The 72089-nt window shown below is 44.3% G+C and overlaps 1 protein-coding gene across 5 annotated transcripts; it reads left to right on the top strand.

The window, feature by feature from the left end:
* Nucleotides 1-16552: 16552 nt before the first annotated feature.
* Nucleotides 16553-60340, top strand: SLC16A1 (solute carrier family 16 member 1). 5 transcript variants are annotated; one of them, XM_038749405.1, is made up of 7 exons: nucleotides 16553-16661; nucleotides 32693-32798; nucleotides 33448-33526; nucleotides 45893-46150; nucleotides 54762-54905; nucleotides 55678-56553; nucleotides 58085-60340. In XM_038749405.1, exons 4-7 carry the CDS (start codon nucleotides 45934-45936, stop codon nucleotides 58363-58365), a joined length of 1518 nt encoding a protein of 505 aa, XP_038605333.1. In that variant the 5' UTR covers nucleotides 16553-16661; nucleotides 32693-32798; nucleotides 33448-33526; nucleotides 45893-45933; the 3' UTR covers nucleotides 58366-60340. The 5 variants fall into 5 exon arrangements, with proteins under 5 accessions (XP_038605333.1, XP_038605334.1, XP_038605331.1 ...); XM_038749406.1 differs by lacking the exon at nucleotides 33448-33526; XM_038749403.1 differs by lacking the exons at nucleotides 32693-32798; nucleotides 33448-33526.
* Nucleotides 60341-72089: the final 11749 nt, after the last annotated feature.

Here is a 72089-nt window from a genome sequence, read left to right as displayed (position 1 = left end):
AAGTGCTCAGTAAACACGACTTCCAGGTGCCCCATTCCATGCCAAGGTCCTGATGGTCAGGCTCCTTCCTTATTGTTCTCCCTGTCACTATACAAGGCACAGACTCATCTGGGAGGTACGATGGAAAGGGAATATTGTCTAGCAGTAGTCCAGTTTATCCCAGCTCTCTCACTGATCTGCTGTTGGACCTTAGGTGAGTCACTTCACCTTTCTATGCCCCAGTTTCCTCACCTGTAAAATGGGAGCAATAATACCTGCCTTTTCCTACCTCCCAGGGTTGCTGTGAGGTCATAAATGAGATAAGCGGGTCAGAGGGCTTTGGGAATAAAAGTGCTGTGTAAAATCAGGGTATTACTATCCTTTATCCAGTGGTGGTGGTGAGGGGGAGGGGACGTGTTGAGGACTGGATCTTGGATTTCATCCACCTTTACTGAACCTCCGCTGTCAGGGACCCTGGACAACTTCTTTAGCAGGCTCTGCATGGTAAATAGCGGGTTTATTTAAACTCTTTGATTGCTTTTATAAGGAGCTGCAAGGTGATGACGGCATATTTCTTGTTTTACAGCAGATATAGTTATTTAATCTGGGACTAATAAGGGAGACAAAAATATGAAATCACCCTTCATCTGCTAATTATGGAAATGAGTTTACAAGAATCAAGCAATTGCATTTATTGAGCACTTACTGTGGAAACTGATGTGCTGTTTTTGTGTGCCAGGTTGAAATTAATCCAAGGAAGGGCCCTGCCTTGAGGTCTGATTTAAAAGAGGGAAGGGTGGTAGTGAGAGGGATGAGAGTAGGGAGGTTTTCCCATGCATGAGGATCTGGCTGGGCAAAGATTCAGAGACTAAGAACTGATTACAGTGAGTCACAAGTGCAAGGGACCAGAAGAGGGCAAGCTTTCCAAAACTCCAGTTGTTTTTTTGTTTTGTTTTTTGAGGCCCCAACCCTTTCAGATGTTTTATTGGCCTGTATTGCTGTCACCTCTATGGCCTTCCCCTGAGGCTGACTGCAATAGGCGCCAACCGAGTGTATTCGCCTTAAAACACTTGTAAAATCTGAAAATCTGCATTAAAATGGAATCCAGGGTGGGCCCCGGAACTCCCCAACTAAATGGAAACCTTGTTATCGTGAAGAAAATTATTCTGGAGGGTATTCACTCTCATTATTCTCTTCTGGCATTTAATCGGCAGGGGCATTGAAATTGTCACTGCTTTGTTTCCCACCTGGGTACAAATCCTCATAAGGCTACCATGTTCCCCATTATTCTTTCATTCAATCATACTTATTGAGCGCTTACTATGTGCCCATTTAATAAACTATTCTTGCCAAATTGGGAGTTGAGGATTTAGACATTCAGGAGCAAATATGATGGAATACCTTCTGAGATTATATCATAATTGAAATCAGCGTTGACTACAGCGTGGCTCAGTGGAAAGAGCCCTGGCTTTGGAGTCAGAGGTCATGGGTTCGAATCCCGGCTCTACCACAAGTCTGCTGTGTGACCTTGGGCAAGTCACTTAACTTCTCTGAGCCTCAGTTACCTCATCTGTAAAAATGAGGATTAAGACTGTGAGCCCCACGTGGGACAACTTGATCACATTGTATCCCCCCCCCCCCAGCGCTTAGAACAGTGCTTTGTACATAGTAAGCGCTTAACAAATGCCATTATTATTATTATCATTACTGAAATTAACGAAGAGAAACCGATAAAAGAGGCAGAGATGAACCACTTTAATATATTGCATTCAGTTTCTCCATCCAAGGACTGAAAGTAAGGCTCTGCCTGGGCTCAGATTGGCTTTAAAGGCCTCAGGTTGGGCTGACTCGAAGGCTGAATCAGACTGAGTAAAATGAAAAGGGCAAGATGGGCTTGCACTCAGGTAGATCCTGTCTCCATTTTAGGGTGTTGCCGGGGGTTGGCAGTGGCCCTGTGGCAAACGGGCAAGGCTAGCTCCTTCCCCACTACCAGAAATGAGGGAATGTATTGGGTGTAGGACCAGGCGGATTCCCGATAGTCAGTTTAAGGACTGGCTGGATTTGGGATTGTTTGGTTTGATTCAGATTAGAGAGATTGATACAACAGGTACACAATCACCCCTTGAACAAACAGTAACAGCAGAAAGAGGAAAAGAGAGAGAGACAGCATCTATAGGCAGAGAGAGCTCCCCTCCCTCTCTAGGAGCCAGAAAGACTGGCTTCTTGTTCTGGGCTTTAGGGACTGCTGTTAAAATTCTCTGGGAACTTCACAACACGAGAAGCAGTGGCTTAGTGGAAAGAGCCTGGGACTCAGATAACTGGGTTCTAATCCCGGTTCTGCCGCTTATCTGCTGTGTGCCCTTGTGTGAGTCACTTAACTTCTTGGTGCCTCAGTTTCCTCATCTGTAATATGGGGATTCAATACCGCTCCCCCTTCCTACTTGGACTGTGAGCCCCATGTGGGACCTGTTGATCTTGTATCTACCCAATGCTTAATACTGTGCTTGGCACTTAGTAAGTGCTTAACAAATACCACAATTATTATTAGAATTATTATTATGGCAGAAAAATGTCCCCTGGAATACTGGAAACCCTAAAGAACAGCAGTAGCAACAGTGGCCCTTTTGGTTCCAGGTAGGAGGCCAGGAGCTACATGCCGGAGGCAGGGGGTGGGCACATTAATCAATCAATCATATTTATTAAGCACTTACTGTGTGCAGAGCACTGTGTTTGAGAGAGTACAATATAACTGAGTTTGTAGAAGTGCCCTGCCCACAACAAATTTGCAGTCTAGACAGGGAAGCAGACATTAATATAAATGAATAAATCATGGATATATGCATAAGTACTGTGGGACAGAGGGATGGGTGAATAAAGGGAACAAATCCAAAGGAAGAGGGTGATGCAGAAGGGAGTGGGAGAAGAGGAAATGAGGGCTTAGTTGGGAAAGGTCTCTTGGAGGAGAACATCTTCCTATTTTTACTTCCAGGCTGCAAATGGTTGTCCTGTGAGCTGCCCACAACTTGACAGCCCCAAATTTGACAAATCACTAAGTTACTACTGGTTGTGTTCCTGCCTTCTACATTTTCCAGTACTTTTTGAACATATTTGTGGAAAATTTCAAAAGCAGAAAACAACTCAGTAAGAACACTTGTAAAACACTACTTTCCAATGGTATGTTTAAAGGTACAAATCAGCATTATAAATTATTCTGTTATCAATCAAAGGCATTCATTGAGCACTTACAAATCCAAGTACCTTGGCAATGCAGAAGGGCATAGTCAGGAAAGGCCTCTTGAAGGAGATGTGATTTTAATAAGGCTTTGAAGGTGGTCTGAGGTGGTAGTTTGTGGAATATGAAGCAGGGAAGGGAGTTCCAGGACAGAGGGAAAGAAGTTCGTGGTGAAATGAAAGAGATTGAAGTACAGTGAATAGGTTATTGTTGGAGGAATTAAGTGTGTAAGCTGGGTTGTAGTGGGAAAGTAGCTAGGTAAGATAAGAATAGGTGAGCTGATTGAATGTGTTCAAGTCCGTGGTGAGTAGTTTGTTTGCTGCAGTGATAAATGGCCAACACTGGAAGTTTTCAAGGACTTGAACTGAATGCTCATTTGGAAAAACAATCCGAGCAGCAGAGAGAAGTAAGAAAAAGACACAAGGCAGGGTAGGGTGGGGAGTAAGAAGGCTGATGCCGTAGTTAAGGTGTGATAAGATAAGTGCCTGGATCAGCATAGTAGCAGTTTGGATGAAGAGGAGAAGGTAGATATTTGACGATGTTGTGAAGGTAGAATTGACAGGGTTTGGTGACAGGTTGAATACGTGGGTTTAGTGACAGAGCAGAGTAGAGGATAATTCCAAGGTTTCAGCTTGGGAGACAGGGAGGACGGTAGTGGCTATTGTTTTGGAAAAGACAGCGGGGAAGGACAGGGTTTGGGTGAGAAGATGAGGAGCTCTGTTTTGGACGTTAAGTTTGGAACCCTCTGGAGTCTAAGCTCGTTGTGGCTAGGGAACGTGTCTACCAGCATGGCTCAATGGAAGGAGCACGGGCTTGGGAGTCTGAGGTCAAAGTCCAGCTCTGCCTATTGTCAGCTGTGTGACTTTGGGCAAGTCACTTCACTTCTCTGTGCCAGTTGCCTCATTTGTAAAATGGGGATTAAGACTGTGAGCCCCATGTGGGACAATCTGATCACCTTGTATCCCCCCAGTGCTTAGAACAGTGCTTTGCACGTAGTAAGTGCTTAACAAATGCCATTATTATTATTAATAAGTCCTCAATAAATATGATTGAGGTGTTGGCAGGGCATCCAATTAATCAATCATATTTCTTGAGCACTTACTGTATGCAGAGCACTGTATTAAGAGCTTAGGAGAGTACAATATACCAGTGACATCCTTCTTGTCAAACCCAACTGCTTCAATTCCATCCTAATCCTTCTTGACCACTCAGTTCTACATGGCAGACCACCCCCTTCTCCTGGAAACATTATCTAACCTTGCTCTGACCTGATATTGTCGTCTTCTGGTTCTCCTTCTGTCTCTGGCTGTTCATTCTTAGTATCTTTACAGTCTCTTCCTCTGCCTGACTCCCTGTAATTGAGGAAGATGAGGATGGAGTTGAGGCCATTGGAGTTGGCAAGAAGGAGTCATTGGTGACCTTTCAGAGGGCAGTTTCTGTGAAATGATGGGTGCCGAAGCCAGATTGGAGGGGGTCGAGTGAAGTGATTGAAAGTGGGTGTAGATGACTTGCTCAAGGAGTTTTGAGAGGAATGGCAGGAATGAGATGGGGAGATAACTGGAGGGAGTCATGGGATCGAGGGAGGGTTTTTTTTAGAAGAGAGGATAATGAATGTGTTTGAAAATAGAGCAGAAGAAGCTATTGGAAAGTGAATAGTTGAGGATGGAGGTCAGGGAAGAGGGAAGGGAGGGGCAATAGAAGAAAAGTATTTACTCTTTGCTATTTTGATTAAAAATTTATCTCTACTAAGAATGGAGAAAAACTTATTTTAGTGCTGATACAGTTCTTTGGAATTTCAAAAGCTATTTAAACAATCCGTCTTGTTGTTTTACCATCTCTACTTTAAATCAATCAACAATAATGGCGGTACTTGTTAAATTCTTACTGTGTGCTAAGCACTGTTCTGTGCACCGGGGTCGATACCACTTAATCAGGTTAGACACAGTCCCTGTCCCAAATGGGGCTCACAGTCTTAATCCCCATTTTACAGATGAGGTAACTGAGGAACAGAAAGGTTAAGTGATTTACCCAAGGTCCTGAGTGGCGGAACCGGGATTAGAACCCAGGTCCTTCTGACTCCTTAGGCCTGAGTTCGTTCATTCATTCATTCATTCATTCAATCGTATTTATTGAGCGCTTACTGTGTGCAGAGCACTGTACTAAGCACTTGGGAAGTACAAGTTGGCAACACATAGAGACGGTCCCTACCCAACAGTAGGCTCACAGTCTAGAAGGGGGAGACAGAGAACAAAACATATTAACAAAATAAAACATATCTTTCCACTGTTTGCTGACAGTGTACAGAAAACCATACTAAGCTCTTGGGAGAGTAGACCTCAAAAGGCAGTGCTTTGCACATAGTAAGCACTTAATAAATGCCATTATTATTATTATTATTCAAGAAACAATTTACAGGGGGAATTTACAAACTAGGAATGGATCCCGCAGCCTATTTACCTTTAATTCTTAGCATTTAAAATGTTTTAAATTACATTTAGATTTCCCCTTAAAGTTAATTAATTTGAGCATGTATTACCTAGCGCTTAGAACAGTGCTTTGCACAAAGTAAGTGCTTAACAAATACCATTATTATTATTATTATTATTATTATTATTATTATTACCGGAAGGCTGTTTCTATGATAGGATGAGTTGAGACAGTTGCCCTGGCCCCTGGGTTTTAGGAAGCTCCTTCCTTTCTCATATGAACAGTAAAACTGCTCATCCCAGAAGAAATGACTCATGGGCTTGGACTGGGCAGGGGTGAGGGGGGCAGGGGTTGACACTGAGAGGAGAGGAACTGCAAATTTTTCCAAGCAAGCAATTCTGTTTCTTAACTTCTCTATTCCACTTCCAGATGAAGCTCAGGAGCAACAGTCCCTCATTGGTTATTTGATTGGATGTCCTGTCCTGCCTAGGATCAGCCCTGAATTATTGAACACGTTTGTTCTTAAACTCAGTTATATAGCTGGTGTACAACTTACCTGGCCCTTCAAATGCCTCTTGAAATATAAAACATTCAGAGCACCTTCCTGTAATGAATCATTCCCTCCTTTAAATAATCCCCATTCTAAACATGTTTATGATCCCAAAATTGTCATATGATTTTTCTTCCAATAATAAATTGAATAGCATCCTTCTTGCCTTTAAATTATACTAGTATGTTACAGGAACTCATGGTAGGAATATTTTTCATAAGTATTATTGGGGACATTCATGTAATTCTGGTTTAGTCTTTAAGGTGTAACAAACCTGACTTGGTACTATTTTTACCTGGGCATTCATTTTAAAGAAAAATTCTGCTTCAGTTCCACATGGTATTAACTTTTTACTCCCATCTGGTCTATTTCCAATCAATTTTCTATTTCCTACTGTCATGTCCGTCAGTACAAATCCTTAATTATTTTCTTTTTTTAACCCTGTAATTGCTTGTGCCCCCACCATTTTAAATAGATTGCATTGCTGTTTATTTTTTTCTGTATTCTTTTTACTATTATAAACTTATGCAAAATGAGTATATTCATTCGATCATTTTTATTGAGTGCTTACTGTATGCAGAGCACTGTACTGAGTTTGGAAAGTACAATTCAGTAAATCCATTGTAGCAGTAGCAGATTTTACCAAACGCTAGATATCCTTGGGGTAAATGTCTTACCACTGTTTTTGTGTACCTTAATGTATTTTTTTTTGTTCTTCCAGTATTGTCATGTTGCTTTTTTGAAACAACTTAATGAAATTCTGGTTATACTCTGCCATATAACCTTATCCCACCAGTCGCCTCATGAATTAGCATCAGGTGCCTGATACATGTTAATAAATTGGTTCAGATGCATTTCATCCATTTCCAGTTGTCTTTCAAAGTAAGGGGCTAAATTTTTGGAGACCAAAACCTCAGACACCAGAGGCCTGATGCAGCAAAATTGGGACCATAGTATTCTGTCTGCACTGCTAATGCAACTCTTTTCCCTATTCTTGGCCTCCTCCCCCCTCTGACCTTATCCTTGTCCCTGCCTTATCTTACCTTTAGGTGGAATGTCTGGTAGCTTTATTTATCTTAATATAATTGTGTGACTCTCCACTCCGCAAATGTAGTCGCAATACTTATGAATGGCCCAGAGAATTTAGAATCCTCAATCCCAGGGAAATCCTCTTTCGAGAACCTCTGAACTCGTAACTGTGAATTTCCTGAATTTTTTCCTACTGAAAATTAAGAACTGTTTGATAATCCAACTGAAAATTGTGCTCACGGCTCATTTAGTTAGCTTGTGGACTTCAGTAACAAAAAGATCTTGGGGGCTCGTCTCACCCTCATAACATTACAAAACCTGTGTGAAGACAGGACCTGATGTTGCCATGACCAGACCACAAATGAAAACAAAAAGGCAGATGCCAAAGTCTAAATTAGGTTTGGGGCGCTCTGCCTCTTACAAACCACAGCAACCCATCGCCCCTTCTCCCTCCCTCTGCTCTACCCCCTTCCCTGCTCCACAGCACTTGTGTATATTTGTACATTTTTGTTACTCTGTTTTATTAATGTGTATATATCTATAATTCTATTTCTCTATTTTGATGCTATTGATGCCTGTCTACTTGTTTTGCTGTCTCCCCCTTCTAGACTGTGAGCCCGTTGTGGGTGGGGATTGTCCCTACCTGTTGCCGAATTGTACTTTCCAAGCGCTTAGTACAGTGCTCTGCACACAGTAAGTGCTGAATAGAGAGCTAGCTCGGCGGATGTGTGGAGGGAGGGCATTCCAGGCCAGGGGGAAGACGTGGGCCAGAGGTCGACAGCGGGACAGGTGAGAAAGAGGTACAGTGAGGAGGTTAGTGGCAGAGGAGCGAAGGATGTGGGCTGGGCTGTAGAAGGAGAGAAGAGAGGTGAGCTAGGAGGGGGCGAGCTGATGGACAGCCTTGAAGCCGAGAGTGAGGAGTTTTTGCTCGATTTGTATGTTGACAGGCAGCCACTGGAGATTTTTGAGGAGGGAAGTAACATGCCCAGAGCGTTTCTGCATAAAGATGATCCGGGCAGCAGAGTGAAGTATAGGCTGAAGTGGGGAGAGGCGGGATGATGGGAGATCAGAGAGGAGGCTGATGCAGTAATCTAGTCGGGATAGGATGAGAGATTGAACCAGCAAGGTAGCAGTTTGGATGGAGAGGAAAGGGTGGAACATGGTGATGTTGCGGAGATGAGACCGGCAGGTTTTGGTGACGGATTGGATGTGTGGGGTGAACGAGAGAGCGGAGTCGAGGATGACACCGAGGTTGTGGGCTTGTGAGACGGGAAGGATAGTAGTGCTGTCTATAGTGATGGGACAGTCAGGGAGAGGGCAGGGTTTGGGAAGGAAGATAAGGAGTTCAGTCCTGGACATCTTGAGTTTTAGATGGCGGGCAGACATCCAGATGGAGATGTCCTGAAGGCAGGAGGAGACCCGAGCCTGGTGGGAAGGAGAGCAGGGGCAGAGATGTAGATTTGGGTGTCATCAGCGTAGAGATGATAGTTGAAGCCGTGGGAGCGAATCAGTTCACCAAGGGAGTGAGTGTAGATAGCGAACAGAAGGGGACCAAGGACTGACCCTTGAGAATACCCTACAGTAAGGGGATAGGAGGGGGAGGAGGAGCCCGCAAAGGAGACTGAGAATGAATGCCTGGAGAGATGAGGAGAACCAGGGGAGGATGGAGTCTGTGAAGCCAAGGTCGGATAGCGTGTTGAGGAGAAGGGGGTGGTCCACAGTGTCGAAGGCGGCTGAGAGGTAGAGGAGGATTAGGATAGAGTAGGAGCTGTTGGATTTGGCCAGAAGGAGGTCATTGGTGACCTTTGAGAGGGCAGTTTTGGTGGAGTGTAGGGGACAGAAGCCAGTCTCTATATGTTGCCGACTTGTACTTCCCAATCGCTTAGTACAGTGCTTTGCACACAGTAAGGGCTCAGTAAATACGATTGAATGAATTAATAGTACACTAGTACTTTAGTGGTAAACTGCTGGGGGTGGGGAGCATCTATAATGGATCAGGGTGGGTTTAATAACAATAATGATGATGGTATTGATGATGATAATGGCATTTATTAAGTGCTTACTATGTGCCAAGCACCGTTCTAAGTGCTGGGGAGGTTACGAGGTGATCAGGTTGTCCCACGGGGGGCTCACAGGCTTCATCCTCGTTTTCCAGATGAGGTAACTGAGGCTCAGAGAAGTGAAGTGACTTGTCCAAAGTCCTACAGCAGACATGTGGTGGAGCTGGGATTAGAACCCATGACCTCCGACTCCCAAGCCCAGGCTCTTTCCACTGAGCCACACTGCTTTTCTGTTATGATAATAATAATGATGGCATTTGTTAAGTGCTTACTATGTGCTGAGCACTGTTCTAAGCGCTGGGGAGGTTACAAGGTGATCAGGTTGTCCCACGGCGGGCTCACAGGCTTCATCCCCATTTTACAAATAAGAACTGAGGCCCAGAGAAGTTAAGTGACTTGCTCAAAGTCACACAGCTGACAAGTGGCGGAGCCGGGATTTGAACCCATGACCTCTGACTCCAAAGCCCGGGCTCTTTCCCACTGAGCCACGCTGCTTCTCCAATATGTTTAATCTGTTTGGTTTTGTTGTCTGTCTCCCCCTTCTAGACTGTGAGCCTGTCGTTGGTTAGGGACTGCCTCTATATGCTGCCAACTTGGACTTCCCAAGCGCTTAGTCCAGTGCTCTGCACACAGTAAGCGCTCAATAAAGACGACTGATTGATTGATTTTTGTTAATACGTTTTGTTTTGTTATCTGTCTCCCCCTTCTAAACTGTGAGCCCGTTGTTGGGTAGGGACCGCCTCTATATGCTGCCAACTTGTACTTCCCAAGCGCTTAGTGCAGCGCTCTGCACACAGTAAGCGCTTAATAAAAATGATGGATTGATTTTATTTGTAAACATTTATCCTATTTATTTTAGTTTGTTCATGTTTTGTTTTGTTGTCTGTCTCCCCCTTCTAGACTGTGAGCCCACTGTTGGGTAGGGACCGTCTCTCAATGCTGCCAACTTGGACTTCCCAAGTGCTCAGTCCAGCGCTCTGCACACAGTAAGCGCTCAATAAATATGACTGATTGATTTTGTTAATATGTTTTGTTGTCTGTCTCCCCCTTCTAGACTGTGAGCCTGTTGTTGGGTAGGGACCACCTCTATATGCTGCCAACTTGTACTTCCCAAGCGCTTAGTGCAGCGCTCTGCACACAGTAAGCGCTCAATAAAAATGATGGATTGATTTTATTTGTACACATTTATTCTATTTATTTTAGTTTGTTAATCTGTTTTGTTTTGTTGTCTGTCTCCCCCTTCTAGACCGTGAGCCCGTTGTTGGGTAGGGACCGCCTCTATATGCTGCCAACCTGTACTTCCCAAGCGCTTAGTGCAGCGCTCTGCACACAGTAAGCGCTTAATAAAAATGATGGATTGATTTTATTTGTACACATTTATTCTATTTATTTTAGTTTGTTCATGTTTTGTTTTGTTGTCTGTCTCCCCCTTCTAGACTGTGAGCCCACTGTTGGGTAGGGACCGTCTCTCTATACTGCCAACTTGGACTTCCCAAGTGCTCAGTCCAGCGCTCTGCACACAGTAAGTGCTCAATAAATACGACTGATTGATTGATTTTGTTAATATGTTTTGTTGTCTGTCTCCCCCTTCTAGACTGTGAGCCTGTTGTTGGGTAGGGACCGCCTCTATATGCTGCCAACTTGTACTTCCCAAGCGCTTAGTGCAGCGCTCTGCACACAGTAAGCGCTCAATAAAAATGATGGATTGATTTTATTTGTACATATTTATTCTATTTATTTTAGTTTGTTAATCTGTTTTGTTTTGTTGTCTGTCTCCCCCTTCTAGACCGTGAGCACGTTGTTGGGTAGGGACCGCCTCTATGTGCTGCCAACTTGGACTTCCCAAGCACTTAGTGCAGCGCTCTGCACACAGTAAGCGCTCAATAAATATGATTGATTGATTTTATTTGTACACATTTATTCTATTTATTTTATTTTGTTAATCTGTTTTGTTGTCTGTCTCCCCCTTCTAGACTGTGAGCCCGCTGTTGGGTAGGGACTGCCTCTCTATGCTACCAATTTGGACTTCCCAAGCGCTCAGTCCAGCGCTCTGCACACAGTAAGTGCTCAATAAATACGATTGAATGAATGAATGAATGACGATGATGGTGTTTGTTAAGCGCTTTCTGTGTGCCAGGTACTGTTGTAAGCGCTGGGGTCGGGGGGGAGAGGCGGGATTCTATACTGTGAGCCCACTGTTGGGTAGGGACTGTCTCTAGATGCTGCCAACTTGGACTTCCCAAGCGCTTAGTCCAGCGCTCTGCACACAGTAAGCGCTCAATAAATACGATTGATTGATTTTATTTGTACACATTTATTCTATTTATTTTAGTTTGTTAATCTGTTTTGTTGTCTGTCTCCCCCTTCTAGACTGTGAGCACGTTGTTGGGTAGGGACCGCCTCTATATGCTTAGAGAAGCAGCGTGGCTCAGTGGAAAGAGCCCGGGCTTTGGAGTCAGAGGTCATGGGTTCAAATCCCGGCTCTGCCAATTTCAATCAATCAATCAATCAATCAATCGTATTTATTGAGCGCTTACTATGTGCAGAGCACTGTACTAAGCGCTTGGGAAGTACAAATTGGCAACACATAGAGACAGTCCCTACCCAACAGTGGGCTCACAGTCTAAAAGCCAATTGTCAGCTGGGTGACTTTGGGCAAGTCACTTAACTTCTCTGGGCCTCAGTTACCTCATCTGTAAAATGGGGATTAAGACTGTGAGCCCCCCGTGGGACAACCTGATCACCTCGTAACCTCCCCAGTGCTTAGAACAGTGCTTTGCACATAGTAAGTGCATAATAAATGCCATCATTATATGCTGCCAACTTGTACTTCCCAAGCGCTCAGTCCAGTGCTCTGCACACAGTAAGCGCTCAATAAATATGATTGATTGATTTTGTTGTGAGTCTCCCCTTTCTAGACTGTGAGCCCGCTGTTGGGTAGGGACCGCCTCTCTATGCTGCCAACTTGGACTTCCCAAGCGCTCAGTCCAGCGCTCTGCCCACAGTAAGCACTCAATAAATATGACTGATTGATTTTGTGGTCTGTCTCCCCCTTCTAGACTGTGAGCCCGCTGTAGGGACTGTCTCTAGATGTTGCCAACTTGGACTTCCCAAGCGCTCAGTCCAGTGCTCTGCCCACAGTAAGCGCTCAATAAATATGATTGATTGATTGATTTTGTTGTCTGTCTTCCCCTTCTAGACTGTGAGCCCGCTGTGGGGTAGGGACCGCCTCTCTATGCTGCCAACTTGGACTTCCCAAGCGCTCAGTCCAGCGCTCTGCCCACAGTCAGCGCTCAATAAATATGATTGATTGATTGATTTTGTTGTCTGTCTCCCCCTTCTAGACTGTGAGCCCGCTGTGGGGTAGGGACCGCCTCTCTATGCTGCCAACTTGGACTTCCCAAGCGCTCAGTCCAGCGCTCTGCCCACAGTAAGCGCTCAATAAATATGATTGATTGATTTCGTTGTCTGTCTCCCCCTTCTAGACGGTGAGCCTGCTGTGGGGTAGGGACCGCCTCTCCATGCTGCCAACTTGGACTTCCCAAGCGCTCAGTCCAGCGCGCTGCCCACAGTAAGCGCTCAATAAATATGATTGATTGATTTTGTGGTCTGTCTCCCCCTTCTAGACTGTGAGCAAGCTGTGGGGTAGGGACCGCCTCTCCATGCTGCCAACTTGGACTTCCCAAGCGCTCAGTCCAGCGCTCTGCTCACAGTAAGTGCTCAATAAATATGATTGATTGATTTTGTTGTCTGTCTCCCCCTTCTAGACTGTGAGCCCACTGCAGGGTAGGGACCGCCTCTCTATGCTGCCAACTTGGACTTCCCAAGCGCTCAGTCCAGCACTCTGCCCACAGTCAGCGCTCAATAAATATGATATTGATTGATTTTGTGGTCTGTCTCCCCCTTCTAGACTGTGAGCCCGCTGTTGGGTAGGGACCGCCTCTCTATGCTGCCAACTTGGACTTCCCAAGCGCTCAGTCCAGCGCTCTGCACACAGTCAGCGGTCAATAAATATGATTGATTGATTTTGTTGCCTCTCTCCCCCTTCTAGACTGTGAGCCCGCTGTTGGGTAGGGACCGCCTCTCTATGCTGCCAACTTGGACTTCCCAAGCGCTCAGTCCAGCGCTCTGCCCACAGTAAGCGCTCAATAAATATGATTGATTGATTTCGTTGTCTGTCTCCCCCTTCTAGACGGTGAGCCTGCTGTGGGGTAGGGACCGTCTCTCTATGCTGCCAACTTGGACTTCCCAAGCGCTCAGTCCAGCGCTCTGCCCACAGTAAGCGCTCAATAAATATGATTGATTGATTGATTTTGTTGCCTCTCTCCCCATTCTAGACTGTGAGCCCGCTGTGGAGTAGGGACCGCCTCTCCATGCTGCCAACTTGGACTTCCCAAGCGCTCAGTCCAGCGCTCTGCACACAGTCAGCGCTCAATAAATATGATTGATTGATTGATTTTGTGGTCTGTCTCCCCCCTTCTAGACTGTGAGCCCGCTGTGGGGTAGGGACCCGCCTCTCTATGCTGCCAACTTGGACTTCCCAAGCGCTTAGAACAGCGCTCTGCCCACAGTAAGCGCTCAATAAATATGATTGATTGATTGATTTTGTTGTCTGTCTCCCCCTTCTAGACTGTGAGCCCGCTGTGGGGTAGGGACCGCCTCTCCATGCTGCGAACTTGGACTTCCCAAGCGCTCAGTCCAGCGCTCTGCCCACAGTAAGTGCTCAATAAATATGATTGATTTTGTGGTCTGTCTCCCCCTTCTAGACTGTGAGCCCGCTGTGGGGTAGGGACCGCCTCTCTATGCTGCCAACTTGGACTTCCCAAGCGCTCAGTCCAGCGCTCTGCACACAGTAAGTGCTCAATAAATGATTGATTGATTGATTTTGTTGTCTGTCTCCCCCTTCTAGACTGTGAGCCCGCTGCAGGGTAGGGACCGCCTCTCTATGCTGCCAACTTGGACTTCCCAAGCGCTCAGTCCAGCGCTCTGCCCACAGTCAGCGCTCAATAAATATGATATTGATTGATTTTGTGGTCTGTCTCCCCCTTCTAGACTGTGAGCCCGCTGTTGGGTAGGGACCGCCTCTCTATGCTGCCAACTTGGACTTCCCAAGCGCTCAGTCCAGCGCTCTGCACACAGTCAGCGGTCAATAAATATGATTGATTGATTTTGTTGCCTCTCTCCCCCTTCTAGACTGTGAGCCCGCTGTTGGGTAGGGACCGCCTCTCTATGCTGCCAACTTGGACTTCCCAAGCGCTCAGTCCAGCGCTCTGCCCACAGTAAGCGCTCAATAAATATGATTGATTGATTTCGTTGTCTGTCTCCCCCTTCTAGACGGTGAGCCTGCTGTGGGGTAGGGACCGTCTCTCTATGCTGCCAACTTGGACTTCCCAAGCGCTCAGTCCAGCGCTCTGCCCACAGTAAGCGCTCAATAAATATGATTGATTGATTGATTTTGTTGCCTCTCTCCCCATTCTAGACTGTGAGCCCGCTGTGGAGTAGGGACCGCCTCTCCATGCTGCCAACTTGGACTTCCCAAGCGCTCAGTCCAGCGCTCTGCACACAGTCAGCGCTCAATAAATATGATTGATTGATTGATTTTGTGGTCTGTCTCCCCCTTCTAGACTGTGAGCCCGCTGTGGGGTAGGGACCGCCTCTCTATGCTGCCAACTTGGACTTCCCAAGCGCTTAGAACAGCGCTCTGCCCACAGTAAGCGCTCAATAAATATGATTGATTGATTGATTTTGTTGTCTGTCTCCCCCTTCTAGACTGTGAGCCCGCTGTGGGGTAGGGACCGCCTCTCCATGCTGCGAACTTGGACTTCCCAAGCGCTCAGTCCAGCGCTCTGCCCACAGTAAGTGCTCAATAAATATGATTGATTTTGTGGTCTGTCTCCCCCTTCTAGACTGTGAGCCCGCTGTGGGGTAGGGACCGCCTCTCTATGCTGCCAACTTGGACTTCCCAAGCGCTCAGTCCAGCGCTCTGCACACAGTAAGTGCTCAATAAATGATTGATTGATTGATTTTGTTGTCTGTCTCCCCCTTCTAGACTGTGAGCCCGCTGCAGGGTAGGGACCGCCTCTCTATGCTGCCAACTTGGACTTCCCAAGCGCTCAGTCCAGCGCTCTGCCCACAGTCAGCGCTCAATAAATATGATATTGATTGATTTTGTGGTCTGTCTCCCCCTTCTAGACTGTGAGCCCGCTGTTGGGTAGGGACCGCCTCTCTATGCTGCCAACTTGGACTTCCCAAGTGCTCAGTCCAGCGCTCTGCACACAGTAAGCGCTCAATAAATATGATTGATTGATTTTGTGGTCTGTCTCCCCCTTCTAGACTGTGAGCCCGCTGTGGGGACTGTCTCTATATGTTGCCAACTTGGACTTCCCAAGCGCTTAGTACAGCGCTCTGCCCACAGTAAGCGCTCAATAAATACGACTGATTGATTGATTTTGTGGTCTGTCTCCCCCTTCTAGACTGTGAGCCCGCTGTGGGGTAGGGACCGCCTCTCCATGCTGCCAACTTGGACTTCCCAAGCGCTCAGTCCAGCGCTCTGCCCACAGTAAGCGCTCAATAAATATGATTGATTGATTTTGTGGTCTGTCTCCCCCTTCTAGACTGTGAGCCCGCTGTAGGGACTGCCTCTATATGTTGCCAACTTGGACTTCCCAAGCGCTCAGTCCAGCGCTCTGCCCACAGTAAGCGCTCAATAAATATGATTGATTGATTGATTTTGTGGTCTGTCTCCCCCTTCTAGACTGTGAGCCCGCTGTGGGGTAGGGACCGCCTCTCCATGCTGCCAACTTGGACTTCCCAATCAATCAATCAATCGTATTTATTGAGCGCATACTATGTGCAGAGCACTGTACTAAGCGCTTGGGAAGTACAAATTGGCAACCCATAGAGACAGTCCCTACCCGACAGTGGGCTCACAGTCTAAAAGGGGGAGACAGAGAACAGAACCAAACATACCAACAAAATAAAATAAATAGGATAGAAATGTACAAGTACAGCGCTCAGCACACAGTCAGTGCTCAATGAAGACGATTGAATGAATGAATGAATGAGTGAAAGGGCGCGAGGGGGCGCGCGGGGCCGGGTCACGTGGCGGCCGGGAGGAGGTCGCGCGCCGGGCCGCGCGCGGGGGAAGCCACGTGCGCATGCTCCGACCCCGGGGGCTATATAAGGCGGCGCGCGCGCGGAGCCGGCGGCTTTCCCTCGAGGGGAGGGGGCCGGGCGGCCGTCTGAGGGACCGACTGACGCCTGACTGACTGACGCCTGACTGACTGACGCCTGACTGACCGACTGACGCCTGACTGACCGACTGACGGGCAGAGCCGCCCCGGAGCGTCTGGGATCCGCCCGCAGCCCCGCGAGACGGATAACGGTCAGTCGGTGGTCGCCTCGGCAGCCTGGGCGCGCCCCTCCGCGGGGAACCCCCCCCCCCCCTCCCTCAATCAATCAATCAGTCAGTCGTCTTTATTGAGCGCTTACTATGTGCGGAGCACTGTACTAAGCGCTTGGGAAGTCCAAGTAGGCAACATAGAGAGACAGTCCCTACCCAACAGTGGGCTCATTATTCCCCTCAGTCAATCGTATTGATAATCAATCAGTCGTATTTATTGAGCGCCGACTGTGTGCGGAGCACTGGACTAAGCGCTTGGGAAGTACAAATTGGCGACATAGACGGTCCTTACCCAACAGTGGGCTCATTATTCCCCTCAATCAATCAATAGTATTTATTGAGCGCCTACTGTGTGCGGAGCACTGGACTAAAGGTGGGGAAGTACAAGTTGGCAACCTAGAGAGACAGTCCCTACCCAACAGTGGGCTTATTATTCCCCTTAATCAATCAATCGTATTGATAATCAATCAATCGTATTTATTGAGCACCTACTGTGTGCGGAGCACTGCACTAAGCGCTTGGGAAGTACAAGTTGGCAACCTAGAGAGACGGTCCCTACCCCACAGTGGGCTCATTATTCCCCTCAATCAATCGTATTTATTGAGCGCTTACTATGTGCAGAACACTGTACTAAGCGCTTGGGAAGTACAAGTAGGCAACCTAGAGAGACGGTCCCTACCCAACAGTGGGCTCATTATTCCCCTCAGTCAATCGTATTGATAATCAATCAGTCGTATTTATTGAGCGCCTACTGTGTGCGGAGCACTGTACTAAGCGCTTGGGAAGTCCAAGTTGGCGACATAGAGAGACAGTCCCTACCCCACAGTGGGCTCATTATTCCCCTCAATCAATCGTATTTATTGAGCGCCGACTGTGTGCGGAGCACTGGACTAAGCGCTTGGGAAGTACAGGTTGGCAACCTAGAGAGACAGCCCTTACCCAACAGTGGGCTCATTATTCCCCTCAATCAATCGTATTGGTAATCATCATCAATCGTATTTATTGAGCGCTTACTATGTGCAGAGCACTGTACTAAGCGCTTGGGAAGTACAAATTGGCAACATATAGAGACGGTCCCTACCCAAGATAATCAATCAATTGTATTTATTGAGCGCTTACTATGTGCGGAGCACTGGACTAAGCGCTTGGGAAGTACGAGTTGGCAACATAGAGAGACAGTCCCTACCCAACAGTGGGCTCATTATTCCCCTCAGTCAATCGTATTGATAATCAATCAATCGTATTTATTGAGCGCTTACTATGTGCAGAACACTGGACTAAGCGCTTGGGAAGTACAAGTTGGCAACCTAGAGAGATAGTCCCTACCCAACAGTGGGCTCATTATTCCCCTCAATCAATCAATCGTTATTGATAATCAGTCAGTCGTATTTATTGAGCGCCTACTGTGTGCAGAGCACTGGACTAAGCGCATGGGAAGTACAAGTTGGCGACATAGACGGTCCCTACCCAACAGTGGGCTCATTATTCCCCTCAATCAATCGTATTTATTGAGTGCCTACTGTGTGCGGAGCACTGTACTAAGCGCTTGGGAAGTACACGTTGGCGACATAGACGGTCCCTACCCAACAGTGGGTTCATTATTCCCCTCGATCAATTGTATTTAGTGAGCGCTTACTATGTGCAGAACACTGGACTAAGCGCTTGGGAAGTACAAGTTGGCAACCTAGAGAGACAGTCCCTACCCAAGAGTGGGCTCATTATTCCCCTCAGTCAATCGTATTGATAATCAATCAATCGTATTTATTGAGTGCTGACTGTGTGCGGAGCACTGTACTAAGCGCTTGGGAAGTACAAGTTGGCGACATAGACGGTCCCTACCCCACAGTGGGTTCATTATTCTCCTCAATCAGTCGTATTTATTGAGTGCCTACTGTGTGCGGAGCACTGTACTAAGCGCTTGGGAAGTACAAGTTGGCGACATAGGCAGTCCCTACCCAACAGTGGGCTCATTATTCCCCTCAATCAATCGTATGGATGATCAATCAATTGTATTTATTGAGCACCTACTGTGTGCGGAGCACTGTACTAAGCGCTTGGGAAAGTACAAGTTGGCAACCTAGAGAGACAGTCCCTACCCAACAGTGGGCTCATTATTCCCCTCAATCAATCGTATTTATTGAGCGCTGACTGTGTGCAGAGCACTGGACTAAGCGCTTGGGAAGTACAAGTTGGCGACATAGAGAGACAGTCCCTACCCAACAGTGGGCTCATTATTCCCCTCAATCAATCGTATTGATAATCAATCAATCGTATTTATTGATTGCTGACTGTGTGCGGAGCACTGTACTAAGCGCTTGGGAAGTACAAGTTGGCAACCTAGAGAGACAGTCCCTACCCAACAGTGGGCTCATTATTCCCCTCAATCAATCATATTTATTGAGCGCTGACTGTGTGCAGAGCACTGGACTAAGCGCTTGGGAAGTACAAGTTGGCGACATAGAGAGACAGTCCCTACCCAACAGTGGGCTCATTATTCCCCTCAATCAATCGTATTGATAATCAATCAGTTGTATTGAGCGCTGACTGTGTGCGGAGCACTGGACTAAGCGCTTGGGAAGTACAAGTTGGCGACATAGAGAGACAGTCCCTACCCAACAGTGGGCTCATTATCCCCCTCAATCAATCGTATTGATAATCAATCAATCGTATTTATTGATCGCTGACTGTGTGCGGAGCACTGTACTAAGCGCTTGGGAAGTACAAGTTGGCGACAGAGAGACAGTCCCTACCCAACAGTGGGCTCATTATTCCCCTCAATCAATCATATTTATTGAGCGCCTACTGTGTGCGGAGCACTGTACTAAGCGCTTGGGAAGTACAAGCTGGCGACATAGAGAGACAGTCCCTACCCAACAGTGAGCTCATTATTCCCGTCAGTCAATCGTATTGATAATCAATCAATCGTATTTATTGAGTGCTGACTGTGTGTGGAGCCCTGTAGTAAGCACTTGGGAAGTACAAATTGGCGACATAGACGGTCCCTACCCAACAGTGGGCTCATTATTCCCCTCAATCAATCGTAGTTATTGAGCGCGTACTGTGTGCGGAGCACTGTACTAAGCGCTTGGGAAGTACAAGTTGGCAACCTAGAGAGACAGTACCTACCCAACAGTGGGCTCGTTATTCCCCTCAATCAATCAATTGTATTGATAATCAATCAATTGTATTTATTGAGCACCTACTGTGTGCGGAGCACTGGACTAAGCGCTTGGGAAGTACAAGTTGGCGACATAGAGAGACAGTCCCTAAACAGTGGGCTCATTATTCCCCTCAATCAGTCAATCGTATTGATAATCGTATTTATTGAGCGCTGACTGTGTGCAGAGCACTGGACTAAGCGCTTGGGAAGTACAAGTTGGCGACATAGAGAGACAGTCCCTACCCAACAGTGGGCTCATTATTCCCCTCAATCAATCAATTGTATTGATAATCAATCGTATTTATTGAGTGCTGACTGTGTGCGGAGCACTGTACTAAGCGCTTGGGAAGTACAAGTTGGCAACATCTAGAGACAGTCTCTACCCAACAGTGGGCTCATTATTCCCCTCAGTCAATCAATCGTATTGATAATCAATCGTATTTATTGAGCGCTGACTGTGTGCGGAGCACTGTACTAAGCGCTTGGGAAGTACAAGTTGGCAACCTATAGAGACAGTCCCTACCCAACAGTGGGCTCATTATTCCCCTCAATCAATCATATTGATAATCAGTCAATCGTATTTATTGAGCGCTGACTGTATGCAGAGCACTGGACTAAGCGCTTGGGAAGTACAAGTTGGCAACCTAGAGAGACAGTCCCTACCCAACAGTGGGCTCATTATTCCCCTCAATCCATCGTATTGAAAATCAGTCAATCGTATTTATTGATCGCTGACTGTGTGCGGAACACTGTACTAAGCGCTTGGGAAGTACAAGTTGGCGACATAGAGAGACAGTCCCTACCCAACAGTGGGCTCATTATTCCCCTCAATCAATCATATTGATAATCAATCAATCGTATTTATTGAGTGCTGACTGTGTGCGGAGCACTGTACTAAGCGCTTGGGAAGTCCAAGTTGGCAACATATAGAGACAGTCCCTACCCAACAGGGGGCTCACTGGGGCAGGGACCCCCAAATCCTTCTGTGATGGACCCCCGTTCCCTCATCATCATCTATATGTTGCCAACTTGGACTTCCCAAGCGCTTAGTACAGTGCTCTGCACACAGTAAGTGCTCAATAAATACGATTGATTGATCATCCTCCTGATGGCATTTATTGCCTGACCCTGCAGGGCCTGCGGGAGCTGATGAAGGCCATGCTGCACACTGCTGGGTTTGACCGGGTGCTCGACAAGGTCGTCATCATTTATTTATTTTACTTGTACATATTTATTCTATTTATTTTATTCTGTTGAGATGTTTTGTTTCGTTCTCCGTCTCCCCCTCCTAGACTGTGAGCCCGCTGTTGGGTAGGGACCGTCTCTAGATGTTGCCAACTTGGACTTTCCAAGTTCTTAGTACAGTGCTCTGCACACAGTAAGCGCTCAATAAACACGATTGAATGAATGAATTTATTAAGCAGCGTGGCTCAATGGAAAGAGCCCGGGCTTGGGAGATAGAGGTCGTGGGTTCAAATCCCAGCTCCGCCACTTGTCAGCTGTGTGACCCTGGGCAAGTCACTCGACTTCTCTGTGCCTCAGTTCCCTCATCTGTAAAATGGGGATGAAGACTGTGAGCCCCGTGTGGGACAAACTGATCACCTTGTATCCTTCTAGACCATGAGCCCACTGTTGGGTAGGGACTGTCTCTATATGTTGCCAACTTGTACTTCCCAAGCACTTAGTACAGTGCTCTGCACACAGTAAGCGCTCAATAAATACGATTGATTGATTGTATCCTCCCCAGCGCTTAGAACAGTGCTTTGCACATAGTAAGCGCTTAACAAATACCAACATTATTATTAAGCGCTTACCATGTGCAAAGCGCAGGGGAGGTCAGCGTGGCCCAGTGGAAAGAGCATGGGAATCAGAGGTCGTGGGTTCGAATCCTGACTCCGCCACATGTCTGCTGTGTGACTTTGGGCAAGGCACTTCTGGACTGTGAGCCCACTGTTGGGTAGGGACTGTCTCTATAAGTTGCCAACTTGTACTTCCCAAGCACTTAGTACAGTGCTCTGCACACAGTAAGTGCTCAGTAAATACGATTGATTGTATCCTCCCCAACGCTTAGAACAGTGCTTTGCACATAGTAAGCGCTTAGCAAATACCAACATTATTATTATTATTATTAAACACCATTTGCAAAGCACTGTTCTAAGCTCTGGGATGGTCAGCGTGGTCCAGTGGAAAGAGCACGGGAGTCAGAGGTCGTGGGTTTGAATCCTGACTCCGCCACATGTCTGCTGTGTGACTTTGGGCACGTCACTTCACTTCTCTTCTAGACTGTGAGCCCACTGTTGGGTAGGGGCCGTCTCTATATGTTGCCAACTTGTACTTCCCAAGCGCTTAGTACAGTGCTCTGCACACAGTAAGTGCTCAATAAATACGATTGATTCTCTGAGCCTCAGTTACCTCATCTGTAAAATGGAGATTGACTGTGAGCCCCACGTGGGACAACTTAATAATAATAACGATGGCATTTATTAAGCACTTACTGTGTGCAAAGCACTGTTCTAAGCGCTGGGGAGGTTACAAGATTATCAGGTTGCCCCTCGTGGGGCTCACAGTCTCAATCCCCATTTTACAGATGAGGGAACTGAGGCACAGAGAAGTTAAGTGACTTGTCCAAAGTCACACAGCTGACAGTTGGCGGAGTCGGGATTTGAACCCATGACCTCTGATTCCAAAGCCCATGCTCTTGCCTACTGAGCCACGCTGCTTGATCACCTTGTTTCCCCCCCCCCCCCCCCGGCACTTAGAAAAGTGCACTGCACATAGTAAGTGCTTAACAAATGCCATTATTATTATTAATATTATTATTATTATTGTTATTACAAGGTGATCAGGTTGTCCCACGGTGGGGGGGGGCGGGGGGGGGCTCACAGTCTTAATCCCCATTTTCCAGATGAGGGAACTGAGGCCCAGAGAAGTGAAGTGACGGAGCCAGAATTTGAACCCATGACCTCTGACTCCAAAGCCTGTACTCTTTCCACTGAGCCACATTGCTTCTCTAACTACAAAGTTAGAAGATACAGCCCCTGCCCCTCTTGCAATCTAATGGGAGAGACAGACACAAAATAATGTACAGATAGGAGGGCAAAGAGAATGGGAAGATAATAATAAGAATGGCATTTATTAAGCACTTACTCTGTGCAAAGCACTGTTCTAAGCGCTGGGTAGGGTACAAGGTGATCAGGTTGTCCCACGGGGCGGGGGGGGCTCACAGTCTTAATCCCCATTTTCCAGATGAGGGAACTGAGGCCCAGAGAAGTGAAGTGACTTGCCCAAAGTCACACAGCTGACAGTTGGTGGAGCTGGGATTCGAACCCTTGACCTCTGACTCCAAAGCCCGGGCTCTTTCCCATCTTACCTCCTTCCCTTCCCCACAGCACCTGTATATATGTATATATGTTTGTACATATTTATTACTCTATTTATTTTACTTGTACATATCTATTCTATTTTATTTTGTTAGTATGTTTGGTTTTGTTCTCTGTCTCCCCCTTTTAGACTGTGAGCCCACTGTTGGGTAGGGACTCTATATGTTGCCAACTTGGACTTCCCAAGCGCTTAGTACAGTGCTGTGCACACGGTAAGTGCTCAATAAATATGATTGATTTCCCACTGAGCCACGCTGCTTCTCCATGTGTCTGTGAATGCTGAAATATTAGGCTATGTAAAGCAAGGTGTGCAGAAGGGCTACAGGTCTGGCGCCTAGGTAGGGAGGTGATGCAAAAGTGCTGAGGTGATCACTGAGCAGGTAAGACATGGGGAGAAGAATTATTCTTTGGAGAAGGTGGGAGAAGTTGGAATTTCTGGAGGGAACGGGGGCCCAGGTCCTCCATCTGTAAAATGGGGAGGAAGACTGTGAGCCCCACATGGAACAATCTGATGACCTTGTAACTACAAGAAGCAGCGTGGCTCGGTGGAAAAGAGTCCGGGCTTTGGAGTGAGAGGTCATGGGTTCAAATCCCGGCCCCGCCAATTATCAGCTGGGTGACTTGGGGCAAGTCACTTCACTTCTCTGGGCCTCAGTTCCCCTCATCTGGAAAATGGGGATGAAGACTGTGAGCCCCCCGTGGGACAACCTGATCACCTTGTGCTTAGAACAGTACTTTGCACATAGTAGGTGCTTAATAAATGCCATTATTACTATTATTATTATCTACCCTAGCACTTAGAACAGTGCCGTGTGACCTTGTGCAAGTCACTTAACTTCTCAGTTACCTCATCTGTAAAATGGGGATTAAGACTGTGAGCCCCACGTGGGACAACCTGATCACCTTGTATCCCCCAGTGCTTAGAACAGTGCTTCGCATGTAGTGAGTGCTTAACAAATGCCATCATTATTATTACCCCAGTCCCTACCCAACAGTGGGCTCACAGTCTAGAAGGGGGCTCACATTATTATTATTGTATTATTATGGAACAATCTGATTACCTTGTATCTACGGTAGCACTTAGAACAGTGCTTGGCACATAGCGCTTAACAAATACCATTATTATTATTATTATATTATGGAACAATCTGATTACCTTGTATCTACCCTAGGGCTTAGAACACTGCTTGGCACATAGTAAGCGCTTAACAAATACCATAATTACTATTATTATTATTATGTAACAATCTGATTACCTTGTATCTACCCTACCGCTTAGATCAGTGCTTGGTACGTAGTAAGTGCTTAACAAATGCTATTATTATTATTATTATTATTATTGTTCAGGCCAGCTTTGCCTGAGGGGGTGGCGGGGGGGGGACGGACTGTAGGCCTGGGGGGTCTGAACTCCAGCTCCATCCCCCATCCCATCCCTCATTCCTTCATTCAGTCGTATTTATTGAGCACTTACTGTGTGCAGAGCACTGTACCAAGCGCTGGGGAAGTACAATTCAGCACCAAATAGAGACAATCCCCACCCACAACGGGCTCACAGTCTAGAAGGTTGGACCAGCACATGGAGGGAACTTCAGCTGACTTTGAGGGCGTCCACATTTTAGGCCCTGCTTGAAGGCCTTGGGGGAGGCTCGATAAAACCCCTGTTGACTGGCAGTTTGGAAATAGCATTCTGATCGCCTTGGAAATGAATCAATTTGTAAATAAGATTCTTGTTCATTGATCCGGTCCTCCTTGGCCCCCAGTCTCTTCCCCTTCCTGTGGGCTGGAGGGATCTGCTTCATCCTTCTTTCTCAAGTCACCCATCCTTTCCAACCTGTTGGGGTTAATGGCTTTGGGAGTTGGTTTATAATGGGATGTTACTGGTGTTGTCAGTCTAGCTGCTCATTGCCGAGGCTTTGGTCATTGCCGAGGCTTTGGTCAGCTCTTAAAGCTTTGATGATACTAATGGAGTTTGCACATTGTCCCTCCAGGACAATGTCTAGGACTAGGACCTCTTGGACATTCAACCTGCAAATCAAGGCCATTGGTTTTCAAAGCGCTCACAACAGTGGGTTCAAACCAGCCACATTTAAATGGTGTTGAGGAATGTCCTTCTACAGCAGCTCATTGGCATGACTTTATTGTTGTGCGATTGATCTTTTTCTTTTGTTCCGGATAACTTTATTTTCCTTTAGCTACCAGCCATCTTCTGAATCCCCTGCGTGTCTGTCTAAAAGCCTCTTGACCATTATTAAAACTTCTAGTGTTGCAATAATATACCTGATGTATATTGATGAAAGCAAAATCTAACGGTTCGCAAACTTTTTCATCCCTTGGTTTCATAGCGGCCAAAAATCATAGTAAATCTTTAACTCAGAGTTAGGATTGCTTACCCCATTCATATGGCCTTCAGTTGGACCCAGGCCACCGAACATGAATCTCGGAAATGTCATTGGAAAGCCCCATGATCTACCCCCCTGCAAATCCTGACTTTTTTTTTTGAGAAACCCTTTGGAGAGAATATTTTTATAAATAAATCTGCATATATAATAATTTTCATTAAATGCTTTATTTATATGCCCCAGCACTGTAGTAAGTGCTGGGAGCGAAACAAGTTAAGCATTTAGACCAGGAATTTGACGCTTTCTTTTTTTTTTTTTGGCTTTTAGCACGATAATTTTATCAGTTCTTTAACTGGTTGAAACTTAAAAAGACCCCTGCCCCAACTTTTTAACTTCTTTCTAGATGAGATTGTGATGCTAAACGATGTCACAATCGCAGTAACATTCCTTTCCATCCTGCAACAGAAATCAGCCTTGTGATGCTTAGCGTAAGATGTAAGGTATTCTTTTGAGGCCATCTTCATGACTTTGCTGCTCCGTGGGAATTATTTTGGAGCACTAGAAGATCCCGGAAAATACCAGGCCCTTTTCCGATCCAAGTACTCTGACATTCATTTTTGAGTAAAGATGAAATCCCCTTTTTCTTAAACGATGATTCTCTATGTCCTCCTAAATATATGTAGCAGGGAAATAAGGCCAACTTTTTTCTTTGTTCCATACTTTTTTTTTCCGCGTAGTGTCACCAAAAGCAGTTCAGCTCCTTTCTCCTATCTCTCCTGCCCTTTCCGTCAGCATGAAATTAGTCAGTCTGTTGCTGTGATGCAACACAAGCAACAGCGTTTGCAGTGTCACTTGGGGAGTGGTGCAAGTCCATTGTGCAAGTAGTCGTTGGTCACTGACTTACACACTAGATACTTGAAAGGCAGACTTAGAAATAGGAGTGAGCCTGCGTGAATTCAAGAGAGCCAAGCACTTGTGTGTTTCTGTTCCAGATGGGATCACAGTAAGCATCAAAATTCATTTTTCCAAGGGGAGGAATTTTAGGTTCAGAGACTTACAATGGGTGGGTGGAGAGTGTCGGAGGGCCTTAATTTGTTTACCATTTTTAACAATAAATAAGGATGCTTCTCAGGGCAGTGGCACATTGATTGTTTTCTAAAGCCAACAATGGAAGAAGTGAGCCCTTGATGGCAGTCCAACAAATCTTTTTGTCTCGATCTGAAGGGTGGAGTCTGCATGTGGTAATTACTTTAGGTCGCGGTAGCTGTTTAACACCAGTATTTATGTCACAACTGTCAGAAGTAAGGAAAAGGTGAGGATTCAAAATTTATGGTAGTTTTCATGAAAGTGAAGTGATAGGTTTGCTTAAAGTAACAATGATTTTAGTATTAATACCAGTGAAATTGGGTATTAGCATTTTCAAGTACTATAATTTGTTCTATCAAGACTTTTTAGCTAACATGTTCAGTACCTGAGAATTTATTTTGCAAATGGACACTTGTCCATGGTGGGGGAGGTTAATGCAAGTAACAAAGTAGAGGAATTTTTTTTATATCTAGTGAAGTTATCCGTAAAAATTGTTTCATCCTGCCCTCTCACCAAATCTTTTGGTACATAAGATAATGAGGGACACCCTGGACTGAACTTAGTTTCACCCTTTTCCCCTGTTCTGCCCACTTGGTGGAGGACCAAAAACAACTGAATGGTCAAAAGGTGGAAAATTGAGAGAAGAAAGAGGAGAAACAGATCACCTGGATAATCAGCCGTAAATTCCTTGACTATCTAGCCGCAGTTTATCAGCAATGGGATTATTTGTGCCCTTCCCCTGTGAAGGGTGAAGTGGGGAGGAATGCAAGCGTGCTTGAACTCTGAGGTTTCTAATCTTCATTCACCAGAGAAGTCACTTGACTTCTCTGTGCCTCGGTTTCCTCAACTGTGAAATGGGTATTCAGTATTTGTTCGCCCTCCTTCGTAGACCGTGGGGCAGGGACTGTGCCTTTCTTGATTAACTTGTATCTACCTCAGTGCTTAGAACACGTAAACACGATAAAAAAGGAATATCCAGTCCTGCTCCACACCATGACTCAGTGAATGTTGGAGGTGTTTTTGTTTGTTTCTTTGCCTTCAGAGGCGTAGCACCTCCCTCCCTTGCTCCCCACAGCAGTCACATTTGGAAAGAACAGTAATTCCCCCCCCCCCTTCCGAAAATCACATTTCCAAGACACCATTCCTGACTTAAGCCCGCATTTCCCCTACCTTAAGCAGTTTGGTACAGCCTGACAGTCCTTATGTTCATATTCTTATACTCTGTTATTTTCCCTGTCTGTAATTTAATGTCTGTTGTCCCTTCCCTTTTAAGTTCCTTGTGGACAGTGATCGTGTTTACTAACTCTTTTATTGTAGTGCTTAGTACAGTGTTCTGCACTCATTAAGCTCTCAGTAAATACCATTGAGTGATTACCTAAGCTTTCACTGCATTTACTCACTGTGCAGTAGTTCATGGATGGTAGATGGTGCAGAGGATAGGAAGGACTCCTGAGGTTCTTGTGAGGAAGGTTGGAAGTTTTTTCAGCATGGAAATGGGGCTATTTTTACTGCTCATTCATCCTATTCTCACGGAGAGATTTTTGGACCTTGAAGTGTAGCTTTCCCAGCCAGGTTTCTGACTTTAGGACTTTTTTTGCTGTGGGCACACAGCTCAACCAGAGGGTGTGGAGGGGTGCCCAGAGTGAAGAAACACAAAACTTCTCCAGAATCGGTATATTTTTAACTGATGTTTTATGCCTTTTGGTTTTTGGATTTGTCTAAAGTTGAGCTGGATAATTGAGCATCTACTTGTATTGTGAAGGTTGCTGTTATTTTGCTTGTTTGTTTTCCCCGATAATAATAATTGTGGTATTTAAGTGCTTACTATGTGCCAGGTGCTGTACTAATGGGGAAGCAGCATGGCCTAGTGGGAAGAGCACGGGCGTGGGAGTCGGAGGTTGTGAGTTCCAGTCCCTGCTCTGCCACTTGTCTGCTGTGTGACCTTGGGCAAGTCGCTTCACTTTTCTGGGCCTCAGTTACCTCATCTGTAAAATGGGAATTTGAGACTGTGAGACCCACCTGGGACAGGGACTCTGTCCAACCCAATTTTCTTGTTTCCACCCCAGCGCTTAGTACAGTGCCTGGCACCTAGTACAAGTGCTTAACAAATACCATAATTATAATAATTATTATTATTTCAAGTAAATCGGATTGGACACGGTCCCTGTCCCATGAAGGGCTCACAGCTTCCCCATTTTACAGATGAGGTAACTGAGGCCCAGAGACTTGAAGTGATTTGCCCAAGGTCACACAGCAGACAAGTGGCAGAGCCGGGGTTAGAACCCATGACTGCCCAGGCTCTATCCACTATGCCATGTTGCTTTGAATGTGGTAGTGAATTTTCAGCGATAAGTAGGAGAAAGGAGGCAGATGAGTACAGTGCTTGCTCTTCACATAGTAAATATGATTGGATTAAGGTGCTACCATTTTTATAGCCTAAATTGTAATTTTCTGACTTGGGGGTCAGGTATTAGTACTTTTGTTCCTAAATTATGTATATTAAAATAGCGAAATAAAATTTTGAATGGCTTTAGGCATTCTGGTTTATTTGGCTAAGCCCATAACATCTTATTGCTCTATGACTTCGTTGGTTTTTTTCTGATGCCTCCATCTAAAACTAAAATGCATTGTTCACTTTTATTGATAATAAAAGCTGGTAATTCAGTAGGCTAACCCTTGCTCCTGGGTACTATATATAATTCTTACTGAGTGCTTAGTCATTTGCAGTTCACACTTGGACAGACTAAGAATGGAGCATGGACTTAGCGAAGAAGGAGCAAAAGGCAATGTTATTGACTAAATAACATATGGAGCCTGTTGCCATGTGTGTAGGTTTTTATTTTCCAGGAGGGACGAGATTTATTTTTTAACTACTGTGTAAATGATTGAGAGAATTTCATTTCCCTTTGTGTGCACAAATTTGCTCTGACTTCTCTGAAGGATTACTCAATCACTAGAAACTATTGAGCCAGTGACTTGTGTCCCTTTTTTTCCCTTGAGGTAATGACCAGAAACATTTTTTAATTATCTACCCCTTGAAATATAGAGACCAGGACTCCAAATTGTTAGTGAAGTCTTGGACTTGATGATGAGAGCTGCTTTAGCTCCGTTACTGTATTTTGCTCTCATGTTGTGCTGATTTATCTGGCAGATAAAGTAAAATCCCACTTTTTAAAAAAATAGTGTTTCATTCAATCATATATATTGAGCACTTACTGTGTGGAAAGCACTGTACTAAGTGCTTGGGAGAGTACAGTATAACAACAAACAGACACATTCCTTGCTTACAGTCTAGAGGGGGAGGCAGACATTAATATACATAAATAAATAAATTACAGCTATATACAGATATATGCATATGTGTTGTGGGCATGGGAGGGAGGATGAATGAAGGGAGCAAATCAGGGCGATGCAGAAGGGGTTGGGAGAAGAGAGGAGGGCTAAGTCAGGAAAGACTTCTTGGAGGAGTTGTGCCATCAATAAGGCACATTTGTTTATTATCAATTTATATGCCAGGTACTGTACTAAGAGCCGGGGTAGATGCGAGCTAATCAGGTTGGACACAGTCCATATCCCACTTGGGGCTCACAGTCTTAATCCCCATTTTCTAGATGAGGTAACTGAGGCACAGAGAAGTAAAGTGACTTGCCCAGGGTCACAGGGCACACAAGTGGTGGGCCCAGGATTAGCACCCAGGGCCTCTTGCTCTTAGGCCTATGCTTTTTTCTATTAGTCCATGCTGCTTCCCAGATAAGGTGGAGTTGGTGGTGGAATTAATTTTATCTTTATGTTTGTATATGACTTTAGCTTATGAAAACAGCCTAGTTAGGGATTGAAAAGGTAAATGCAGTCTTTTGGTTTTTTCTCCTTATCCTCTCTGCCAGCCTCTTTTTTTCTTTTTTTAAATCCATCTTTTACTCTTAATTTTTGTTACTCAATGTTTTACTCAAATTTTTGTGGGGGAAACCTAATGTTAACCACCCACCTAATATTATCAGGGATTATGCTATACAAAAAAGACCAAAAATTCTGGAGCTTCTTACCCATAATCAATCATATTTATTGAGCGCTTACTGTGTGCAGAGCACTGTACTAAGCGCTTGGGAAGTACAAGTTCCTTGCCTGTCCCAGGAATCCCAGAGTCAGCTCATCTGCCAGACTGTAAAACTATTTTCACTCATAACCACACAACCCGGTGTGGCTCAGTGGAAAGAGCACGAGCTTTGGAGTCAGAGGTCATGGGTTCAAATCTCGGCTCTGCCACTTGTCAACTGTGTGACTTCGGGCAAGTCACTTAACTTCTCTGGGCTTCAGTTACCTCATCTGTAAAATGGGGATTAAGACTGTGAGCCCCACGTGGGGCAACCTGATCACCTTGTAACCTCCCCAGCGCTTAGAACAGTGGTTTGCACATAGTAAGCGCTTAACAAATGCCATCATTATTATTATTAGTATTATTATTATTAACCCCATCTTTCTGCCTCCCTGGAGGATCTCAGAACAGCCCCATGAGACTGCAGCAGGTTAGAAGGGGCAGGGGCAGGAAAGAGGAGGGCTCATATCTACTAGTGCCCAGAGGCAGCTGCTATCAATTGGGTAAACTCTAGGGCCATTCAGGAAGTAATCATAGGGATATAGTGTCACAGAAAAAACCCCCTGCATACTCAACCTCAAATTGTCATTTTTGGGGTGGAGGGATCGTAGAGAAGCAGCATGGCTCAGTGGAACGAGCACGGGCTTAGGAGTCAGAGGTCATGGGTTCTAATCCCGGCTCCACCACTTGTCTGCTATGTGACTTTGGGCCAGTCACTTCACTTCTCTGTGCCTCAGTTACCTCATCTGTACAATGGGGATTAAGACTGTTAGCCCCATGTAGGACAACCTGATGACCTTGTATCCCCCCCCCCGGCACTTAGAACGGTGCTTGGCACATAGTAAATGCTTAACAAATGCCATCATTGTTATCATTATTGTGATTATTATTACATTTTCCAGTATTTTTTGAATATTTTTGTGGAAAATTTCAGAAGCGGAAAACAACTCAGTAAGAACACTTGTTAAACACTACTTTCAAAATGGTATGTTTAAAGGTACAAATCAGCATTATAAATTATTCCGTTATCAGTCAATGGCTTTCCTCGTCCCCCTCTCCATCCCCCCATCTTACCTCCTTCCCTTCCCCACAGCACCTGTATATATGTATATATGTTTGTACATATTTATTACTCTATTTATTTATTTATTTATTTTACTTGTACCTATCCTATTTACTTTATTTTGTTAGTATGTTTGGTTTTGTTCTCTGTCTCCCCCATCTAGACTGTGAGCCCACTGTTGGGTAGGGACTGTCTCTATATGTTGCCAGCTTGTACTTCCCAAGCGCTTAGTACAGTGCTCTGCACACAGTAAGTGCTCAATAAATACGATTGATTGATTCATTCATTCATTCATTGAGCACTTACTGTGTGCAGAGCACTATACTAAGCACTTGAGAGAGTACAATACAGCAGAGTTGGTAGACAAGTTCTCAGCCCACCGGAAGCTGAAGGTCTAGAGGGGCAGAGGTAGACATTAAAATAAATTCTCCAACTGATTATTCATCTCCTCCCCTTGTATCCTCCCTGCTGTCATTTTAGCACTTCTACACCACTTAAGTGTTTACAGCCCCGTTAAGCTTTTACAAACAGATCATTTATGTTCTATTCTTCCTATCTATAATTTGTTTTGTGTCTGTGTCCCCCATAGATTGTGTAAGGTCTTTGAGGGCAGGGATCATGCCTATTAATTCTGTTGTTCTCTATCTAACCTTCAGTTTAATGCTCTGTTCACGGTAAGCACTCAGTAAATGCTATTGGTTGATTTCACTATCATGACTTCATCTTGGAGTATGAAGGACAGATATATCTAGGTGACTTTTTAGCTCAAATCTGCCCACCCCGTCTTCAAAGCCCTCTTAAAAAAAATCTCCTTGAGTAGGCATTCTCTTAACTAGTTTGTGCCCTGATCAGATTATTCTTTAACGTTTTTATGTGTTTATTGGTTTATAAGCATACCCCCAGGTTACAACCATCCGTAAGATAACCTGCACTTTTGGGGTGCCTTTCCTCCAAGCATATACCTGGCCAGCCACTTCAGTTCCAGCCAGACACTACGGGTAAGTAAAAACTTCCCCATGGAGACTGAGTTTAAGCAATCAATAATCAATGGGTTTCACAGTTTGGGTTAGATTTTCAAAGTTTAGAAGAAACTCCTGAGCACATATCCGAAGAACATGTCGAAGTGGAGAGGCTGCTCAATTTAGACTTGGATGGTGCTTATGCTTATTGAATTAAGTGCATCTCATTCAGAAGAAATGTCCATCAGAGACCTCATTATATTTCAACAATCCAAAGCATTGTTGCAAGATGCCACAACAGATGAGGTTATGTTTTGTCCATCATCTGTAATTTGGGAGTAAACGATTTGCCTCCATTTTCAGTATCAGTGATTTTCGATCTCCAAAACTCACGTGGATAATTTGGGCTCAGAAAATCTAGAAATAAATATCTCAACCTGGATAATTTATGGCCATTTTAATAAGGAAAGGGGAATGGACTTAAATTTTAAAATGTGGTAGCAGAGTGACTCGACAAATATAGCTCTGAGAATTTTACATCCCCTTGTGGACTTCAGTTGTAGGAAGATATAAAAATCATAGGATTTAATGACTTTGCACACTACTTTCTTACCTTGTGGGCAACTAACTGGCACTGCATAATATGTTCCCTTTAGTGTGACTTTAAAATAGCCTGTCTCCTGATTAGGTGATGGCAAGTTGCCGAAGGATCTTATGAAAAATAATGACTGTGTTGAAAGGCTCTTATGCCAACTGACATTAGAAAGGTTAGTGTTTCCTAAGTCTTAATTAAATAAATGTGATCCCCGTTTGTAATGTCCTCATGAAAAGAAAAGGGAGTATTTGTGATATGTGTAGTAGACAGAATTCACATGCCTGCTTCAGGAGGAAATCTGTTCACATTCAGATGAGAGGCCACTTAAATCACTATTTCATTTAGCCATTGTCACTTGGCTCAAGGGCTTTCACTATCCTTACGAATGTAGTCTTTCAGAATTTTCAACTCTAAGCTTAATCCTTTCCTTAATTGAGTACATTAATAATAGTGGTATTTAAGTGCTTACTATCTGCCAAGCACTGTACTAAGCTTTGGGGGGGATACAAGATAGTCAGATTGGACCTGGTCCATGTACCACATGGGGCTCTCAGTCCCAGTCAGAAGGCAAACAGGAATTGAATTGCCATTTTACAGTTGAGGAAACTGAGGCCCAGAGAAGTTTAAGTGATTTGCCCGAGGTCATCCAGGTAAGTGGCAGAGCCATGATTAGAACCCAGGGCCTTTGACTCCTAAGCCCATGTTCTTTCCACTGAACCTGCTGTTAACTGCTGAAGAGTAGAGAAAAAGAATCATGGTCCCTGTTTTAGTGTTTATTGAAATTCTTCCTTGCCTGCAGCTTGAGTTCTTCTAGGTACAATCAGATTTACCAGGGTCTCTTAGTCTAAGGGTTGACTAATTTACCCAGCTCTGGGAAAATCATTTCTACTGCTTCTGAGTCCCAAACTGTCCACTGTGTCCCGAAAGACTGCTTTCAGGTGGATATTACCTTCGAAGGCAACAATGGTGGAGGAAACTTATTTACAAGTGACCATTCATGCTGATGTGCTCTGGTCATCTCCACAGAATAATAATTATGGTATTCCACAGGCAAGGATTCCTTCCTTGCCTGTGATGTGACTAGAGGCACACTGTAGCAAAGCTATGATATTGTGCTCTGGGTCATGTTGTTTCTTCATTGATGAAATCTAGGGTTAGGTTGACTGCCACCAAGCTAATAACTTTATTCTTGCCTTGACATTCATTTGACTCACTGGTCAGATTTTAGGCTTTTGTTGGCTTCTCATGTCATGGTCATGAGAATGGCGCTACTCGCTACATGGTTTACAATCCTTCTGGTCAGTTTTTAGGCTTTCATTGGCTTCTCATGTCATGGTCGTGAGAATGGTACTAACGCTGTAGGATTTACAATATTGGTGGTATCGCCAATCCACGCCTACAGCCATGATCGCTTGCCAATATCCCTGTGAGTGCCTGTTCCTCATTTTTTATTCTGGAATTTGTAGATAGGGATCATTCCTCCAGTAAGGGATGCAGGGATGTCCCACAACTCCTTGAAGGTGTCTTCGTTCCTCAGTACCATAGTAAGTGGCCCCAGATATGCTTCTTCATGGTGCTGGTAATTACTGCTGTGACCTACTGATATGCTTCCTTTCAGGGGGGAGAGGGAAGAAAGGACTATCACTTAGCTACGTTTAGTTCTGTGCACTCAGTTGTGCTGTGTAAAGCTGCTTGGTATTGCCTGCAATTCTGTTGCACCACTGTATTTGATTTTATTGGTCATGTGTACTCCCTCCAAGTTAAAAAAAAAAACCTCCAAAGAATCCTAAGAAAAAGAATATTCTAGAATTAAATATTATGGTCCAAGATCTGAGAGCTCACCAACACCCTTGATACTACCATCTTTGGCTCTGGGTACCCCTGCCTTTGACTTCACCATACATATGAACGTATCGTTGCACCTTAAGTGAAATCAATGTGCTCTTCTTCCCCTCCCCCCCCCGCCATAAAAAATAACTAAAGACTGGAAAACACTGAATCATATTTAAAAAATCACTGGACTTCATATAAGCTACAGATTGTTTGTCTTTGAAATAATATTGCACCAGCGAACCATCCTGTGATTCACTAGGTATAATAATATGAACAGGAACTTGGAAGGAATGAAGAGAACTAGCTGGAGAGTTGTAGGTGAAGAGGGCTGATCTGTAACATGGGAAGTGTTGGTGGAAAACCTTGAAGCTGATCTTGAGGATTTTTGCTTGATGCTGGGGAAAATGGGAAGCTATTGGGAGATGGGAGATGAGTGATGCTTCAAGAAGGTAATCTACGCAACAGCATGCAGTATAGATTAGAGTACGGAGAGGCCTGAGGCAGAGAGATCAGTGAGAAGGCTGGCAGCAATATATGTTTGGACCAAGTGTAACAGTCGGTGTGGAGAGAATTGGCTGGACGTGGAAAATGTTGTGTGGTAAGACCCATCAGAATTTAGAATCAGCTTGAATGTGAGAGTTGAAAGGCAGCAAGGAGTAGAGATTAACCCCAAGGTTGTCGGCTCCTTGGACTGGGAGGGTGGTGGTTACTTGACAGAGATGGGGAAAAGCAGGAGGAGAAGGTCTAAGGGGTGAAGGTGAGTATTTTCCTTGATATACGCTTTGAACTCTCACTTGCTTACACTGTTGCTGTAAATTTCCCAGCTCTGGCCCTTCCTATCCAACCAAACAGCTACCACCGTGGTCCAGGTGGATATCGTTATACTGGGAAGCAGCGTGGCTCAGTGGAAAGGGCACGGGCTTTGGAGTCAGAGGTCGTGGGTTCAAATCCCGGCTCCGCCACTTGTCAGCTGTGTGACTTTGGGCAAGTCACTTCACTTCTCTGGGCCTCAGTTCCCTCATCTGTAAAATGGGGATGAAGACTGTGAGCCCCACGTGGAACAACTTGATTACCTTGTATCTATACCAGCGCTTAGAACAGTGCTTGGCACATAGTAAGCGCTTAACAAATCAACATTATTATTATTATTATTATTATTATCACATATCATGACAAAGCTACTGATCAGCCTTCTTTCTGGCCTCCCTGCCGCTAGCATCTCCCCTCTCCAGTTCATGTTTCACTCTGGTGCCCAAGTCATTTTCTAAAATAGCATTCTACGTGTGTCTCCGTTTCTCTAAAATCTTCATTCCTCCTCTTTAAGTGTTTTGTACCAGGCATTGTACTAAGCACTGGGGTAGATACGAGCTAATCAGGTTAGATCCGATCCAGGTCACGCATGGGGCTCACAGTCTTAATCCCCTTTTTACTGATGAGGTAACTGAGGCACAGCAAAGTCAAGTGATTTGCCCAAGGTCACACAGCAGACTTGTGGCAGAGCCAGGATTAGAACCCAGGTCCTTCTGATTCCTAGGCTTGTGCTCTGTCCATTAGGCCATCTCCTTCTTCAAATCCTGCTGACTACAGTAATCCTGAAATCCCATCTCCTCCAGGAGGCTTTCCCCAATTAATATTTCTTCTTCCTGGGAAACATCCTCCCAGCTACCACCTCAGCAATCTTCAGTACTTACAGGCACTCAGCCTCCTGTAGTTCTTTTGTACATAATGATTTACATACTCTATTTAAACACCAATTTAGCCACTGGCTACTCTCTTTTCTGTGTATCTTTAAGCTATTTTGTTTATCTCCCTTTATTAGACTATAAAGTACTTGAAGGCAGATTTCTTCTTTCATTTCTACTGTACTCTCCCAAGCACTTTATACAGTGTTCTATGCTTAAAAATTATTATTGGTTAGAATTTATGCACGTTAACTTTTGATCCTGCTAATGTTTTTGACTGGGTGACTGAAGAATTGTTCAACATGGTTGGGTTTCTGCTCTGCACAGGGAGGAAGAAGCGGGGAGAATGAAGGGATTGGAGGAGTGGGAACCCCTACATTTGTGAGATGTAATCTCGTCACGCTGCTGGAACGCTTGGTCCTGGAAGTGTTGGACGAAACGAGCCAGAGAAGTTTAATTTGGGTGCCTCTGAGCTGCATGGGAACACGATAACTACATGCCTGAAGTGTGGTAGCTCTCATTTTGAGGATGACCAGTGCATTTTGGAGATGGGTTCTCTAAAGGACACTGATTACCCATGCCCCTTTCCTCTGATTCACCGCAGATGGCTTTTGTAAACCCTAAATAGTGCATAAATCCTGTCGCAGCTTCTATAAACTGTGTTGCAGCTGCACTCTGATCGCAGAAACAGCTCAATACAGATTCAGCCCTGCGGCTCACAGAGTTGGACAGGCTTCTCCGAACGGAATGGGGGCTTGCGTGCCCAGATCTCATTACAAGATGAAGGCAGTTACAGACTCCTAACTTCAGCTATTTCGTGTCTTTTGGGCTGCTAGTAAATTTTCAGTGTGAACACACGCCTGGTAGGATGTTAGGAGTTATCATCATCATCATCATCATCAATCGTATTTATTGAGCGCTTACTATGTGCAGAGCACTGTACTAAGCGCTTGGGAAGTACAAATTGGCAACATATAGAGACAGTCCCTACCCAACAGTGGGCTCACAGTCTAAAAGGGGGAGACAGAGAACAAAACCAAACATACTAACAAAATAAAATAAATAGAATAGATATGTACAAGTAAAATAAATAAATAAATAAATAGGGTAATAAATATGTATAAACATATATACATATATACAGGTGCTGTGGGGAAGGGAAGGAGGTAAGATGGGGGGGATGGAGAGGGGGACAAGGGGGAGAGGAAGGAAGGGGCTCAGTCTGGGAAGGCCTGATTATTAGTAAGAGTTGTTGTCCGAGCTTCCCTCGAATGCCTGGGAACTCAGGTCAGAGGAACCTTGGTAATATTCTGAAAAGGAGTGCTCGAAGGAAGGAGCCAACATGAAACCGGAGAGTTTTTTTTAGTTTTTTTTAGGAAGGAAAAGGACCTTAATTTACATTTATGAGTACCTGTAAATCAGACCTCCCTGTAGCCCTCTGCGTAGTATTTGTTGTTCCTAAGTAAATCCACTGAGTTCCTCGGTACTGACTTCATATACCCCTGGGTCCAAATGTGGTATCCAAAAGCTGGACGGTGGTTCAGCTGGCTATCCTGTTGAACAGAGGCCCTAAAATTGCCACTTTGTTTACTGGAGCATACCAGGCTACATTCCAGAAGAAAGGCGCTAGCTTGTTTTTTCCCCTTCTTTTGATTTTTGTGTTTAACTTTACTTAACATAATAGAGCGAATTTGGTCCCTTTCTGCTTTGCTGTTCCTCACCCAAATAGAAAATTATATGTATGTTCTAATCTTGCAGTCATTGTAATCTACCCCCTAAATACTAGCAAGAAATAGTTCTTGATACAAAGGAAGTATTGTCCCTGAAAACATCAATCAGAAAATAAATTTTTGTTTCAGTTAATGTAAATTAAGAGTGAATGAAGAGGGTCCACCTATTTCAAATCTCCCTAATCCTTTTTAAGATTTTACAGAGTAAATAGTAAAACATACCCAACAGGTATATTGGGGGCAGTTTGTCTAGATAACAGAACCAAAAACTATTGATTGGAAACTTTGATAAAGTCAAGGTTGGGAGTTTTATTCAAAACTGCGGGTGGGAGTGGATTTTGCTGATGGAAATAAAGCAATCTTTCTGTGTTTTAATAAAGATCTCAGAAAGCTGGTTAAGCATTCTAGATAGTGGGTTGTAAAGTATTCTGCAAGGACAGTCAGTACAAGTGTTTAAATGTTTTTGTGATACAGGTCACTGCTCTTGCACCTAAATTGCAAAGGAGATGGGAAAGGCACAGAGAGTCCAAGTATAGTAATTTGCATGAGGTCACTTGTGATAAGGCCAGAGTAGAACTTCTGACTTCCTGATTCTCATTTTGGGGTCCAGACATAGTCACTTGAAGCTTCTGAGTTGTTGGCTAGTCAGTTTTTTTTGTTGGTTTGTTTTGTTTTTTCCCCTTGAAATTGCTCCTGCCCCATCCCAGCCCCTCTCTTCTTGGTGTGACTGCCTGTCAGGGAGTAAAGCCCTAAATGAGATGCACCTAAATAGAGCTTCAGGACAAGGGTGCCCAGGCCCAGCCCATCTGCACTGAATCTTTAGGCTTCACTGCTCGAAGGTGTGTAACACTTTCTTGGTAATAATAATAATAATGATAATGGCATTTGTTAAGTGCTTACTATGTGCAAAGCAAAGTTCTAAGTGCTGGTATGTGGCTGAAGTTCTAACAGCCTTCTGGTGCCCTCTGAATGTGGCCAAAAGCTATATATGTATATATGTATATATATATAAATATATATATATATATATACATATATATATAAATGGATCTAAAAGGAGAGCGGTGAGAGATATCCATTTTAGTTTGTTAATATGTTTTGTTTGTATATGTTTGTACAGATCGATTACTCTATTTTGCTTGTACATATTGACTATTCTATTTTATTTTGTTAATATGTTTTGTTTTGTCGTCCGTCTCCCCCCTTCTAGACTGTGAGCCCGCTGTTGGGTAGGGACCGTCTCTCTGTGTTGCCAACTTGTACTTCCCAAGCGCTTAGTACAGTGCTCTGCACACAGTAAGCGCTCAATCAATACGATTGAATGAATGAATGAATATATGAACCCCACTAGAGCCCGACTAGGTTCAGGTTTGTGCCAGTGTTTCTGGCCGTCTACTGGGGAGAGCCGTTGATGTTACTGTGAGGGTTTGAGTAGGGTCAAGGGAATTGTCCCCAAGTTTGACTGAATGCGTGTAATATTAGATGCCATGAAGGTAATGTAAGGCATCCAGCTGTGTCAGCTTCGGTGAAGTATTAGAGCAGATGTAACTTCAGTAATTTGAAAGTTTCCAAATAAAAGCCAACTTATTTTTGCTATTTTGAGAAAAGTAGTAAGTTTCTCTGGAAATGGCTGACTTCGGCAGTATCTGTTAAGTTCCCACCTTGAGAGACACTGTGTAAATAAATGTCTTTGTGTGGATCTTGATAAGGAAGCACATGGCAAAAAAATCCTAAATTGTGCACTGGAGAATAGTCGTCATAAGAAACCTCAAACGGTTTAAGCAAGTGGGAAGCCCCCAGAGCCCAGTAGCAAGATTAAAATCTTAAATTTTAATCCATTTCGGTTTTAGTGTACTAATGTCAGAGGTGCTGGGTTCCCTTCTCAAAGGACCATTGTGAAGGAATTGTGCTAAGAGACTTATCCAGAAATATTTTATTTTGTTTGATATTACAAATGAGTATGTTTAAAATACGCAACTCCCAATTTGGTTTTTCTAGAGTAAAATGTGTTGCATTAGTATACTAATTTATAGAAAATAGTACTTGTTCTGTTACTTCAATGCCTTAAAGGGCTAGGGGTAGCTATATTGGTCATGGGATATTAGCTGTCCTGCTTCTGAAATACTCCTTTCTCATAAGTTTTTGGCATTGATTTTACATCCTCCTGCAATCTGTATTTGGTCTCTTTGAGAGTCTCACTATTTTAGACCAACATTTGCCTTATTGGAAGGAAGGTTTTTTAAATTCAGGGAGTATTTGGAACGAATAGCTTGATCAGTCAATGATATTTGAGTACTTCCTGTATGTTAAGCACTATACTAAGTGTTTGGGGGAGCATAATTCAGCAAAATTGATAGACAAGTTTCCTACCCACTGGGAACTAGAGGAGGGGAAATTAATTAAAATAAATTATGGGTATGTGCATAAGTGTTGTGGGGCTGAGGGTCGGTTGACTAATTGGTTAAAGGGTACAGATCCAAGTACATAAGCAGTACAGAAGGGAGAGTTAATAGGGGAAAAGAGGGCTTCTTTGGGGAAGACCTTTTGGGGGCAATATTTTAATAAGGTCTTGAAGGTGGGGAGAGTGGTGATTTGTTGAATAAAGTTCCAGACCAGAGGATGGATGTGAGCTAGGGGCTACCATCGAGATAGACAAGGTGAAGGTACAGTGAGTAGACTGGTTGAAGGTGTGGACTGGGAAGTAGTTGCAAATCAGTATGATAAAATAGGAGGGGGCAAGCTGATTAAGTGATTTAAAGTCAGTGGTGAGTAGTTTCTCTTTGATGCAGAGATAAAGGGGCAGATATTGTGGGTTTTTGAGAAGTGGGGAGATGAACCAAATTTGTTTTAGAAAAATTAACCGGGCAGCAGAGTGAAGTAACAGCTGGAGTGGGGAGAGACAGGAGACTGAAGTAGTAGTCAAGCGGGATATTGGTACCTGGATTAGTGTAGTAGCAGTTTGGATAGAGAGGAAAGAGATAGTTTTAGCAATGTTGTAAAGGTAGATCTGACAGGATTTGGTGACAGATTGAATACATGGGTTGAATGAAAGATGAATCAAAGATAATGCCAAGGTTCCAGGCTTGGGAGTCAGGGAGGATAGTGGTGCTGTCTATAATGGTGGGAAAGACAGGGGGAGGGGAGGGTTTGGTTGGGAAGATGAGGAGCTTTCATAAGGACATCCCAATAGAGGTGTTCTGAAGGCAGGAGGAAATATGAGTTTGCAGAGAAGGAGAGATGTAGGGTTGAAAATGTAGATTTGGAAACCGCCCACATAGAGATGGTAGTTGAAACTGTAGGATTGAATAAGAGTTTCCAAAGAAGTGGATGGAGAGTAGAAGAGGACCCAGAACTGAACCTTGAGAGATTCCAACAGTGAGAGATTTCCCCGGGTGGGTATGGAGGCAGAGGAGGAGCCTCAGAACTAGACTGAGAATAATTGGCCAGAGAGATGGGAAAAGAACCAAGAGAGGACAACATCAGTGAAGCCAAGGATAGATAATGGTTCCAGAAGAAGGGGGTGGTCCACAGTGTCTGACAGCTGAGCGGTCGAGGAGGATTACGATAGAGGCTGCTGGATTTGGCAAGAAGGGGATCACTGGTGACCTTTGAGATGGCAGCTTCCATGGAGTAAAGGGGGTGGAAGCTAGATTCATTCATTCATTCATTGTTGTATTTATTGAGCACTTACTGTGTTCAGAGCACTGTACTAAGCGCTTGGGAAGTACAAGGCGGTAACATATAGAGACGGTCCCTACCCAACAATGGGCTCACAGTCTAGAAGGGGGAGACAGACAACAAAGCAAAACATGTGGACAGGTGTCAAAATCATCAGAACAAATAGAATTATAACAATATGTACATCATTAACAAAATAGAATAGTAAATATGTACAAGTAAAATAGAGTAATAAATCTGTACAAATATATACAAGTACTGTGGGGAGGGGAAGGAGGTAGGGCGGGGGGATGGGGAGGAGGAGAGGAAAGGGGGACTCAGTCTGGGAAGGCCTTCTGGAGGAGGTGAGCCCTCAGTAGGGCTTTGAAGGAAGGAAGAGCGTTCAATCAATTTAATTATATATTCTTCTGTAGTTTATTAAAAGGCCAGTAGAATGTAAAACAGCTGCTATCTCATGGCGTATTTCTGGGAAATTGATGTGTTTGGGCATCCTCCCAAATGGGAAAATACTCCTCAGCGTAAACTGGGGGAGCAGTATCTCAAGGAAGTTCTCCTATAACTACAGTCTGTGCTCCAGCCAAGCCCACCCCTCAAAAACCTAGACCAGATCTAGCACTCCGCCGGGGCCGCAGGTCAAGTCTGGAAAAGCCTAAGAATGGTACCTGGATGAAGATGGGGTGGGTTCAAGAGAGAAGGTTCTCCAGTCTAGAAAGAGATGCCCTGGAAATCTTGATTCTGAGTCCAGCATCTAACTTAGCTTCAGATCCCAGGTTTCACAGGTGCAGACATCAGTCTCGCTTTTTACCAGAGAGGGAGAAAGAAAAACCTAATTTACGGTTCTCAAGAGGACCGGAACCTCCAAGTTGAGGAGGGAGAAGAGATGGGACAAAGCTTCTTTAGGGTACCTTGATTTGATAATTCAGCACTCCCCAGGGAGAGAGGTAGTTATGATTATACAATGCTAGTGCCCCTTCTTGATGTCGTATACCATACTTATGGTGAATTTGTTACTGAAAAAGACTTTCCCCCACAGAAGAGTACTTTGGAGGGGATCAAGGAGAGAATTGGAGGAAAGGAAGTGGAGGCAGTAAGTACAGACAAACTTGCTCAAGGAGTTTGAAGAGAGGGGGTAGATGGGAGATGAGGTGTTAACTGGAGGGAGCCATTGGGTCAAGGAAGGGTTTTTGTTTTGTTTTGTTTTTTAAATGATATGGGAGTCATTATGTTTGAATACAGTGCAAAAGAAGTCATTGGAGTGAACAGTTTAAGATGGTGGTCAGGGAGAGAAGGAGGAAGGGGGCAAGTGTTTCGATAAGGTGTGAAAGGATGGAGTCGGAGGCAGAGGTAATGGGGGTAGATTTTGAGAGGCAGGAGAATTAAGTCGTCATGGTATTGTACGTCTACATTTTACCTATTAGTTAAATTTTCAGTAAATTTCAGTTGTTTGAAGTAGGAATCGTATTATGAGCTCAGGGGGAATGGAGAGTCTGCAAATACGGTTTTCCATGATTCCCTCCTTGGTTCCCTCAAATTCATCTATTAATCTACTTCATTCAGCCAGGATCATTTTCCTAAAACATTGTACTATGCAGGTCTTCCATCATCCTCAAAACCCTCCATTGGTTGGTCATTCCTGTCTTTAAGCAGAAACTCCTAACTATGGGTTTATATGCACTTAACCAGCTCTTTCCCCTTTCAGGCCCCTAAGGGCAAGTAGGGCTAATTAGGACCGCCATCTTCCCGGAAAGCTATGGGACAAAAACATTAGCTTTATCCCTTCTGTGCCAATCCCACTGTGGTAATTTCCTTCCTTGCCCCCTTGAATCAGCCCCTGTTATACTACCTCTCATCTCCCTGCAAACTTCTGCTACTTTAGCACTTCTGTGCTACCTAAGATTACCAGAACTCCTCCTCCATCCTCCACCACCCACCCCATCCAGGACAGCATTTGTGTGCATAGCTTTAAACCCTGTTGCTTCCCCCTTACCTGGAATTTGTTTTAAGTGTCTGTCTCCCCTGTTAGATAATAATTTCCTTGAGGACAGGGATCATGTCTATTGTACTCTCCCAAGTGCCTTGTGGAATGCTCTGCCTAGAGAAAGTGCTCAAATGTACGACCTGCCAAGGCTGCCGACTTTTTTGTCTTTTTGAGCATAGGTGCCATAGCTGCGGCAAGGCAGAGTTGTGGCAGGAGGGAGAAAAATAGGAGAGGATACTAATCTCTCACTGTCTTGAAAGGAACTCCAACAGCAGTCCAGGATGGAGCAGCCGATCCAGACCTGCGTCTGCTTTGGGTGGTGATGGTGCAGATGGCAGAAGTGGCAGCATCAAGTGTGGAAGTGGTGCAGTGGCCCCACAGGATTTACACAGCCTCCGCAGTGGCTCTAGAGCCTTTGCTATGGCAGGCTGACTGGGTGGACCAGGAGTACAATAAATGTATGATTCAGTTTCACTCACTGAGCTTCTGGGCTGGAGGCGAATGGAGCCTCTGGCCCAACCCAAGAACCGCGAAGTTCTTTAGGAACCCAAAGTAATAATTCTGGTACCTGTTAAGTGCTTCCTGTGTGCCTAGCACCGTTCTAAGTGCTGGAGACCTTGTTCATGTCATACTGATGAAGTATAAAAAATAAAGTTAACATCCTAGCTCTCTACCAGTCCCCTCTCTGGCCCTGAGGGATGGAAGCAGGTTAGCTGTGGCTGCTGTCTTCAATCAAAAGGCTGGGGCCTCCTCATCCCCATGGAACTGGTGTCCTTGACTTCTCTTGCCAAGCTCCCATCAGCGTGACTGACCTTCAAATTATAATAGACATAATAAGCTCCAAATTTGTTGAAGGATCGTTGGCTTTTATGAAAACCACTCCTTAGGGTCATTATTTAGGTATTTGTCTTGAGTCATTGCAAATGAAAAAGTTGCCTGAAGTAGCCCGTTGCCTGAAAACACCATCCACCTGCTGAATGTGTTCACATTTAGCTGTTCCGGGAGCAGCTTTTCTTTCTCTTTTCCAATAGGTCTTTTGTACTTTTCCTCTAGTTATCAATACTGAGGAAAAATTGAAATGGGGGACAGGTAATGGAAAGAAACTAAATGAAACAGTCTTAAAGTTTAAAACCTTGAAATGGGTAGAATTTTGTTTGCAGATAAGTCAAATGTGAGCAATTTGGTTATCTCTAGTAGGAGGGTAAATCCACTCTCATAACAAGTTAACAAGTGCCTGGTGCCCAGGATAACTGCAGTAGAAGGGAGGGGCAGCATTAAATGGGAGAAGACTGCCTTTCGGTTTGTGGCATCCAAGCAGTAGTAATAAACTTTTTTTGCCTTTCGGTTATTTTTAGAAAGTACTGAGGATTCCTTGACCTCTTTCTTACTCTTGATCTAAAGAAGTCTTTAACATTCCTCTTTACTAAGCTTACTTGCTCACTAATCCTGTGTTTGGTCAGATGTTCCTGAATATAATTCTGTTTCCTGATTGGCAAATATCCCTTTACTCTCATCTAGGAGAGGGAGGCTGTTGATGGGACACTTTACAAAGTTATCAAGAGGCAGTGGGAATAGTGGTATGGGGAGTTTGTCATCCTACTAAATTCTGATTTAATTGTGCTTTCTGTATTCCACAGATCTTTGAAATCCAGCCGACTCGAGACTACCTTCATTTAAGATGCCACCAGCCATTGGAGGTCCTCAGGGGTACACCCCTCCAGAAGGAGGATGGGGGTGGGCTGTGGTCGTTGGAGCCTTCATCTCTATTGGCTTCTCATATGCCTTTCCCAAATCAATTACCGTGTTCTTCAAGGAGATTGAAGTTATATTCAATGCCACCAGCAGTCAAGTTTCTTGGATATCTTCCATCATGTTGGCCGTCATGTATGCAGGAGGTAAGAACCCATTCTTTAGGGTCTTGTCAATTTTTATGAAGCACTTTTATAAGTTCACTGCTAGGCACCTGTATGGAGCTGCCATGTTGAGGGGGCTTTGTTGAAGATGTAAGAGGACTCTCCTGAACTTCTGCTGATCTAAGGGGGCTCATAAGGAGACGGGGATCAGCTCTCTGCCCCTGTCAGCACCCCTTGGGCCTCGAGGATGCCTCTGCCCAAGGGAAAAGGGAGGAAATTAATGGGGTCTGAGGGACCTCCCCTGTTTCTGCAGTCCCACCACCCTCCTCCCTGACCTGACACGCACGCGCGCGCGCACACACACACACACACACACACACCCCACACACACACACACACACCCATCTCCCCCCCACCACCCCAAGGTTAACAGCCCCAGACAGGCAACCTGTCTCCAGCCCACTCTTGTAAACCTCAGGTAGAAATGAAGCCTTTTCTTTCCCCCTCCTCTCACTAAGACCTTTTCATGGGTACAGAATGCCTAGACATAACCCTAGCCCTACTCTCCCAAAGTATTTGTGTCACTGTGATACTCATTGGCTTATCCCTAGAATCTGCTTTAGAATTCCATATACGGGTTTGTTTTTATTCATGCGGTAATAGAGAAGGCGCTCTTGTGCAAAGCTGAAGAGGAATCTTTCCGAGCCATTAGGATTGCAGGGTTTAGTAATCTCCCCTCGTTCATCCTGTGGTCGTGAGTCTCAAGCTGCTTTTCAGTTGGTCTTCAAATGGTTGCATTTAAGTCCTTTTTTCCCCTTATTTTTCTTCAGCATGAAAGAATGGTAACCTCGTGCGTAAGGAAATTACTGTTTTGCCTTTAAAATTACTAATGCTTATGACATCAAGCCACATTTCATAGAATTTAAAGTCAAATGTACAATTAAACCACAGTGTTTAGGTTTATTAAAGCCCCAGAAGAGGATCCGTTTCTGCTAGGTGGATAAAATACCCTGTTGGCTGGTGATTCTTTTTTTCCTCAGTTCTGATATCCTCTACTGTGTTACTTTCGGATCTCTAGCAATGGTATTTGAGTGCCTTCTGGGTTCAGAGCCTTGGAGAGTACAATACAGCAGAATTGATAGTCATGAGCCCTGCCCTGAAGATGACAACAGATTACAGGGGAAGACAGGCATTAAAATAAATTACAGATAGGGGAAGTGGGAGAGTATAGTGATATGTATACAAGTGCTGTGGGGCTAATGGGGGATATGGATATAAAATGCTTAAAGGCTACAGATCATAGTACAAAGGTGATAACAGAAGAGCAGGTAAATAGGGGAAATGAGGGCTCAGTGAGGGAAGGCCTCTCTGTTGTGATTTTAGATGGGCTTTGAAGGTAGGAAGAATGATGGGTTGTCAGAAATTAAGCCGGAGGGAGGACAGGGCAAGGGGTCAGTGTTGAGATAGATCAGATCAAGGTACAGCGAGGTGAGTAGATTGGTGTTAGAGGAGCTAATTGTATGAGTTTGGTTGTATTAGGAAATCAGCAACGTAAGGTAGGAAGGAGAATTCTGATTGAGAGTCTTAAAGCCAGTGGTAAAGAGATTCAGTTTTCATGTGGAGTTGAGTGGTCAGCCACTGGAGATTTTTGAGGTGTGGGGAGACATGGAGTGAACGTGTTTTTTTGTTTGTTTTTTTATAGAAGAATGATCCGGGCAGCAGAGTGAAGTATGCACTGGAGTGGGGAGAGACAGGAGGCAGGGTGGTCAGTGAGGAGGCTGATGCAGTAGTCCAGGTGGGATATAAGTGTATGGATCAGTGTGTTAGCAATCGGGATGGAAAGGAAAGGGTGGATTCTAGAGATGTTGTATATCTTTTTGAGTTCTCATTTCACATGCAGATCACCTACTTTAAGATTCCTGACCTGGGAGTAGAACTGGAGACCTTGCTGCTCTTTCCAATCTGCTCTGTTTCTAAGAAGAACTTTGTTTTTTTCATCCTTTCCAATGAACTTCAGTCTTGCAGGAAAGATGCACTCAATTTTCGAAATCTGATAGTATGACCTAGAAACAGTCATTTCTATATAGTGCACCCTCAAGTTGGCCAAGCCCTTGGTGCAGTTCTGGGCTGGTGGACAGCCTGAAGTCCATTTGCATTTTGCATCAAAAGCACCTGACGTCAGTGGACTAATTGCACACGAGCCTTCCTTTGGGAAACAGTCCCTGCTTTGTCCTCACTCAGCGAGGTGACCAGCACATTTCTCTGCAGCAGTGTTTTACAGACCCATAAACTATAACTCTTCTTCTTCTTTTTTTTTTTTCCTCCCTTTAATGAGAGCTGATTGAGGCCATCCTTTCTACCACTAATGGTCCTGAAAAACAAGTGACCTATAATGAGCCCATTTGCAAAGTGGGTTGTTTCTGTTTTCCCTATCTTAAAGGATGCTTCTTCCTTCCCTTCCAGAATGGCAGTAATCCTTAGAACAGCACCTCAGCTGGGACTTCAGTTTGTCACACTCTGAGCATGGATGTGTTTATGGGTATGATGGTGCAGCTTTCATTCCTTCGCAGGGATCTGTGCCAGAGACCAATGCTGGGGTTGTATCTTTTCAATAAGCTAACACGTTCCTCACTTTCCTTCTAGAGATACTAGGGAATGGACAAAATTCAAAGAGGCTCCAGATCTGCGCCCACCCATTTTTCTTTTTTAACCTACATGGAATAGGAATGAAACCCCAGAGGAATTTGGGTTAGGTTCATTGACAGCTATGAATCTGAAAGCATGAACTTCTCTCTGAGGGAATCTAAACATATCCTTTGAGGAAAACCACTACTGCAGTCTGTTGTCTGAACAGTTTGCATATAGAAGTTGTGTCTTGAGACTATCATTTCATTTAGAGACTAGATTTCTGGACATCTTATAAAGAGAAATGTATATGGAACAGATTAAGGGAGAGCAAATTATATTTAGGCAGAGTGAAACCAGGAGCATTTCTCTGCTGCCAGCAAAGTCATGGGCCTTTATCTCATAGAGACATGAAGACTGTAGCCCTATGTTTAGGCTGGGATCTGACTGCGGGCCAGGCTAGTCTGATTTTCCTTTTACTAGCCTCTTAGAACTCAAGGATGGGGAGAGAATATGACAGAGCTATTGAGGCACTGCCTTGGGGTACCCAAAGTGCAAGGTCCAGTGACTAAGTCCAAATGTCTTTGGAATTGCAAATCCCAGCAATCCTCAGGGACCATTTTGCATGTACACTCACCAAAACAGAAGTCTGAACCCCTGGCTGACCAACCATACTAAGACCTAGATCATATCTAAGTGTCTACAATCTCAAGGCTCAGGAGAAGATGGGATATTTACTGTCCTTGCATGGTTGCATGGTTTATTACTCCTTGGTTTCATTATATAGCTTGCTGGGTGCTGCTAGTTCCAGAAAGAAACAAATGTAACAGGTCTGAAATACACAGTAGCATTCATGATATTATTTACTGGGTTAGTCAATCATATTTATTGAGCACTTACTCTGTGCAGAGCACTATATTAAGTGCCACGGAAAGTATAACAGACACAATCCCTGTCCATAACAAGCTTACAGTCTAGAGGGGAAGACAGCATTAATATAAATAAATAAATTATACATATTTAGATAAGTGCCAGGAGGGGGGATGAATTAAGGAAGCAAGTCAGGGCAATGCAGAAGGGAGTTGAAGAAGAGGGAAAGAGGGCTAAGTCAGGGCTCTTGAAGGAGATGTGCCTTCAATAAGCTTTTGAATGAGTGCCGAGAGGAGAATAATTGTCTGTCGGTTATGAGGAGGAAGGGCATTCCAGGCCAGAGGCAGGACGTGGGTGTGAAGTCAACCCTGAGATATACAAGATTGAAGTACAGTGTGAAGGTTAGCATCAGAGCAGCTAAGTGTGCAGGCTGGGTTGTTGTAGGAGAGTAGGGAGGTGAGGTAGGAGTGGACACAGTGATTGTTTTAAAGCTAATGGTGAGGAGTTTCTGTTGGATGCAGGGGTGGATGGGCAATCACTGGAGGTTCTTGAGGAGAGAGGAAAGGATGTTTTTATAGAAAAGTGATCCAGGCAGCAGAATGAAGTATAGACCAGAGTGGAGAGAGACAGGAGGCTGGGAGGTCAGCAAGAAGGCTGATAAAAGTAGTCAAGGCGGAAGAGGATAAGTGATAGGATTAACATAGCATTTTGGATGGAGAGGAAAGGGCGGATTTTAGCGACATTGTGAAGGTTTCACACAACACATAAGAGTTCTAAAAGAACTAGGCATGGGGCAAGCTCACGATACATGACCCGAGTCCTAAGATACTAGAGTTTTAATTCTTTTCTACATGCTTGTTTGTGCTCATTATTCCTTGTAATTTTTGTGTTGAAAGCATTTCTTTTCAGGGTCTTTTTAGACAGAGAATGCTGGTTTCATTTTTAATCTGTTTCTGCAGCTACCTGGTAAATGCAGAATGAAAAATTGACTAGCCAACACAAAGGTTTTACCAGTTCATTCATTTCTTAAAGAACGAACAGTGGGGAGTGAACAAAATCGGCATTGTTTTCTATCTGCCTCACATAAATTGTAATTCACTCATCTTATCTCTTTGAAAGCATGAAGCAAAAAATGTACTTTCGAGTCCTAAAGTTGAACATCTTATTCCCAGGCATCGGAAAATATCCGATGCTAGGTGCCCTTTGAACCCTTAGCAGAACTTTCTTGAAACTAAGTTGAAAGGCTTGTTCACTACGGACCGGCCACCTATGAATAACATGTTGATGACTTTGCTATCTGTTAATAAAAAAACAATCTGTTAATGTTCAGTGAATGTTCATTCAGCATTTTTTAATTCACTGTCTATGAAGCATACACTACTGCTTTTTAATTGGTTTACTTTGGATTTGGGCTTCTTGTAATGAATGATTTTTAAAGTGCAGTCAGAAAACAAATCACTAACTTCTCTTTGTCCCCCAAACACTGGCTATTCAGTTTTATGGGAGACTTTTTTTGATGGCACCATAGATGACCTTATCCATGGCAGATGCAGAATTTTCTCTTCTTGGGCTCCCTAATCCTCCCCACTTTCTCCTTCAACTCCCATCTGTCTCCCCTCATTAGCCCCTGAGGAAAGCAACTTAACATTTTATCTCCCTGAACCAGGAAATCCACACAGGGAAGTGTTTTCAAAGCGCTAGCCAATTATCCTTAATCAGTCAAGGGTACTTACTGAGCACTTACTGTGTGCAGAGCACTGTACTAAGCGCTTGGGAAGTAAAAGTCGACAACATATAGAGACGGTCCCTACCCAACGATGGGCTCACAGTCTATGCTCTTCAGAGAATGCAACAGATTTGATAGACACATGCCCTGTCTAGAAGTGGGGGGAACTCACAGTGTAGAGGATGTTAACTACACTTTCAGTGCCACTATAATTGTAAATCACATTACATTTATAATAACCAAATTTCCTGAGAATCTCCGGGGAAGTGGGGAAGACCTTAAGAATGGAACCTGCCTAGCATCTTGGACTGTGAACAGAAATGGTTCCCATGCTGAGACTTTTCCCTGCCTAATTGAAGGCCCTACCCATTCCCATTCAGCAAAATCCAGTCTGGACCTCAGTTTAACAGAGACTCTCTCATTAGTTTGGGATCCTACTTTTCTGCTATAACTGAAAGTGACATTTCTGGATCCTTTTGTGTGTGTGCCCTGGATTGGAGAAGAGCCTAGATCATCTTTATAAAGAATTTTTAAAACTCTGATTTTAATTCCATTAAAATGAAGTAGTTTAACATCCTTTTAAGTTTTGTTGTAATGGAATTTTTTTTATTAATACTCATCTTGGTCAATCATGAGAGAAGTAACAGGTGAAACTTATCTGTGTGAGTCTAGAAAGCCTCTTCAGATAACTTGGTATAGCAGTCAATCATTGGGGTTTATTGAGCATTTACTATGTGCAGAGCACTGTTCTAAGTGCTTGGGAGTACAGTAAATGAGAATTAGCAGGCGTGGTCCTTCCCCATAATGAGCTTACAGTCTAGAGGGGAAGGCAGACATAAGTAAGAATAAATAATTTATAATAATTTAAAGATATGTATATAAGTGCTGTGGGGTTGAGGATAGGGTGAATATCAAATGTCCAAAGGTCACAGATCCAAGGGCATAGATGACACAGAAGAGAGTGAGCTGGGGAAAAGAGAGCTTAATCAAGGAAGGCCAACTGGAGGAGATGTGACCTTATTTATGCTTTGTGGGTGGAGAGAGTGGTGATCGGGCGTTTATGGAGGGGGAGGGAGTTCCAGGCTGGGGAGACGATCATCATCATCATCATCAATCGTATTTATTGAGCGCTTACTATGTGCAGAGCACTGTACTAAGCGCTTGGGAAGTACAAATTGGCAACATATAGAGACAGTCCCTACCCAACAGTGGGCTCACAGTCTAAAAGGGGGAGACAGAGAACAAAACCAAACATACTAACAAAATAAAATAAATAGGATAGATATGTACAAGTAAAATAAATAAATAAATAGAGTAATAAATATGTACAAACATATATACATATATACAGGTGCTGTGGTGAAGGGAAGGAGGTAAGAAGGGGGGAATGGAGAGGGGGACGAGGGGGAGAGGAAGGAAGGGGCTCAGTCTGGGAAGGCCTTGTATGTATTTACTATTCTATTCATTTTGTTAATGATGTGCATTTAGCTTTAATTCTATTTGTTCTAACGACTTGTCACCTGTCCACATGTTTTGTTTTATTGTCTGTCTCCCTCTTCTAGACTGTGAACCCATTGTTGGGTAGGGACCGATGTAGAAAAGGAGTCTGGCAGCAAGATAGACGAGATTGGGGCACAGTGAGTAAACTGGTGCCGGAGGAGTAGAGTGAGCAAGCTGGACTGTAGTAGGAGTTTAGAGAGGCGAGGTAGCATGGGGCAAGCTGACTGAGTGCTTTAAAGCCGATGGTAAGGAGTTTGTGTTTGACGTGGAGATAGATGGGCTGAAATTTTTTATTGATAGATGATCCGTGCAACAGAGTGAAGTATGGATTGAAGTGGAGAGAGACAGGAAGCTGGGAGTTCAGCAAGGAGGCTGATGCAGTGGTCGAGGCAGGATAGGATAACTGCTGGGTCAGCGTAGTAGCGGTAGCACATGGTAAATGGTGGCATATTTGATCATATTTTTCTGCGTCAAGCACTAATCAAAAAAATCAAGTGAAAGCAATTTTGTCAATTTGTTGTAAAGCTTACTAGAGTGGTTCTGGGTTTTTTTGTGTTTTTTTTTCCCGAGAGAAGTTTTTCATGGGGTACTATTCCTCCTGGTCTCTTTCCAACCAGCCCCAAACATATTAATCAGCCAATCAATCGTATTTATTGAGCACTTACTGTGTGCAGAGCACTGTACTAAGCCCTTGGGAAGTACAAGTTGGCAACAAATAGAGACAGTCCCTACCCAACAGTGGGCTCACAGTCTAAAAGGGGGAGATATTAGATTTGAGTTTGTTCATTCCTTCATTCAGTCGTATTTGAGCGCTTACTATGTACAGAGCACTGTAGTGAGCGCTTGGGAAGTACAAGTTGGCAACATATAGAGACAGTCCCTACCCAACAGTGGGTTCACAGTCTAGAAGAGGGAGACACAATAAAACAACACATGTGGACAGGTGTCAAGTCGTTAGAACAAATAGAATTAAAGCTAAATGCACATCATTAACAAAATGAATAGAATAGTAAATATATACAAGTAAAATAAATAGAGTAATAAATCTGTACAAACCTATACAGGTGCTGTGGGGAGGGGAAGGAGGTAGGGCCCGGTGAGACAGTGAGCAAGTTGCTTAACCTCTCTGTGCCCTAATTTCCTCATTTGTAAATAAAGATAAGGTACCTGCTCTTAGATTGTGAGCCCTTGAAGGGAAAGGTACTGTCGGATATGTTTGTATCTTGTATCTACCCCAGTGCGTAGCTGAGTAAGCACTTAATAACACAACTACTTAAGAAGTACCAAAGTTTCACTTCAGTTTTATGTTAGGGCACGTGTACGTTTGAGATTTCCACGGCTGTTGTAAATTCAGGGGGTAAGTAAAACAGAACCTCATATATTTTTAGACTGTGAGCCCACTGTTGGGTAGGGACTGTCTCTATATGTTGCCTATTTGTACTTCCCAAGCGCTTAGTGCAGTGCTCTGCACATAGTAAGCGCTCAATAAATACGATTGATGATGATATATTTAGATAGTTTGAGACCAAGCAAAGTCCAAAATATAAAAATCCAGAAATCCCAGAATTTGTCACCAGGCAGCCTCCCAACTCGCTCTGGCTGTTCCTGGCCATGCCACACCTCTGCCTCTACTCCCTTTACCAGTTTATAGGCCTGTTTCCTCCCCAAGCTGCCAAATTAATTTTAAAATGGTTCAGGGAGCCTTTGGGCATTCCATTCACAGCACACAGGAAGCAGGAGGGACACATGCCCACTCCAAACACCATTTTTAAATTGTCCTTCACACTGAGCGAGAGGGCCAAAACTGAGGGCCAGAAGTAGGGGCCAGCAGTAGTCAAACTAAATGGGGGCCAAATGTGTGAGGTGGTGTTGAATTCAGCTGCCCTTTCTTTGGCATGCCCATGTGTCAGTGAGCTGTTTATTGTCTCCTAGGTCCCATCAGCAGTATTCTGGTGAACAAATACGGTAGTCGCCCAATAATGATAGCTGGCGGTTGCCTGTCGGGATGTGGCTTGATCGCCGCTTCATTCTGCAATACTGTCCAAGAGCTGTACCTGTGCGTTGGCGTTGTTGGAGGTGAGTTTTCTCCTGGGTCTTTTACACACTTGACAGAGATGGCTATGATAACTACCCCACTAACTTTTTTCACGTGTTAGTAGTAATAATTATGGTATTTTTTAAGCCATATGTGCCAAGCACTCTTCTAAGCGCTGAGGCAGATACAAGATAGTCGGGTTGTCCCACATGGGACTCACAGCCTTAATCCCCATTTTCCGGATGAGATAACTGAGGCCCAGAGAAGTGAAGCGACTTGCCCAAGGTCACAAGGCAGATAAGTGGCAGAGCTGGGATTAGAACTCATGATCTTCTGACTCCAAGGCCCGTAAGCCCTCCACTAAGCCATGCTGCTTCTTTAGCTTGAATATTTTTTTTGAGAGGCAAATTTGATTCTGGCCCTCAGATCTCACGAACCCTAAATTAGAGACAGGAGGGTGGCTTAACTCACCCTAAGTTCCTTTTGGTCTTTTCCTCTAGACTGTAAACTCCTTATGGGCAGGGAACGTGTCTACCAATCCTGTTATGCTGTACTCTCCCAAGCGCTTAGTACAGTGCTCTGCGCACAGGAATCACTCAGTAAACCCAATTGATGAACTGATTGGGAATCATAATTATTTAATTTTTTTTGCATAGTAACTATGTTGAAATTTTGTTAATGTAGCCTTTATGATCTTTTTCTAAAGCTGTTCTCTCTGATTTTCTAACACACTTTGGAACCCTACCCGGTTTGCCTTGCAGGTGCTCTTCTGAACACGTATTGAAAGCTAATAACAGTGTATTTTGTTTTCAGGCCTTGGACTTGCTTTCAACTTGAATCCTGCTTTGACTATGATTGGCAAGTATTTCTTTAAGAAACGCCCGCTGGCCAATGGACTTGCCATGGCAGGGAGTCCTGTGTTTCTGTCCACCCTGGCACCTTTGAATCAAGCCTTTTTTGGTATTTTTGGCTGGAGGGGGAGCTTCTTAATTCTTGGGGGCATCCTTTTGAACTGCTGTGTGGCTGGATCTCTGATGCGCCCAATAGGGCCCAAACCAGGCGCCCTGAAGAAAGAAATATCTAAAGAAGCCTTGCAGGAAGCGGGGCAGTCCGGCCTGAAAAAAGATACCGGTGGTGGTGGAGATGCCAAGACAGATCTGATTGCTGGAAACACTAAAGAGCAGAAAGTCTCGGTTTTCCAGACGATTAACAAATTCCTGGACTTTTCCTTATTCACGCACAGGGGTTTTCTGCTCTACCTCTCTGGTAATGTGCTCATGTTTTTCGGACTGTTTACTCCTTTAGTCTTCCTCAGTAATTATGCCAAGAGTCAGAAGATATCCAGTGAGTCTGCGGCCTTTCTTCTTTCCATTCTGGCTTTTGTAGATATGGTAGCCAGACCTTCTATGGGACTTATAGCCAACACAAAGTGGGTGAGGCCTCGAATTCAGTATTTCTTTGCTATCTCCGTAATCTATAATGGAGTCTGTCACCTGCTGGCACCCTTATCTACCAATTATGTTGGGTTTTGTATCTATGCGGGATTCTTTGGATTTGCCTTTGGCTGGATGAGCGCAGTCTTGTTCGAAACCCTGATGGACCTCGTTGGAACTCAGAGATTCTCCAGTGCCGTTGGATTGGTGACGATCGTGGAATGCTGCCCTGTGCTCCTGGGACCACCCCTTTTAGGTATGTCCCGGGTTTTCTGCCAAGTAACATCTCTTTGGGCTTTTATTACGGGATTATTACCATCGTGGGGCTGAGGGGAAAAACATTAACAGTACCAGACACTCCAAACAGCGTAGCAGGTGACAATCTTTTTCCATGTGTGTTTGGCCCATCTTGCAGCAACCTTTTCTTAGGTACGTACACTTTGTCATCTCTGACTGTGCAGGGTAGTTACACAACAAACCCACGTAATGCTCTTCATTCGCCACAGAGCGTTTGAAATGTAATTACACTATTTTTTTTACTGCCTGAACACTTTCTCGCTTCTAAATTATACTTTAAATACTTCCCGTCCCCTCCTCTTTAACCTTTGAAGTATTTTGATTAACTCGATGAGAACAATGAAGTCCCATTTAGGTTTTAGTATTAAGTAACTACTCTGCTAGTCCTAGTTGCCTCTTTTTTTAGTAGGATGTGGAAAAATAGCACTTTGAACATTAAATATTTCCACAGGCACGCAAAAAATTACTTCAAAATTTTATTGGTACACATTTACATTATTGTTCAGGTGATAATAATAGTAATAATTGTGGTATTTGTTAAGCGCTTACTATGTGCCAAGCACTGTACTAAGCGCTGGGGTGGGTGCAAGCAAATTGGGTTGGACACAGTCCCTGTCCCACATGGGGCTCACGGTCTCAATCCATATTTTACAGATGAGGGAACTGAGGCACAGCCCAAGGTCTCACGTGGCAGAGCTGGGATTCTGACCCCCAGACCCAAGCTCAATCCATTACACCATGAGGCGTCCCCAACTATTTTATGCCATCACTGTTTAATGTGTTTTTCAATGTATTTTATATCCTTCTGTGTTTTGGTCAATTTACCTAGGCTCTTGAACACATAAATACACTTTTCAGTGTTTCCAAACCAGTACTCTACTTCATTTAGCACTCTTGCCTAGAAGCTATTTTTCTGAAAGCAGTTACGAAGACTAACCTAGGGTCTGGCAGTGTAGGATTGAAAGACTGGAAAAATGTCCACGTGAAAGAGAGATGTGCAAGACTGCTGTGTTGGATTCAAACACTTGGTTAGAGATACTTTTTCGTGGAAGGGAGAAAGTCAGCTGAGAACCTTGAAACCCATAATAAATAATAATAGCCATGATATTTGTTAAGCTTACTAGGTGCCAAGCACTATGCTAAATGCTGGGGTAGATGTAATATAATCAGATCCTTCCCAGTCCCTGTGTCACGTGAGGCACATTCAAACAGGAAGGGAACTTAAAAGCAGTCCTGCTAGGTCCCCAAAATTAGCAACACCAAAATTAAAGTTTCTAGAAATAGAAAACACCCAAAACCTCGTTCCAGCTGAAGTCCTTCACATTGGGAATCAAAGATCAACAGCCTCTAGGCAAATGTCAGTGCTTTTTCTCCAGGCTTAAGTGTGTCGTTTGGGTAAAATCTCTTGGAATCTGGAACTTTGTGATTGTGTCATGTTCTGTTGGCTGTATTTTTCCCAAGCAACATCTCTCCCTCTTGGCTCACTGCAGGTCAACTCAATGATACGTATGGAGACTACAAATACACCTACTGGGCTTGTGGCATTATCCTAGTCGTGGCCGGAATCTACCTCTTCATTGGCATGGGCATCAACTACCGGCTTGTGGCAAGAGAACAGAAAGCTGAGGAGAAGCTGAAAAAGGAAGTGAAAGAGGAGGAGACGAATATCGACGACGTTGATAAACAGAACGAAGTCACAAAAGAAGCTGTGGCACCTTCCCTGCAAAAAAGCACAGAGGAGATCGCAAAGGAGGAGGAAAACCGCATCTAAGACTGCAGTGCTAGAGGTTCGGAAGGATAACTGAGGCCTTAAAGTATATCTGGAAGAATTCTGCCGCCCTGTTGATGTCAGTGGTGCTTAATACAGATCGGGGCATCAGGTGGAAAAATCGTACTAGGAGTTCATGGGTGGTTTTTACTTTTCTTATTTTTAAAAAGGATTATTTTATTTTCCATTGCATTCATTCAGCAACAATACAAGTTCATAGGCTTCCTTCGAGGGAAGGAAGGGGTCGAAAAATCGCTCTTTCTTGGCCTCTGATAGTGACTTGAACGTACTGATTTGTGCCTTAAATATTTCAATATCTAGTAATCTTTAGAGAAGCCTTAACTCTTAACTGTCTAGTTGCATTTGTCCATTTTAGAAGTGTTTTATTTAAAAGACAGAATGCATTTCCTATGGCAGTCTGATCTTTGGCTAGATCATTCATTTACTGCCAGACACTATCTTTGAGAGATGTGGGGTAGGAGTTGTTTAAAAATTTTAATTTACTATTATGAAACCTTTTTTCCTGATATAGGTTCCAGCCACCACACATGGCTTCTGGCTTTATTTCTTCTTATAATTATTGTGGTATTTATTATGTGCTTACTTATTGTGTCAAGCACTTTGCTATGTGCTGGGGTTGGATACATGATAATTAGGTATGATTGCATATAATTCTGAAATACTTTCGCTTCTGGAGCTTGATTTAACATTCCCTAACACCCCCTTTTCTTTCCTTTTTCGTGGAACACTGATTAGAAACTGAGTTTTTGTATATATAAAACACTATTTTCACTCCATTGTTTTAAGGTTCATTTTGAAGTGTATATCTGTGGCTGTTTTTCCATGTTTTTAAATCACCTGGTATTGTTTCCGTCATTCTTCAAAAGCTGGAAAATCGGGTTGTTTTTTGTTTTTTGGTGGGGGAGGGGTTGGGAAGGAGGTTGGTAAATAGTGTTTCAAAATATACCTTTGGCTTCATGCCTCCTGGATAAATATAAATATAAAATGGCCCCTAAAACTGTAGCTGATTTTTTTTTGCACAGATTCTTTAGAAACCTAAATTAAATTTAATGAGAATTTTGAAAATTTTGATTCATTTTTCCTGGCATTTTTCCTTCTTGTTCTCAGTGTCCCCGTTTGGTCAGCTCCTAGCTTTTAATCAATGTGTAGGTTATTTGTTCTTATTATAAGAGGCTTTCTGATATTTGCAAGCTAAATTAGGCCAGTGGAATTTGAATGGCTTTAGGACACCTGAGGGATGGGGAGGGGGCCTGAGGGAGGAGGGAAACACTAAATCTGGTCCTAATCCTGAAAATTTGTTTTTAACCCTTCCCCTTTTTACTCATAAAACCTTATAGCAGTTGCCCAAGAAATATAGGGGAGGCTGGGGAGAAGAAAATTGTAAATATTTTTTAACACTGTCTCTTACAAATTAAAGAAAGGAAAGACCGGTAAAGATATTCCATAAATTGAAGCACATGAGCATCTGTCTCAGCAAGAGTGTTCATATAAAATATTTTCCCAAATAGACATTTTTATTGTTCATCCTATGAAAGTGGACTTTCTTAGGAAAATATTCCTGCGTTTTCATGCACACATTTTACAGCCACATTCGACTAGATTGCTGCTGCATTGAGTCCAATCATGACACTTAGGTGCTCTAAGTGTGATTGTAGTGTGATTTTTGCAGTTGTTTTTTCATTTCCTCCTTTCTCTCTCCTCTTTGCTATCTAATGTTAGCTGGTGGGAGATGCTGCAAATTTTTCACTTGGTTCAAAATCAGCCTTTTCTTTTGACCTGAAAGGCCCACTCTTTCAGCCACTGGATATGATCTGTCATACTCTGAGTGTCTCTTTCAGTGGGCAAGAGAACAGAATCAAACACACCAGGCCAATAAATCATTGCCATTTATTGAGTGCCTACTTTGTGTAGAGCAATCAATGGTGTTTCTTGAGCGCTATGTACAGAGCATTTTACTAAGCACTTAGGAGAGTACAATACAGCAGAATTATGACACTTGTTCCCTGCCCGTAGTGATCTTACAGTCTGGAGACTATGCTAGAGCATTTACTATGTTACTATGTGCAGAGCACTACACTAAGTGCTTGGGAGAGTACAATCCAACAGAGTTGGTAGATACAGTCCCTGCCCACAAGGAACTTACGTTCTAGTGGGAAGGCAGTCATTAAAAGAAATTACAGGTAGGAGAAATGGAAGAGTAAAAGGATTTGCCCATAAGTGCTCTGGAGTGAATGTCAAGGGCTTGGGTACAGATCTAAGTGCGAAGGCGACTTGGAAGGGAGAGCTAATAGGGGAAGTGAGGGGTGTTGCTCGTAAGTTACACTCAATGAAATTAGAAATTGATGGTGTTATTGCTACAATTCACTAAACATCACAAGGTTCTGGGGAGCCGTGTAGAAAATGGCACTTAGGGATATTCTTGGGAAGTCAAGGGTAGCGTCTGATAATGGGTTAACAATAAAATTGTCAGCAGAGCTGACCTGTGTTCCCTAGCTGAGCAGCTCTGGGATGTGAGTAGTAGAAAAGGAACCTGCCCCGATCCTTTCAGAGCCTCTCTGGAAAATGAAATAGAGCCTGGACCTGACACTTCAGCCTAAACCACTCGGTTCTGAGTATCGGGAAGCACTGTCCCAAGGCAGTTCGGATTGACAGCTACAGCCAATAGCAAATAGATTCATACGCAAACACCCCTCTCTCCCCCGCCCCCGTCAACCTCATACCCTTTCTGTCTGCCTGGGCTGTTGCAAATCACAGTGAGGAAAGCAGAGCTGTTGGGTAACTGCAGTCCCAAATTAAGAACCACAAGGAGCCTATTGCCTTGGCAATGCTGTTGTCTTTCTTTCCTCACTTGAGGTGTGTGTTGTGTGTGGGGGGGGTCCTGTTCCCACTCATGTCTCTTTCTAATCTTATTTTTTTAAATTTGAACTAATCAGAAGAGGAACGTGAATCAGGTGCCTAGCATAAGGCTCTTTTTTCCTGTGATTGCTTAAGAAAAAAATGATGCTTCATTATACCGACTGGTTGGCAAAGGAATATCTACTAGAAGCCATTGATTAAAACGTCAAAAAGGCACTGTCTCATTTTTTAAATTAAATGAAGGAAAACCTTATTTTGCCAAATGTCAATGAATCAAAATTCTAATGTCTGTTTCTGAAGTAAAGTTGAGTTATTTGAGAAGAATATTCAGTCTTCCAAACCAGTAAGTTCACTTTTTAGAGCTTTGCCGCAATGAATGCCCAGTGCATGCTGCAGAAAGGTATCATTGTACGGGCCTTAATGGTCTGAGAAAGTTAATGCTCCTGCCAAGAGTGCCTGTTATACTACTCTGAAGTCAGCTTAAACACAGATGTGCCTTTTCTACTGAGAAATTGAGTGTGGGAAAATGGACTTAGAAGACTAATTTGTAGATGTGTCTTGGAAAAGTATGAATAAAATAAACCATTGCAAATCCAGACACAAGCAGCCAGCCCTTTAGTGAAGTTTTAGTATGACCCAATGTCAGTATTACGTGGTGCAATGCGACTAACCCTCTGCTTGATTTCCTTGATAGTTGCCTGGCTAACTAGTTTGTATACATATTTTAAATCGTTGTTTATCCTAAACTTTTACAAAAGGAGCAAAACACAGGGTATATACTGTTAAAAGCCATTTTATTTAGTGTTTTGTATGAACCAGTTTTTATTGTATTGAGCCATAAACCTGTAACTGGACATTTTACTGTATGTTTAAATTTCAAGTTTTTTCATAGTAACTAGTTCACAATGCAATAAACTAACAGTAACAGATATGTGTGCTCCCCAGTTTTTTTTTAAGATGAAAGTAAAAAGTAAATTTCTAAATGACACATAATAGAAAAATTTGACAAAAAACCTCTTGTTGCAGAAAAGCATTGGACAAATCTGGAGACTATTTAGCTCCTTGAATTGAAGCACAAGTTTACCTGACTTGTCACCACTCATGAGCAGTGAAGTACAGAATCTATTAGTTGAAAAATCATTGATATTTACTGAGCGCTTACAGTATACAGAGCACTGTGCTAAGCACTGGGGAGAGTACAGTACAACCGAGTTGGTAGATGTGTTCCCCGCTCACAACAAACTTACAGTCTAGAGGATGATTGTTCATCATCTTCAATGGTATTTATAGAGTGTTTACTATGTGCAGAGCTCTGTACTAAGCACTTGGGAGAGTACAAAACAACAGAGCTGTCAGACATGCATTCCCTGCCCACAGTGAGTTTACAGACTCATCCTTTCCACCTACTCCTTCCCCAATCACTCTTAGCATCAGTTCGTGTGTTTATGAGCAACTCTGGATTGTGCAACTCAGGAGACTTTTAGAAACAGGATATGCGTTTCATCTCTCGGCCATTTCAGATATGGTTGCATTCAGGTCTGGGAACATGATATCCTCCCTACAACATGCAAACTGCACAACAGTTTGAGAAAAAATCTTGGGTGGGAGTAAGGATCCATGCCTCCGTTAACCTTCGTTCTACTTACATGGGCCAAGCACTGCCAGTTTAGCTATGAAGGGCCGGACTTGTGGCACTGTCATAAAAAAAGAGTGTTCTACTGGAAAAACTCACCGGCTGGGCAGCAATGGCACGGGAGAGTCGAGGGCGGAGACTCAGGTTTACTGCGCAGAAGGAGGCAATCGTAAACCGCATCCATATTTTTACCAAGAAAACTATGGATACATTGCCAGAGTGGTTGCAGATGAAGGTGGGGCATTCTGATAGAGATATGTCCATTGTGTCGCTGAGGGTCGGACACGACTCGGCAGCATAAGGCAACAACAGCACTAGAAAAAGGATCAGCAAAGATTCACCTGCAGATGTTAGACTATTGAGATAGTTTCTGGAATTCTGGCCACCCTTTAGTTTCCTGTGCATAATTTCAGGGCAGTCCAACCTCTAGACTGTGATCACCTTGTGGGCAGGAATGTGTCTGTTGTTGTACTCTCCCCGTTGCTTAGTACAATATTTTGCACACAGTAAGTGCTCGATAAATTTGATGGAGTGAACGAATAAATGACCCTCCAGATCCCAGCCAGGCCACTGTACCAGACAGAGGCAGGAGGAGAGTCACCTTCAGCCCCTCTGGATATGTCCTAGAGCCCAATCTCCCTGCCCAGCTCCTCTCTTGTACCCCTAAAATCCATTCTTCATGTCTGGAGAGGTGATTTCTTTAGGTGTTTTTTCTTTAAGGTAATTGTTAAGCACGTACTGTGTTGTCAGGCACTGTTCTAAGCATGGGGTATTCATTCAATTGTATTGAGCGCTTACTGTGTGCATTTGCTTGGGAAAGTATAATAATAATGGCATTTATTAAGTGCTTACTATGTGCAAAGCAGTGTTCTAAGCACTGGTGAGGTTACAAGGTGATCAGGTTGTCCCACGGGGGGTTCACAGTTTTAATCCCCATTTTACAGATGAGGAAACTGTAAGTGACTTGCCCAAGGTCACACAGCTGACAGTTGGCAGAGCTGGGATTTGAACCCATGACCTCCGACTCCAAAGCCCATGTTCTTTCCACTGAGCCTCACTGCTTCTCTATATAATATAGCAATAGAGACAATCCCTGCCCACAACAAGCTGACAGTCTAGAGGAGGGGGAGACGGACATCAATACAAGAAACAGGTATCAATATAAATAAAATTACAGATATATACATAAGTGCTATGGGGCGGGGAGGGGGAGAAGAGCAAAGGGAGCAAGTCAGGGTGACGTGGAAGGGAGTGGGAGATGAGGAAAAGTGGGGCTCAGTCTGGGGAGGTCTCTTGGAGAAGGGGTGCCTTCAGTAAGGCTTTGAAAAGTTGTGAGGGGTGGCGGGGGGCGGCAATTGTTTGGCTGATCTGAGTAGGGAGGCGTTCCAGGCCTGAGGTAGGATGTGGATCAGTGGTCGGCATCCAGATAGGCGAGATTGAGGCACAGTGAGAAGGTTAGCACCAAGGAGCAAATTGTGTGGGCTGGATTGTAGAAAGAGAGAAGCGAAGTGAGGTAGGAGGGAGTGAGGTGATGGAGAGTTTTAAAGCCAATGGTGAGAAGTTTCTGTTTGATATGGAGGTGGATAGGCAATGACTAGAGATTTTTGAGGGGTGGTGGTGGTGAAATGCCCTGAACGTTCCTAGAGAAAAATAATCCAGGCAGTGCAGTAAAGTATGGACTGGAGTGGGGAGATACAAGAAGTTGGGAGTTCAGAAAGGAGGCTGCAAGCTAATCAGGTTGGACACAGTCCATACCTCACATGGGACACTCAGTCTTAATCTCCATTTTACAAATGAGGTAACTGAGGCCCAATGAAGAGACTTGCCCAAGGTCACACAGCAGACAAGTGGCAGAGCTGGCATTAGAAACCAGGTCCTTCTGAGTCCCAAACCCATGCTTTATCCACTTAAGCCACGCTACTTCTTGCTTGCTTGAAAATTTTCTTGCTTGAAAATTGCATGTTTATACACCATGAATTAGTATTTACAATCCAATCAATCAATGATATTTACTGTGTGCGGAGCACTGTACTTAAGTGCTTGGGAGAGTCCAATACAACAGAGCTGGTAGACAGGTTCCCTGCCCAGGAGGAGTTTATAGTCTGGGGCGGGGGGAGACAGACATTAAAATAAGTTACAGATATGTACATAAGTGATATGGGGCTGAGGGTGGGGTCCAAAGCCGGGCTTAATTTAAATTAGCAGTTGTGCTTTAAGTTGCTGAAGTGAAGGCAGTTTTGAAGTATTTACACCTATCCCTAATCTCTCTAAATCCAGTATCAACAGACTTGACTGATAGCCTCCCTGGGTGGGGCACTTGTGGACAAAGTGGGTGGAAAGGGGGAGCGTACAAAAGAAGTAAAAGATCCATGCCCTCAAGAAGCTTTAAATGTTATGGAAGAGCGTAAGCATAATTTAGTGAAAGTATTTTACACTAGTAGGCAATAATGAAGCTGATAAAATATGAATGCTTCATGAGATAGCCAAGGGCATGGCATGGGTGGTGGAAAGAAAAGTGGGGAGGTTTCCTGGAGAATGAGTTTCCAATGACTAATGAAGATTCTTGCCAAGTAGAGCAAGGATAAACCTTATAAAATGGCAATACCTGTAAATCCCTTACATTGAAGGGCCCAACTATACACTTCTGATGTCAGTTTTAGATTTTTTTCCCCATTTTCTTCAGTCTTAGTTTCACCATCCGCTCACCCTGGCACCCAGCTCATTTGAAGCAGGGGCGGCTCTGCACATTTACTCTATTATAGCTGCCAAACATCGAACATCAGGCAACTGAAACTGTGCCAGCTGGCCATTTCTCGGAGGTGAACATTTCCATAACCACGCTGGTTTCAGGGGTTGAATTCTTAAGAAACTAGAATCCCCACGTGCCGGTGAGGAAGGACGAGCATGATGTGATGACTCATGAGTAAAATTCACTCCTCATGCTGTAACAGTGATGCATTTGGCTCCATTGGGACTTGGCTTCCCTTGACTGCCACCTTGGCATCATTCCTGAAGGGAGGGCCACCGGCATTCCTATGGTTACGGTTCCAATGATCCCGGACGTCTTTTCACCTGCAAGTGAATGTTTAACAGATTAAACCACGGTTGTTGCACCGGGCTAAGGGCTAAAGTTAAATCCCTGCAGCATCTTCCTGAGCTGGCTGCCAGCCAAGTCCTTTGTGCCCTGAAAAAAGAGCTCTTACCCTCCCCCATCCTTGCCCTTTGTGGCTTCAAGTGTGACAAGTCAGGGTCTAGCCACATCTTAGCAGCCAATCCAGGATAAGGAGAAATCTCTGCAGGAGTAGTTTTTCCTGCCTACCCCACAAGATATTTGACCAATAAATATCTCTGTCTCCCCCTTTTAGACTGTGAGCCCACTGTTGGGTAGGGACTGTCTCTATATGTTGCCAATTTGTACTTCCCAAGCGCTTAGTACAGTGCTCTGCACACAGTAAGCGCTCAATAAATACGATTGATGATGATGATGATGATGACCAGGGCAAACCTTCTTTGAAGCAAAAACAGCTCTACTGTGGAAGTCATGGCCAACTGGAGATACCCAGGAGTCACTTTTTTTTAATGGTATTTGTTAAGCGCTTACTATGTGCCAGGCACTGTACTAAGTGCTGTGTTTTGTTTCGTTGTCTGTCTCCCCCTTCTAGACTGTGAGCCTGTTGTCGGGTAGGGACTGTCTCTATATGTTACCGACTTGTACTTCCCAAGCGCTTAATACAGTGCTCTGTACACAGTAAACGCTCAATAAATACAATTAAATGAATGAATGAATACAAGGTAATCAGTTTGGACACAGTTGCTGTCCCACATGGGGCTCACAGTTTTAATCCCCATTTTACAGATGAGGGAACTAAAGTGACTTGTCCAAGGTCACACAGCCAACAAGTGGCAGAGCCGGGACTAGAAATCAGGTCTTTCTGACTCCCACCAAGCCACCCTGCTTCTGTGTTCAGTCATCAGTTGAGGGACATGACAACTGGTTTCTACTAACAGTGGGGACTTGAAGCTGTGAGGAACTGAAATCCTGCTCCTCTAGCCACAATACCCTACTGATATTTGGGGGTTTTTGTCTTAGTGTTTTGCTTCATCTTTTCCTATGTGTCAGTCACCAGTCTCCTTTCCCCCTCTTTATTTTTGGATTTGGAGCCCCCCTACGGACAGGGAATGGGTCAAAAGCCCACTGCAGAGAGTAAATGTTTAATAAATGCTATTGCTACGACTACACGTTGCCCTGTCAATTCTCCTCCTAGCACTTCCGAAACAGATTCCTCTAGCTTGAGTCAGTCAGTCAATCAATCGTATTTATTGAGCACTTACTGTGTGCAGTGCACTATACTAAGCAGTTGGGAGAGTACAGTGTATCAATATAACAGACCCATTGTGTGATCTTGGGCAAATCACTTAAATTCTCTATGCCTCAGTTTCCTCATCAGTAAAATTGGGGTTAAATATCTATTTCCCTCCTACTTAGACTGGGAGCCCCATATAGGACAGGGACTGTGTCCAACCTAATTAATTTGTATCTACTCCAGCACTTAGAACAGTGATTGACAGGGAAGCAGCGTGGCTTACTGGAAAGAGCACGGGCTTTGGAGTTCGAAGACTTGGATTCTAATTCCGGCCCTGCCACTTACCTACTTGTGACCTTGGGCAACTCACTTAACTTTTCTGTGCTTCAGTTCTCTCATCTGAAATATGGGGATTCAGGACCTGTTCTCCCTCCTACTTAGACTGTGAGCCCCATGTGGGATCAGATTATCTTGTATTATCCCCAACAATACAGTGCTTGGCAGAGAGTAAGCGCTTAACCAATAGCACAATTATTGTTACAATTGTAGTTGATGCTTAGTGAATGTCATTACTGTTTTTATTATTAGCTGTTATTAATAATAATAATCTCAAGGAGTGTGGGAACAAGTCCCCTCCAGCCTGAGGAGGTAAGGGTTGGGCAATTCTCAGGATGGTTCAGCATTGGTAGAATTGGGCCTGGGAGGGAAAAACTGCATCTTCATAGAGCTAGCGGCCAGTATTCATTCAGTCATTCATTCAATTGTATTTATTGAGCGCTTACTGTGTGCAGAGCACTATACTAAGCACTTGGGAAGTACAAGTTGGCAACGTATAGAGACGGTCCCTACCCAACAGTGGGCTCACAGTCTAGAAGGGGGATAGATGCTATGACATCTATCAATGAGCAATGTCCATTGGCCACAGTTAAAGACTGCTCACTGTGCCTAATTCTTAAGTAAGGCACCCTTCGAGTTTATTTGTAGTTGACTTAGCAGCTTGTATCTTCCTTTTAGCCACTGCCCAAAGCTAATAATGGATCCTATGGCCCAGATGACAGGTGCTTTATTGTTTTATAATTTTATAAAGTTGCTTAGGGGTTGTGATTACAGTGAAGTGCAGCAGGTGCTGTTGGTAACAGCAATCGATAAAGCATAAATGGGTACAGAATGAACGTAAAAATAATAAAATACGGGGACTTCCCATTCCTGGGTAGAACTACCCACCTGATGGGAACTGGAATGAAATATTAGGACTAAGCAGGAATCTGGAGAAGCATCATCCTCCTAAGTTGCATTTGGAAAAAAAAAAGCTTTGCTCTGTCTCTTTCTAAGGGAAGCCATATGGCCTAATGGGTAGAGCACAGGCCTGGGAATCAGAAGAACATGGGTTCTAATCCTGGCTCCACCACTTGTCCGCTGTGTGATCCTGGGCAAGTCACTTAGCTTCTCTATGCCTCAGTTACCTCATCTGTAAAATGAGGATTAAGACTGTGAGCCCCATGTGGGACAGAGACTGTGTCCAACCTCATTAGCTTGTTTAGATTAGTGCTTTACACATAGTAAATGCTTAACAAATACTATCACTATTATTATTGTTAGAATTAGCATAAATGCCTAATCTTCACCCAAGTTAGAGGCTAAACTTTTCCTCCTCTGCCATTCTCTTTTACCTTTTTTCCCTTCTCTTCCTGTAAACCTCACCATTACTTTCCTATCTTCCCACCATCCCTTTCCCCTGTAGTCCTCAACTCTTTTGTTGGTCGGTCTTGTTCTTTCTCTCTGTTTATCTGGATCTCTCTTTGTGTGTCCCCCTTTTTCAACGTTGAGAAAGAGTTGAGAAAGCCTTCTCTCACCTTTTCCCCTTCACCCCCAACACTGCTCTCTTTCCCATCCCCACCACACCAGTTGTTTCCTGGGGTTCCCCAGAGGCTGCTTCTCTCCCTGGATCTCTACATCTTCCCATCGGCTCCTGGGCTGCTAATCTGCTCCGAGGCCTGGTGGTTGGGGAGGGAAGAGGGAGGAGGGCAGTGATGTTACCCCATCATGTATAATAATAATAATTATGGTACTTGTGAAGTGCTTACTATGTGCCAAGGATTGTTCTAAGCGCTGGGGTAGATACAAGTTAATCAGGTTGTACACAGTCCCTGTCCCACATGGGGCTCACACTCTTATCCCCATTTTACAGAAGAGGTAAATGAGGCACAGAGAAGTTAAGTAACTTGACCAAAGTTACACAGCAGACATGCGGTAGAGCTGGGATTAGAACCCAGGTCCTTCTGACTCCCAAGCCCATGCTTGGAGCTAAGCCCACTAAGCCACGCTGCTTCTCTGCTAGGCCACGCTGCTTCCAGGTGCCCCAGGAGACTGCCTGGGCTTCCTCCTCCCTGCAGCCTTCTGGTGGTCCTAAAATCTCTCCACACGGCAGCCTTTGGAGGTCAGCTCCATCCACCGCGCCCACCATTCTTCTGCTGCTGAAGGCAAAGAGGAAGGGGCAGTGACTCGGTTTCCTTGACTTCCTGGCATGGCCGGGGACCAATTGGTCAGATGTCCTGATGGTTGGTACCAGTCTAGCCCCAGTCAAAATGGTGTGGACCCAGGGATACAGTGACCCTGGCTAGAGTTTAAGAGAAAGCAAGAGAGATGAAGTGCCCAATTGACAGAGACTGGCTCTTCTTTAATGAACACAGCGTCAGCATTCCCAAGAGCTCAGCAAACACTGCCGAAGAGGAGGGAGACGTGGAGAGGGAGAGAAGGAAAAAGGAGGAGAAAATCCTCTGGAGCATATACATCAGGCTTTCATGGGCACTAAACTGTAGTTCCCCCCTGGAGGACCCAACAGCTTCCTAATTAGTCCTGACAAATATCTCTAGAGTATCTCCTGAAAAATAAAAGAAGAACCTATTAGCGGTAATCGAATGCTTAACGTGGTCGTGAATAACAGTGTACATAATTAGAAAGGGGGCTGTCCAATGTGCCCTGTGAGGCCACTGACTCAAGGAGAGAAGAACTGTAGGAACTTCTGCAAATTCCTCATTCTGTGGTGGCAATTTCAAGGTGCTTCTCAATCCCGCAGGGCATTCAGGGCAACAGGATGAACCCAAAGCGAAAAACATCCACATGACTTGGAATTCTCCATGAACAAGCGCTTAGTACAGTGCTCTGCACACAGTAAGTGCTCAATAAATACGATTGATGATGATGATGAACAACACCACCACCCCCAGCAACTGCCGGCACCCCGCCACCCCCCCCCAAAACCCACCCACCACCTCTGGATTAATGGATTGATACAACCTATTGGAAGCAGAGTGGCTTAGTGGAAAGGGCACAAGCCAGGGACTCAGAGGACCTGGGTTCTAATCCCTGCACTGCCATTTATCTGCTCTATGAGCTAGGGCAAGTTGCTTAACTTCTCTGGGCCTCAGCTGTAAAATGGAAATTAAATCCCCCTCCATCTGACTGTGAGCTTTTTGTGGGCCGTGGACTGTGTCCAATCTGATCACCTTGTATCTACCCCATCGCTTAGATTAGTGCTGGGCACATAGTAAAAACTTAACACATACCATAAAAAAATAACAACCAATAGGTGGGGTTATATGAGCCTTTTTCACCATATTAAACCCAGGTCCTGCAAGGGCAGCCTTGTGGAAGAGCTCTGCCCTCACTGCTCTGGGCCAGGAGGGAGAGAGGAGTGACTGTGGTATTTTTTTCAGCGCCTCTCTGACCTGAGAAGCCCTGCCCTGGCCCCAGTCCTGCGATGGGAGTTCTGAGAATCAGAATCCTAGAGATTGCTGTAAAGGGGCTTCAAGAGACCCTGTTGCCCTGTGAGCCCCCAACCCCCATCCCCATCCTCAAACAGGTGGATGTCAAGCCACAGCAGATGGTGCCGGTCCTGTTTCTGGTTCTGCAAGGGGGTCAGTTCATTAAGTAATGTTTTCTGCTCCCGAAGACCCTGGATCTGGGTCTCTGTTGGCCTGGAGATGGTGGCTGAGGCTGGAGCATGGGGACAGGAGCCAATGGGTCTTTCCAGGAAACATTCCTACTCCACTTCATCTGCATAAACCGGACACTAGTGCCTGAATGGGCCAAAATCTGAGGCTGAGCCTGAGCAGCGGAATGGGCTAGTGGAAAATCCATAGGCCTAGGAGTCAGGAAACCTGGGGTCTAATCCCCGCTCTGCCACTTGTTTCTCCTATGACCTTGAGGAAAGTCACTTTAACTTCTCTGGGCCTCGGTTTCTTCATCTGTAAAATGGAGATTCAGTACCTACTCTCCCTCTCGCTTAGGCAGTGATCCCCATATGGGATGGGGAGTGTGTCTGATCAGATTTTGTGTCTACCCCAGCATTTAGTAAAGATCTTGGCCCATAGTAAGTGCTTAACAAATATCAGTACTGCAGCTTATCATCCACCAGTGTGGTTCTCACGACTAACCCAACCCCCTGCAGACCTCCCATTCAATCAATCAATCAATCAATCGTATTTATTGAGCGCTTACTGTGTGGAGAGCACTGTACTAAGCACTTGGAAAGTACAAGTCAGCAACACATAGAGACAGTCCCTACCCAACAGCGGGCTCACAGTCTAGAAGGGGGAGACAGAGAACAAAACCAAACATACTAACAAAATGGTCATATTTCTGTACCAGGCTATGCCTGCCTGCTATGCCTGGGTGTCGTGGAGTCCAAATGACCACACAACACTTTCCACATCTGGAGCCTCAGTGTCCCCTCTCTCAGAGGAAGCCCAGAGTCAGCCTTCCTCAGGCTGAACCCCAGCCTTAACTTGGCCTCCTTTTCTGCAGCCAGGTCTTGTCCCAAGCTATGCTCTAACCTAAATTTTGAAATTCCAGTCCCTTTGCAATTGATTGATTGACTGCATCTGAAACCGGGCTTTCTGCTTGAAGCCCAA

Source organism: Tachyglossus aculeatus, chromosome 7 (genome assembly GCF_015852505.1).
Source record: "Tachyglossus aculeatus isolate mTacAcu1 chromosome 7, mTacAcu1.pri, whole genome shotgun sequence".
Classification (NCBI taxonomy): Eukaryota; Metazoa; Chordata; class Mammalia; order Monotremata; family Tachyglossidae; genus Tachyglossus; species Tachyglossus aculeatus.
The sequence above is the reverse complement of the archived record's forward strand: the minus strand, read 5'-3'. Positions and strand labels throughout refer to the sequence as shown.

Bases quoted from the DNA above. Each gene is read 5' to 3' on its own strand.
- SLC16A1 (XM_038749403.1), top strand. From the start codon at position 45,934: ATGCCACCAGCCATTGGAGGTCCTCAGGGGTACACCCCTCCAGAAGGA. The intron at 46,151-54,761 runs GTAAGAACCCAT...ATTGTCTCCTAG, and splicing joins GGCCGTCATGTATGCAGGAG to GTCCCATCAGCAGTATTCTG. The intron at 54,906-55,677 runs GTGAGTTTTCTC...TTTTGTTTTCAG, and splicing joins GTGCGTTGGCGTTGTTGGAG to GCCTTGGACTTGCTTTCAAC.